Source organism: Canis lupus, chromosome 31 (genome assembly GCF_003254725.2).
Source record: "Canis lupus dingo isolate Sandy chromosome 31, ASM325472v2, whole genome shotgun sequence".
NCBI lineage: Eukaryota > Metazoa > Chordata > Mammalia > Carnivora > Canidae > Canis > Canis lupus.
In genome coordinates, this window is record NC_064273.1 from 23,783,887 (window position 1) to 23,855,975 (window position 72,089).

The window sequence follows — 72,089 nt, forward strand, 5'->3', positions numbered from 1 at the left end:
TATTTTGGAAAACAAATTGTTTATAATCCTGCAATTAATCCTAGTTGGAAGTAAAAAGGAATGAATTACTGAAAAGCAAAAGGATGTAAATAAATCTCAAAAGCATTAAACTGTGCAAAAGGATTCAGATGCAAAAGAGCATACATTATATGATTCCTTGCATGTGACTTCTAAAACAGGCAAACCAATCTATGGTGGAAGAAATTGGATCAGCATTTGACTGGGTTGAAGAATGAAAAAGATTGAAAAAGAGCACAAAGGAATATTCTGAGGAGATATAAATACTCTATTTCTTGCTTGTGATTGTTACATTGATATGTACATTTAGCAGAACTCCCCAAAATATGCTCTTAATATGATGAACTTACTTAAATGTAAATTATACCTCAATGAAGTTGGATTTAAAAACAATAATACTATAAAAAAGATACCACAAACAACAACTAGGATGGCTCATTTTGAGAAAATGGACCATAGGTAAGTAAATCATAAGTCCCTTTTGTTGGAGAGAATGTTAACCAATTGGAAATTCTATATATTTCTGTTGGAAGTGGAAATGGCACATTCACTTTAGATGACATTTTTAATAGAGTTAAAAATACACAGAATGTATGATGCAGTCCCTTTCCAGGACTTTACTTAAATAAAAATGTATCCATCAAAGGACCTGCACAAAAATGTTTATAGCATCTTCATCCTTAATATCCTCAAACTGGGAATTATTCAAATGTCTATCAGGAGCTGAAGAGTTAACAAGTTGTATATATGTCATATACTCATACAATGGAATATTACATAATTATAGAAAAGAACAAACTTTCTTACTGCTACTGGTTCATGTATGAAACTGAGAACAGTATGCTGAAAAAAAAAAAAAAAACCCAGACACAAGATTGCTCAAAATGAATAATTTCATATGATTCCATCTTAATTCTAGAACTGAAAAACTAATATTTAATAATAAAAATCATATCAAATTCACACAAAACTTGCATGCAGATGTTTATAGCCATTTTATTTTTTATTGCTAAAGCTTAGACACAACCCAAATGTCCTTCAGCAGGTGAGTGAATAATTATGGTAAATAAATTACACAGAAAAGAAATGAGCTACCAAGCATGAAAACACATGAAGGAAACTTAAATACATATTACTAAGTGAAAGAAGCCAATCTGAAAAGGCTATGATTCCAAGTATATGACACTTTGGAAAAGGCCAAATTGTGTGTGTCTGTGTGTGTGTGTACATACACACACACGCATATATTATATATTTACATATATAAAAATTTGAGATTAGAAAAGACTTTTTATAAGCCATAAAGTTAAATTTCTAAAGAAATTAATACACTATAATTCAAATCCTTGGTGTATTTTGCTTTAACAGAAGTCAGCATCAGGCTGTCACTGACAGTTCTTAAGTGTAAAATCTTTTCTTGCTGCTGTGAGATCCCATGACTTTTCAGGGGTCATTCATATCTACCATGTCTTTCCCCCCTATTTTCTTTTTTTTTTCTTTTTCATTTTTTTATAAATTTATTTTTTATTGGTGTTCAATTTGCCAACATATAGAATAACACCCAGTGCTCATCCAATCAAGTGCCCCCCTCAGAGCCCGTCACCCAGTCACCCCCACCCCCTCCCCACCTCCCCTTCCACCACCCCTAGTTCGTTTCCTAGAGTTAGGAGTCTTTCATGTTCTGTCTCCCTTTCTGATATTTCCCACTCATTTTCTCTCCTTTCCCCTTTATTCCCTTTCACTATTTTTTATATTCCCCAAATGAATGAGACCATATAATGTTTGTCCTTCTCCGATTGACTTATTTCACTCAGCATAATACCCTCCAGTTCCATCCACTTTGAAGCAAATGGTTCCCCCCCTATTTTCAAAGTAATATGTTATGCTTCTCTCTCCAGCTGTCTGTGTCTGTATCTTTCTCTGTCTCTCTGTTTCTCTGCCCTTGCCTCTCTTTTCTCTTTCTCTCTTTTTCTACCCGCACCCACACATACCACTTGCTCTTCCCTTCCTTCGCCCTCTTTCTCTGTTGGTCAACCTAGAAACTTCAGTATAATTCCTGAAAACTAGAACACCAAGATGTACCTAGTTTCGCAAATCTACATCATATTAAATAAATTATTTTACAAAGAACACCATGAGGTTTTTAGTCAGTTTTAGAAACTATACTAGAATTCTGTATCTTAGCCACCATTTAACCTGAAGAAACAGGGGCTAGGCGATCTTTTGTTGAAAATGTTTTTCATGGTAATAATATTTTCCCTGAAGTTTAAGTTCCTAAAACTTAAGTGATAGATGTTAACTAAATCATTATGGTCATCAGTTTACAATTTATACATATGTCAAAGCATTATGCTGTACACCTAAAATTAATAATAAGTCAATTATATCTCGATTTAATAAAAAAAACATGTTAACTCAAAGGGCATGTGTAAGGGGGAAAATGATGAGTCAATATTCATATTACATTTCCCATGTATTTAGCTAAACTTTATTATCCAGAACTATTAAGAAAATTACTCATATTATTCATGCTTCAAATTAAATTGCTTATCATAAATCCCATTTTAATCTTTCAGAACTAGAAGATAAAAGTTAAAACTATTACTTTCTGATCATAATACTGAATAAAAGCATTATTATTGTTATTAATAATGCATGGAATTACATTATTATTATTATTAATAACAGTGCATAGAATGGTAATTGAGACATTTTGTAATTAATTTTCCATAGCAAACTACACCTTTGATTACTCACATATTTCTTATTACTTCATGACTTAAATATTTGCTATCTTTTGTTAACTTTATGATGTCCATTTTTTAAAATCTCATCACCTCTAGAAATGTTGAAATTTCAATCATCAATCTTAGTACTTGCCTATTAAACTCAAACTTAGATTTCCTACCTGGCCTACTGTCTCTCCAAAAATAGAATATGATGGGAATAGAATATGTTGCTTCTCTTGACTAAAATTTGGAATAATCTATAATAAATTATCCATTACCTACCTATAAAACCAAAGCATAAACAACCACAAGCTATTTGAGAAGGGTGGATTCAAACATTTTATGTTAATAATTACAAAAGTACCTTTCAATCTGTACCTCTATATCCCCTTTGGACCTTACATCCCCTTGATCCAATCAGTAAAATCCTCCCACTACACTTTAAAATAAGAATCAGTGAACTTTTTCAGTAAAGGACCAGATAAATTTTGTGGGGCATGTAATAGTCTCTGTCACATATTCTCCTTTGATATTTTTTTTATTTTTTAAACAAGCCTTTAAAAATGTTAAAACCACTTTAGTTCATCAGGCATTAAAAAATCATAGAATACCATTATAGTTTTAAATTGAATGATAAATTCATTATCAAAAAGTTGCCCTTCTAAGATTGTGATTTTTAAATATTTTAATTTTTAATGTTTTTTTAAAGTATGATCTACAGTCTAGATATCTTCTCAGGGGCCTCTACCTCTGAAGCTATAATGGCTGTGGCTGTGTGGTAGTTCAGCTGCCAAAGAGATAAACCAAAAATTGCAGTGCTTTTATTTAGACAGCAGTTTAAATTTTGCTAGTTTAAGTTTTTGTTAGCAGTTGGGGGTGGAAGTTTGTGTCACAGAATCATTCAGTGCCTTAGGCTGAGGAAATTCTATTATCTTCAACACATAATTTACGAGTCCTAAGAATGCCCTGAGCTTTGACATATGATTAGCAAGCCTGGGTAGAGGGAGAGAAATGAGGGTGGGAAGTAGCTTCTTGCCAACCAAGGATGGAGGTCACATTCTATTTGGATGAACTCAGTCATGAGTTCACTGGGCCTGTTCATGGGAGGCAGGAGAGTGGAGTCATACTGGGTGTCTAAAAGGAAGAAGCAATAAATAGCTATAGCAATAAATAGCTAGTATCTGACTCAGGTACACATAGACAAGACTCTTTTAACAGAAATTTTTTTAAGCCAAATTTTCTATAAATCATTTTCTTAAAACATATCTTTAGATAAATTAATTTAGATGAATTTTCCTGATTTTATAATCTTGGAAAGGAAAGAAGGAAGGAAGGAAGGAAGGAAGGAAGGAAGGAAGGAAGGAAGGAAGGAAGGAAGGAAGGAAGGAAGGAAGGAAGGAAGGAAATAGAGAGAAAGGGAACTTCCCATATTTTAGTCATAGTACCTTCCAGGAAAGTAAACCAGGTATTAATAAACAGCCACATTAATATCTCAGTGAAGAGATAGGAGACTAAACGTTAAGATAATTTTTGTCAGATATTCATGTATAATCCATAATCTTCACATTCACGTGGAATAATGGTTATTAATGTCTGAAGGGTAAGATTTAATTCGTCCAGGGCTGAGCTCTTCCCCTTGGCCTGTCAGAAAAAAAGTTGCTGTCTCACAAAGTTTCATATAAACTAAATTTAACACCATGATTAAGGCAATCAATTCTGGTCATCTAAAATGTATGGGCCCTAATCCTGACCATGCCAGGGAATGGGCTGGTAAACTACAGCTGGAGCAAAGTTTCTATTATATGAAATGGCTGTTGAAGATGTCAGATTTGATCTTGCAGCTTAGAAGCCCGACAGTCATGAGGTCAGGAATCTTCTCCCAGGACAGTCAGCCTGCCCTGCTAGACCTTGTGAGTCTCTGGGGTAAATGAGCACCTCATGAGTTCTCCCCAGTGAATGCTGCAAGGACAGCCAGGAAGGGAGGTGTTGCTTAACCATTGTGGTGATTTGCATTTTATTTTTCATTACATACTTTTAATTTTTCATCTATTTCATTTATTTCACATTTGTTTTCATTTTTCATTTATTTTACATTATTTAACCATCACGCTGATTTGCAACGTTATTTTTCCTTACTTACCTTTAACTTTTCATTTATTTTACAGTGTAAAACATCTTAAGATTAATATTCCTTCCATTCATTTATCTCCATTTTTCCTCTTTATGTTTTTAATCTTGACTTCTATCAAATTGAAGGTTTTTTTTAAAAAGGAGAGTCAAGTATAGATATGAGGAGAAATGAAAAAATAAGCCCGAAATTAAATATACCACAAATTCCTATTAATAAAAAGATATTGCATTAGTTTTGTTTTAGTGTTGTACTGTAGTTGCTTTATTTTTATTTTTTAAGATTTTATTTATTTATTCATGAGAGACACAGAGGGAAAGGCAGAGACATAGGCAGAGGGAGAAGCAGGCTCCCTCCAGGAAGCCCAGTGCAGTACTCAATCCCAGGACCCCAGGATCACAACCTGAGCCAAAGAGAGATGCTCAACCCCTGAGGCACCCAGGTGCCCTGTATTGCAGTTATTTTATTCAGATGTAGCCATATTTATTCAACAGCAACATCTAATAATATCTGAATTTTACCAGCACTACAAAGGTGGAAAGCACAGAGTATAAATATGTCAGGGAGTTATGTTTGAGTCTAGGTTGTTTTATAGGAAATTGCTAGACCATCTGTTTAGAAAAAACACATCTTTATAGATTTTTTTTTTTTTTTTTTACCATGGCTATACTTTCACAATACAGAGCCATTTCCAATTCTTTTACCTTTCCAGGAAAATACAAATGCAGTGATTCTCAAACTAGTTACTGAAGGATTAAAGACTGGTAACTTATTTGAATATCACAAAAAATGTGTAAATACATATTATGCATAAGTTGTTTTTATAATATGCACAGTAATTTTTCAAATGAATCTTAAGACCTTTGATAGAAATGCATTTATATTAGGTATCTTAAATAAATTGTTTCAGGCATGTAAATTATTACATTAAGGGATATGATCATTCAATCTTTATGTCCTTGTCAGATTTTTTTATTGCTCTACCTTTCTTTGGGTGATATATAGAGAGAATTTGTAAGCTTTTTTCCAAGTGCCACATTTAACATCTTGGCCTGCTCTTATGTTAGCACAGGGCTTGTTACATGGTCATGTTGCTCTTGGACCATTTGGCTGCCTTTCAAGTCTTCTGAAACATCAGTTTTCATGACCAACCTATAATTAAAATAATCTCAAGGTTTTAACTATAATATTGGAGAATTAACCTGTAACTTTTAACATAAAAGGATTTATTGTAATATCAGGGATGTGTCATTTGAGGTATCTTTACCTTTTTGAATTGATAGTAGAGACCAAGATTAAAGAATGTAAGAGAAAAGAAACTCTCCCTTTTCATCCTTCATGTCACTATAGAAGACCCAATCAAGGAAGAGATTTAATAGAAAAAATAGCACAGAAGGGCACTAGAGTGTTTTGTTTGGTTTTGTTTTTTATTTACATTTCAGTTAGTTAACATACAGGGTACTATTAGTTTCACGTGTACAATATAGTGATTCAACACTTCCATACAACACCCAGTGCTCATCACAAGTGCCCTCCTTAATCTCCATCATCTATTTCCCCCTCCCCGTAACCATCAATTTGTTATCTATAGTTAAAAGAGTTTGTTTCTTGGTTTGCCTCTCTCTATATTGTCCCCCACCAGACACACTCCTTTTTTTTAGTGTTTTGACCTAGTTGTTTCATAATGAAAAATAAGTTATAATTGTAAGAATGCATATTTCTAGATTCGCACTGAGTATATAACAATTACTTAAATGCAACAATATTATTTGTTGTCTAGCTAGAAATTCATGATTGATCCTAAAAATCCTTTCTGACACTGATTCTTAATGCTGGAAGTCTCAGTTTTATTTAATATTTGAAGGGATATTTTTAGAATTGTTTTTATTCTCAATTGGAAGATTATTGCTTTAAACTTTTATCTCAAAAGAAATATGAATCATGCTAAGCTTTGTTTGAAAAAAGGGAAAGGGACAAGAAAATGAGAATAAATGAAACTCTAGTTTTCTTTTGATTGAGTTATTTTTTACAACTGATCATTTCATAGAGTTCTATTAGTTTAATAGACTCCATGCTTAATAAAGATCATAAAATATTGCATTTAATATAATTTTGTTGGGGCACCTGGGTGGCTCAGTCAGTTAAGTCTCTGCCTTTGGCTCAGCTGGAAGTCTGCTTCTCCCTCTGCTCCTTCCCCCTGCTCATGTTCTCGCTCTCTCTCCCTCACTCACTATCTTTTTCAAAGAAAAAGAAAGAAAGAAAGAAAGAAAGAAAGAAAGAAAGAAAGAAAGAAAGAAAGAAAGAAAAAATCTTTTAAAAAATAAAATAAGTAATTTTGCTGCTAATGTTTCCTGTTTGTCAAGTTTAGCTAGGGCAAGGCTAACATTATACTTCATCATAAAATAGTGATTGATCAGCCACAAATACCACTAATATCCTATATTGAAAATTCCTAAGTGAAAGAAATAGAAGCTTTTAATGATGACTTCATGATTGAAAATGAATTCTAGCTACAAATTATAAGAGGAGAAACATGTTTATTTGAATGAATGGTTAATTGCTATTATGATTAATTCACCTCTAACTCAGAGAGAAGCAATATTTGAATTAATAAGAGAAGAATTTTAGAACTGGTTTAATAAAATAAAATCTAACTATATGCTATACAGTGCATTGATATAATTAAAATCAAGAAGTACCAAGAAACCTTTGCATATCATTGGATTACATTTTGTTTCTAAGTGCTAAAGGTTGTAAGCAAAATTGGTCCTATTCAAATCTTAAATGTCTCCTGTAGTCTTTCTTTCCCTGACAATGTTACATATTCTCAATATACCATATATGTACACTGAAATGCCTTTATAATTCAAAATAGGCAATAGAAACTTCAACCACTGAAGTGTGTCTCATATAGTTCAGACCTTAAGGTCTATTGAAATATATTATTTGTCCTTCCGATAATTATACTATAAATCTATACAGCATTTCTGTTTTTTCTTTTAAATGTGAATTCTTAACAAATATTCCTTAGTCTATCCCTCATATACTGGTCTGTTCTAAAACAAAAACAAAAAACAAAAACTGTGTTGCTTCAATGAAGAGTCTAATTTCATAGACTAAAATGTAGAGACTAAAGGAGCTTCCAATGTTTCTTTATATAAAATAATGAAAGAATCTAGAAACTTGTCACTAGTTCTGTGACCTTAGTAGTCATTTACTCTACCTGGATTTGGTTCCTTGTTTGTAAAATAAGGAAGTATAACCTACAATCTTCTGCAAAGTCCCATCTTAAACATAAATGTTCATAATGTAAACCTTAATCAGAATTAAAACATTTTTGAAATAATGAATGTAGAAGCAAAGTAATAATTTGCATAGTTTGCTAAATAATGTAAGCTAAAAATGAATCTGAAAAAGCATCACATGCCTAAAGTGTCCATCTGACAATAGTCACTGTTACAAGTGATTTTGCTCATTATATCACACTATTCACCTGTGCCAATTCACTTGTGCTGGAACTCTCTTTATACTCCCAAATGTAGCACATCCAATAACAGAAAAATGTTACTCACTTATTGAACTACCCAATCCTTATGCAGATTTTTGCCAAAGTAGCACTTTTAAAAGTAATTGACCTACCTCCACTGATTTTTTTTTTTTTTCAAATAGTCCCTTCCCTTGGATGACAAGCAACAGCCAACCAGTGGAAATTTTTACAAAACTCTTGGCTTTCTGTACTAACCTAATAGCAGATGGATATTTCTCCACTACAGATGAAACAAATTGTTTCTCTTTGGATAGGTTTTCCCATTAAACAAACTTTTGCCATTGAAATCTATGTTTAGATTTGGGCTGCTGGGACATCACCAAGTTAAATAGATGCTTGCTGAAATATCTAGTTTTATTTTGCTGATTCAGAAACATGTTAATTGTTCTGTGAGTTCAGTAATAATATCAATTATTATTTTTAAATAATTACTTTGTCATAAGGTGGTACTTCTAATGTTTGATTTCTTTGGCTCATGAAGTAGACTTCAATCTTATATAAATTACTTAAACTATCTACATTTCTTTTCCCTGAATACAAATGAAGCGTTTCAATTTTTGCGTGTGACAATCACACTTTGCTCAAACTTGTCCACAGAGAAGTTCAAGACTAGCAAACTCCATAACTGTTGCTTAATAGAAAAGAAGGGGAAAAAAGATTTTTTCAGAAGTTTATACCTATATTTATTTTGGGAAACTTGTCCCTTCTTGATCTCAATTTTCTGTGTGTAAAATGATGAGTTTGCATTAGATGATTTTCAAAGTCTTTCCAACCTTGAATTACTAGGACTCTATGACCCCATTTATAAGCCTTCCTAAGCTAATATACCACCATGTGTCCAATATCAATGCCAATAAACATCAGCATTGAGAAACAGCTAATAAGAAGCTAAATGTTTTTGATAGTACAAACATATTAATACAAGTGAAAGCACAACTTATTTCTCATTAGATAAAACTAGATTTCTTTGGGCATTTTTTGTGTTGCCTTTTACATATAAGGTTGGTTTTCTCTCCTAACTTCAGTGTATTATCCCATTTGCTTTTCCATCCTCACTTTATTCTTCATCCTCTATCATAATTCAGAGAGACTGAATTGAGAAGAGCATTAGTTGAAGAGGAATACTAATTTTTCTCCAAGCCTCATCTCATCCCTCTCCTCACCCAAATGTTTAGATGCCCCAGGCATGGCTGTAAGACGTACATTGCTTAGGATTCAATATGGATCCCACCACACATCAACTCAGGTTTAAGACAGGGCGTCAGAACACTTCAGTGGTCATAAAATAGGAAAATTGAATTCCTCATTCAATTTTAATGCCCTGTGGAAAATATAGCTTTTTTGTTTACAACATACCAATTCCCTGCGTCTCTCTTACTAATTAACCTTTTCAGTAGATATTCACAGCCTCAGAAAATTAATCTTAAGTCAATCAGGATAATTCTGATTTTCAGAGAACTATTAAATTTGTCAATTTTCCTTGCCCTGCAACCAATTCTGAACTCTGAACTTAAGAATTAAGGAGGTCTGCTGGAGGAATTTAAATTTCCTGGTCAAGTAAACCATGATTATTGGTACCATCCCCTTCTCCCTTTTTCTTATCTTGATGGCTAGAGTTGGAGTTGCCATCCAGCCCTCATAAAGACCAAGAGAAATAGGTACCACCCCTCAAAAAAAAAAAAAAAAAGACCAAGAGAAGTATGCAGAAGTCCTGACATTAGTAAGTGGCTGAACCAAAACCACAGCAACTATTAATATCTAGCCTTCTTATCATATGAGAGAAAATCAACTTGTTCATTTGTGGTGAACATAGTGATGGGCCGCCTAGATCCCCCCCTTCAGGACTAAAGGATTTATTATCCCAGCCACTAGGAAGATTATGGATTGATCTCTCTCAGCTATCAGCTCTTTTCCAGAATTGTTTCAGCTAAAGAATGCTTCTTCACCCGAGGATATGTATATCTTACAAGGAAACACATATTCAATGACTGGATGATGTGAGGTGTAAAGATTTGGGTGTCTCCCCTCAACACAAGATAACCATCTCTCTGAGCCATCCTACCTTTGGCGCTCACCACAGCATGGCTGAGGTTTTTGTTATAATAAAACCCAATTCTCCGGGATCCCTGGGTGGCTCAGCAGTTTAGCACCTGCCTTGGGCCCAGGGCATGATCCTGGAGTCTGGGAATCAAGTCCCACATCAGGCTCCCAGCATGGAGCTGGCTTCTCCCTCTGCCTGTGTCTCTGACTCTCTCTCTCTCTCTCTCTCTCTCTCTCTCTCTCTCTTTCTCTGTCTCTCTCATGAATAAATAAACTAATTTAAAAAAAAATTCTCCTTCCAGAATCTTGCTTGGTTCACATCTCCTAAGGTGATATTTCTGAACATACTCCCTCTGAAAACTTCTGACACTAGTTTCTTTCTCAAATTTGCTTCTAACAAAACCAAATTACAATATTTGATTAATCCACTGCTAGATTTTCTGTTACTTGTGGCCAAAATTATTCCTCATTTATACATGAATAGATGAAACAACTGGAAGACTGGAAGACTAGAAGTGTTCCTTATTAGAAACCCTGGGTGAAACGGTTTTAGACCTCAATAAAAGAGACTTTGTAGTGTAATAGAAAATTTGTTACTCTTCATGGGGGTAAGGTTCAAATCCAAGCTTAGTTTTTTAACCAACAAGGTAAATTTAAGCAAAATATTTAAGCCTCTTTAAAGCTCATTTTCCTATAGTTTTCAGTGAAATAATATTTATTATTTTGTTTTTAATTTTTTTTGTAAACAATAAAAAGGTAAGAGATGTAAAGCATCCAGCGCATTTGATAATCCTTTGGTCATCTTTGGTGAGGCTTTAACAAAGTAGCACATGAAGAATAGCTAACACATATAGTCCCCCTCTATCTATAAATGTCATTATTACTATTACATTAACTTAATTGTTTTTCTGGAAAGAAGCTAGTTAAAAATTGTAATTCCAGATTTTACCATCCAAACATCTATCTTTCACAAATAATTTTTGTCATTTATTGATTTCCTCTTTTGATTTTATTTAAAAAATATATGGTCCACGATATCCACTGAGATTTATGGAAGTGGCACACGTAGGGAGATTTGGGGATATGGGAATGACAGGTGTACATTTAAACCTGTCTCTGAGCATCCTCAGAGGGAATCCAGTAGAGCAGAGCTGGGATGCATCCACCATAGCCTTGGACCGAAGATGCAAGAATCTTCCAGATGGTGCACACGTGCCACTCCTCCCTAAGATTACGACCTAAAACCTTTACATGAACACCTCTGTGCCAATTTTGACAGTCACTTGTTCCCTTATGCATGACCACTTTGGAGCAGACACGTGTCCTCACATTGGGCATGCTTACTTTTGCATCTGTAATTTGGGACATGTAATAGATACTTAATAGCTATTGATCTTAAAATAGCTTATCCATTTGTGTCTGTTCTCCACTATGTAATGCCTTTAACAGTAAATAATTAATTCTTCCTCTGAGTTCATCAGAAGGACTGTTTAGCGAAAAGATCAACAATTATCTTTCACTCTTTACATTAAAAAAAGTGTCAATATTTCAGGAAAGTCACCTCTTAGAACAAGGAAAGAAATGTTGGAAATGTTACTATAGAAGAATTATTAATAAAGTGGGGCTTATTCATGGTAATTAACATATCTTGACTACTAAACAATTTGCTTATGAACAAAGACTTTCTTAAGAAATTCCTGGTCTGGTTAATGGTTAAATGGTTAATAGTTAATGTCCATGTGGTGAAGAGCCCCTAAGGAAATACACTGGCTTGCCACCATTGGAATCTGGATACAGGTGGACAGGCTGCCAGGAAAGGTATATCAAGGTCCTGTTTCTGTTAAGGGCCACAGGTCCTCGGGGAGCAACAATTACTGGGCAGATCACTATTGTAGTTGGGCTCCAGCTCTACACCTCTAGAAAAGGTTGCAAACTGGCAATTTGCAAGCAGAATCTGACCCACAGATATGTTTTATTTGGCCTTGGTACTGTTTTGTGGTTTTTTTTACCAACATTTAAAACTGGGAAATTTCACATAAAAACCCAGATTTCTGGCTTCTGTTGAAAAAAACTGAAATATCTGGCAATATAGGGCTTACATGTCTGCCTGACAATCGTTGGCTAGATCTATATGATGGTTTTCCAACAAGAAAGGAATGTGGTCTTCTGTTTAGCACAGTCCTCACCACTCCCTAATATCTCCAATTCCAAACTTGAGTGTCAGTCGTCATTTATCATTATACTTGTGGTTTTAAGGAGTAAAGAAATATTTCTTTGTAGAGGTCTACATCTTTATCAAAAACAAGATAAAACCGACTTTTTACATGAGGATATTTATTTTTGGAGGTGAAAAATAACCATATGTATTTAATTCTGTTTAACTTTATAGTATCTACCTGGCCCTAAATTAAGGGAAGATACTTAGTACTCAGGTTTCATAAAGTGCTACATGAGATCATTGAGAGGACTCAACCTTCAGTTGACCACAAACTAGCCCCTGGCAATCAGATCTTCTTCACTCCCTCCCCTGTCCTTGGAATGTATATCCCACTTACCGTCTCTACCCTCAGAGGCTGTCCCAAGGACACATCCTAAGGTGGTGATGAGACCATCAAGACAGCATATGTGACTAAAACCAATTAAGGCCTCTATATAAATATTTAAGATTTTGGCAGGCAAGTATGGAAATATCCTTGTCTTGCAGCCACCAGGACAAGTCTCGTATGTATATTCCAACTTGCTTATTAAGCCTGCCACCTAACAATCTGGAATGGCCTAACTTTTTCTTCTGTCTCTCCCTACCCTCTGGGTAGAGGGGACAGTTTCAGGCTTTACCCAAGAAGTTCTGAAAGAGGTTGAACACCAAAGAAATATTAATTTAGTGAAAAGATAACCCTCACCCTAACCATATAATACTGCTACAGTATAATATAGTATGACATATATTATATATTATACACACACATATATATATAGTCTTATATATTTTATATCATATAACTTGTGTTAGGATTTGGTATAAGATCTCAACCTCTCAGATAAATAAGTTTAAGTAGTAAAAGACTTAAGACCAAGCCATTTCTCATACCACATAAATCATGAAGATCCTGAGGCAAGCTTTCTGTCCTCTAAGGTGTGAAAGAAATGTGTATATTTTAAATCACTGCAGGAATATCAACACCTCTCCACCAACTGAGAACACTTACATAAAACATCATAATCTGTATTTCCAAAATGCATCCATCAGAATTTTTCATAATATCATCCAATAAAGATTGTAAAGGACATGTCCCCAGACTTTACACTTGACCTTATTCTGTTCAGTTTTTTTTTAAATCAATAGTTAATAAAGACAGTGATGAATTGCTTAATATACTTACAGACAACAGCATTTGAAGGATAGAATGTCTCCAAACTAGTTTTCAGGTTCAGTATTCACACCCAGAGTGCCACCCACACTGAAGATCTATTTACCCCCCTCACCTCTTGATGGGTTTGGCCAATCAGATGTCCCTGCCTAGAACTTTGACTCTGGAATGGGGAACACAGAGACCATAAGCAGTGAGGGAATTATTCATAATGGCAGTGCTGCCAGGTTGAAAATCTTGTGGAAGAGGTTTTTGTGCAAGAATAGAAAAGAAGTGTCCTACCTAGATTCCCTTGATTATTGGCCATTTTATGAATCTGTTTCTCCACTCTCATACAAATTCTGTGTACTTCTTCATGTGACTCTAAGAAATAACATTGCTTCAGAGGTTAACCAGAGATAATTTCTGTTGCTGGCAAGCAATGAGTTGACTCAGGGAAAAAAATTAGAGACTATTTTATAGAGGTCAATGCAAAAGTATTAGTTTATAAGAAATAAAATTTCAAAGGGTTGGCTTTGGTGCCTTATGCCCACTCTCTTATGAAAATAAAACAAAATAAAAGTCCCTATTGTAATCTGTATTCCAATCAGAAGATCTGAGGAATGTAGAACCCATGAGAGGGTTTAGTGACTCATATGGTTACAATTAATCACAGGATCAAACAAAAAGACCCTAATATATATTTATTCTCATTAGCAGGACTCTTCTGTTGTGGAGGCAAAAGAAAATGAAATCTGAAATTTGGAGTTTTTCTAAACCTCTTTAAGTATTCAAATGGGCACTATAAATTATTTCTTCTCTGATTTCTAGTTTTCAGTATTCCATGATATGCATTCTGATTGGTATGTTGTAATGTCAAACTTTTCCCTTTGCTATTCTCAAATAGTAATGAAACCTACGAACCAAGATTCCTTATTCACCCATTTAATTATCTATTTTCTATAGTTTATTTTTCAATACTATAACTTCTTTCTAAGTTTTGGGACTATCTTTATTACCCATTAGGCACAATCTATGATTACTTTTGTGGTTTTATAACAACTTCAAAAAGCATTCATCTAAGGCATTATAATAATAAATCATCAAAGTGTATTGGATGTTTAGAAAAATAAAATTAGCGCTCTTTCACTGCATTGACTTAACTGTTCATGATGTGACCTCCTTTCCCAGGAGAATAATTGCTTTCTTTGGCAAATACAATATTACCATAATTTCACTGATTATACCAAAAATGAGGTCTCTAAAATTAATTGTTCCATCTTGCACCATCCCCAATTCTCAAGAAACCTAATGTAATGATACAAATGGTATATATATCAGATACCAATTTATTCTAAAATCTACATGAAAGGAGAACATACGGCATAGTGGAAAAAGTACAGGTTTTAGAACTGTATTTCTTGTATTTATGTTTCTGCTTTGCTACTAATATTTTTCTTGCCCATGTGCAAGTCACCAAACACAACTGAATTTACATGACTCCATTTTTCTCTTTTGTGTAAGAGTATTTGTGTGTATGTGTAAAGATCAAACAAGATGATATATGTTAAAAGTATTTATAAGCTAAAATATTTTAAAAATAAGAGCTACACTTATACATTAGAAAGTAATGACAAGTTATTACATAAAATATGCATAAGTATCTTGATTTTAGTGAAGTATTTTGACTTTCTAAAAATTTTGCTTCATAAAGGCAACTTCCTTCCTTTAACTATTTTGTTATCTGTCAGGTTTTGCAATATCATTCACAAAGAGAATTTAAATGGCTACCATATAAAAATACTGTAATAAATGCTAAGAATGCCCAAAGTTCCTATCCTTGGATATCTAACTGTATCAAGGTAACTTGATATGTATGATAAATAATGACACACTAAAACACAGGGTAAGTAGCGCTTAATAGTGTAGTCTGTGAGCAAAACATGATTTCTAAGAAGAAAAAAATCACGTTGATTCTGTCCCTTAGAAGAGATGGCCATTAGCTGAAACTTAAGAAATCAAGAGAGCCTCCATTCTATTTAGAAAGCATTGTTAGAAAAAAGAATGTTGATAGCTATAAAATAAGGCTTTTGTGTTTTTAAGACCACTAGCTATGTGTGAATTTGTTATGGCAACAATAGATAATTAAAACAGATTTGAGTACCTGAAGGTGAGATACTGATGTAACAAATGCCTAAAAAAAGATGTCAAATGGCTTTGGAATTGGTTAGTGAGTCCATTTTGAGAAGCATTATCCAAAAAAGCTTAGATTTCCTTGACCACGTTGTTAGTAGAAATGTGAATGCTAGTGACTCTGCCAGTGAAGATTGAAAAGAAAGTGAAGAGCATGGTATAGAGAACATAGGTTGCCATAGAGAATACCTAACTTATCACACCCAGACTATTAGTAGCAATACGGACATAGCAGGTGCTGTTGGTAAGAGTTCAGTAGGAAATAAGCAACACATTATTGAAAATCATAAGAAAAAAAAGAAAATTATAAGAAAGGTCTGTGTTATTATATAGTGGCAGAAATCTTAGCATAAATGTCTCCTGCAATTATGTGGAAGATTTAACTGAGGAAAATTTTAAGCAAAGAGGTGAAGAAGCAGCCTGGTTCCTTTTTTTCTGCTCATAGTAAAAGGCAAGGAGAAGGAGAGAAGTTGAGAGAAGAATGAAAAAAACAGAAGGAACCAAGAAGTGATGATTTGGGAAATTCTCTGCTTACCCAGATTGCAAAAGATTCTAAAATTAAGAGATTTACAATCAGGAATATAGAATCTAAAGAAAAAGTTGAAGATGTGGCTGTGACAATATTTTCCTAATCCTTGAAAAGATCAAAAAGTTAGACTACTTGGTCACAGGAGAGGCTCTTTGAAGAGATTAACCATGTAACTTGAAGTTTTCCCCCAAGCAAACCAGAGAAGCTCTAGGAAATTAAAGAGAGTTGCTTTCTGGAAGATGTCAGAAGTCAAAAATAGAGAACTAATTATCGAAGAAATATCTGTGGGGAAGTCTATTGTCTAATGGAGTGAATTTCTATGATATACACAGGAGGTTCACGAAATTCTTACTAATAGTGGCCACTTTAAACTGAAAGACATTGGGATGCCTGGGTGGCTCAGTGGTTGAGCATTTGGCTCAGGTGGTGATCCTGGTCCCACATCGGGCTCCCCGCAGGGAGCCTGCGTCTCCCACTGCTTGTGTCTCTGCCTCTCTTTATGTGTCTCTCATGAATAAATAAATGTTTTTAAAAATTAAAAAATAAACTAAAAGAGATTAAGAAATAAAAAAAAAATACTATGGAACTTCTAAAATTCCTCTGGCAGGACACAAAGCTGCTGAAACTCCTCAGTTGCAAAGACTCTCCATATTTCATGAAAAGGGAAGGATGATTCAGAGAAGGAAGCCACGAGCCTGAAAGAAGGGCTAAAAACTACAGAGAATCACTCCCAGGTCTCAAAAGCAAATGGAGTTTGTCCAACTGGATTTAGAAATTTGAGGGATTGATACCTCCCTTCTCCCTTTAATTTTATCCTGATTTAATTTTTGTTTTCCTTTCTCTGTTATCCTATGCCTGTCCTACCACTTTTTTTCAGGAGCAGATAGTGCATTTCTTTACTTCCATAGATCCACATATGAAAAGGAATTGTACACCAGGATAGATTAAACTCAGAGTCTCACCTGTTCCTAAATTAGAACATCTGGTTGATGGCATTTGGGACTTTTGAACTGAGAGGTTTAAATAAGATTTGGGATACTTAGTTGACATTTACTGAATCAGACTTTCGAGGAACTTGCGTTCCATGAATGAATTTTTCGTGGGGGACAGATGTAAATTTTAGGGGAACACAAAGTCGACTGTACTAGATAAAACAATGGGTCCCCAATGATGTCCATATGCTAGTTCTAGGAAACAGTAAGTAAATTATTTCCCATGGCAAAAGGGATGCTACAGATGTGATTAAGGTAAAAAAAAAAAAAAAAAAAAACTTGAGAAAGGCATGTGGGTGGCTTAGTAGGTTGAGTGCCAAACTCTTGGTTTGGGCTCAGGTCATTCCATGTCAGAGTCATGAAATCAAGCTATGCAATGGGCTTTACACACAGCAGGGACTCTGCTTGAGATTCTTTCCTTCTCCCTCTCCCACTCCCCCCCACACCCTGTTCTCTCTCACACTCTCTTTCTCTCACAAATAATAAATTAATCTTAAAAAAAACTTGAGATAAGCAGATTATTATCCATGTAGGCCCAATGGAATCATGAGTCTTTATAAGCAGTCTCCCAGTCTTTCCGTTGTTACAGAACCAGAGAGATATATGATAGTGTGAAAAGAACCTGATCCATTGATAGCTTCAAGGATGGAAACAGGTGCCATAGGCCAAGGAATGTGAGTGGTCTCTAGAAATTAGAAAAGGCCAAGAAAGAGATTCTTCTCATAGAGCTTCCAAAAAGAAATGCAGTCCTATCACACTTAGTGACTGTGTTAAATATTAGCCCAGTGAGACCTGGGTTGGATTTCTGACCTATAGAACCATAAGGATCATGCAAAACAAGAACCGTCTGTCTCTAAATTTAGTTGGCTATATGTATAGAAGTCCCAGGTTACAAAGCGAAGTGCAATTCTCAATTTTTAAAAGTTTGAAAAATGCTGGTAAACATGGCATTTTAAATAAATAAATAACGTCATTATCTAGCCTACATTTCCAATTACACATCCCAAATGCATCTTATATTCTAATCACTAAAAACAAGTTGTACATTCCCTGAACATACCCTAAGTTCTATAACATTGTTTAAGTTGCTCTTTCCTCCTAGACTTCATGACCCTTGCTTATCTGGTGAGCTCTTGCACTTCCTTCAACATGCCTTTCAAGAATCAGTTCCCAGTCTTCCTGGGGTCCCTCTTCCCACCTTTATTATCTACATAAAATGCTATCAATTTCCTTTATCTATGTATCTGCTCTGGTGTGAACACCTGTGTGCCCCCAGAATTCATGTGCTGGAATCTTAATGCCTATGGTGATGGTGGTAAGAGATGATGACTTTCAGAGGTGATTAGGTCATGTGGGGGAGTCTTCATGAATGAGATTAGCACATTTTATTCTTTTTTTTTTTTCTTATTCTTTTCTTTAGAAAGAGAGAGGGAGAGTTGGGGAGAGGGAGAGAGAGAGAGAGAATCTTAAGTAGACTCCACATCCAGCACAGAGCCCCCACACTGGGCTCCATTTCACTACCCTGACATCATGACCCTGAGATCATGAACTGAGCCAAAATCAAGAGCAGGACACCTAACCAACTGAGTCACCCAGGTGCCCCATGGGATTAGCAATTTTACAAAGGGTTCCCACAGAGCTCCCTGGCCTTCATCTACTACCCTGCTCTCAGACGTCCAGCCTCCAGAACTAAATTTCTGCCATTTGTAAGTCCCCCAGTCTGTTCTAATGTGTTATAGTACACTAAGGGGAAGAAAAGAGAATCTTATCTTTCTTTCTTTTTTTAATCAGTAGAAACTACTGTGTGATAGCTCTTGAGCTCCTACCAAGAAACCCCATTGAAACTCTAGTTAAAAATTGAAAAAAGTACTTAAGCAAATATAAATTACTGCCAGACAGTCATGGAAAACTTAGGCTAGTCTGTCTTTATACTTTTTTAACTGGGCAAAAAAGTGTGAACAAAGAAGTATCTGTGTGTGTGTGTGTGTGTGTGTGCATGTGTGTGTCAGGTATGCATACACAATGATTTTACAGAAAAATCACAAGATCATGAAAAATATTTTGACATGATTAGGGAACTGGCTTAAGAAACAGTAAACAAAAGAGAGAATTTATCTTTGGATGAAAAAATATAAACAAGATTCTCCAGGGATAGGTGCTATGGCCAATTTTGTTTCCCATAGTAATTATGTGTCTTTTAGTGTGATTCAAAACCAAAACACTTGGTTATATAATATATAATTTGGACCAATATGGCAAATTACCATGAAATCTTCATAGGGGTTGAGCTGTAGAAAGCAACTCATAGAAATTATTCATCAGTTCTTGAACTAAAACCAGAGGGACTAAGATATTTAGTGGAAAATCTATTATTGAAAGTATATCTATATGTAGAAATTTTTTTTAATAATTTAATGATACTGTTTTTCTATTTTGTAAATTAATGTAGTAAATTATAGTAGCTGATATAATCTCAGTCCCCTGATACTTTTTAAATCATTCTTCTTTATGCACCAATCATAGCACTTATGTTTCAAAGATATTACTTAAAGCTGAAAGAATATCACATTTTTTTGATATCACATTTTTTAATAACCTTGAGTACCTCCATCTTTACAAGCTCAAAAATTAAATTGATCTTTATTCTTTAGAAGTGTTTGTCAGCTTTCAGGATCTCTCCCACTTTTAGAATAAGAGATTGACAAAAATCTCAACTATGTTAAGTAGAAGTTATTTGTCTGTAAATTATTTCAAAATAACTGTTTTTTCTTTCACACAAGTTCAGATTGTTAAGTACTTAAAAATTATTTATTTGTATAAGAACAATGTAGTTAATATAATTATATACCTAGCAATGTAGCCTCATACGTGTTCAATAGAGTAATAATATGAACTGCCATCCAGTATTCCATATTTCAGAAAATATTAAAACATTTCCTTAACATGTTAAGTTTTTTCTTCAAATTTTCCACAATTTGTTCAGATTTGTGAAAATATATAGATACATTTCATATTTTTGCAACAAACATTTTCAGATACTAGATCCAAAGACCAAAAGCATATATAGAAAATGTATCAAGTCATTTACATAGCCTATGTCAGTTCTTCTATGATAAATTTGGAATGTCATTGACTTTCAGATCAAGGCCATATATTTCATCAGTAATTAATGCAAATATAATCATAGTGACACTATATTTTATGATAATAGTAAATGTATTTCTTTCAAATTCAACTTCTTTCAATATGCGTTGTAATTAATTGAGGGTCTTAACTATTTCTTCCACATTATATCTATTACTCACTCTTCCATAATATTTATGGGTTGCACAACACTTTTTGGTTGTGGTTAAAAATCAAAACATCATTCAAAGAATGACAGAGTTAAAAGGACTCTTTGCAAGCACCTCAAATGAGGCAGTTTTTTACTTATTAGATAATTTTTCTTTTAAGATTCTTTTTTTCTGTTAATGCAAATGAGAGGAGCTAAATGAGCATTTAGGAACCTGTTATAAGCAAGATATCTTTCTGCCATGATATATAACTTTTCTGCATCACACTGTGACTAGTTATTGTAATTCCCATTATATAGACTGGAGATCTGGCCTATAAAATGTGAGTTGTCTCACCCCAGAGTAAGATACCCTAGAAGAAAGCATGGCTAGAATCTGGTGCTCAGATCTCTGTGAAGTCTAAGTTCAGATGTTTTTAATATATTATCTTCAGTGAACTGATGAAATGTTTTACAGACAGATTTAATCTCCTACCTTTGTGTCCTCCCCAAAGAGGTGGCCGATGTTTTTTTTTTAACATTTCATACAATATAAGATGCTCCCATATTAAAATGATAAAACTGGCTCCAGAAAATGATGTCTAGCTACATTTAAATAGCTAAATAATAACATCAGACATCTTGAAACTAACAAAAACTAATCCCAGATGTGACAATGATGCTAATTGTGGGATGACAACACTGTTGACTTTGTGTAGTATAGTCTTTAACTGTGAAGTGAAAACAAGCAGGATTATAGAATCTTGGAGTAGGAAGGGAATTTGAGGCATCTGTTTCAATCCATGTAAATCTATTAATAGAAAGTACAAGAGCCTGGATATTTGCCTTTCAAGTTTCTGACATGGTTCTTTTCTAAAGGCTGTTTTGTGTAAGGAGGGATGATGTGAATATTTGGAAGTAAGAGGAACATCACAGCATGATGTGGGGCATATCTTTTGGCATCAAATAATTTATATCAGCTTCAGAAGGAACTTTGTTCTGAAGAGTATTATTTGGAAAGATATTTTCCAATGACAAATTTTAAAAAATTGTGGACATAAAACTATCAAATTAAAAAAAAAAAACACTCCATATTATATTTAAATTACATCATGTATTTATTCTAAAGTGGCTAAATTTAAAGCCAACCATGTTGTTGGAGTTCCTTACTCATAAATACCCACAAAAACAAATAAATAAAGTGATATGTTAACTAACTAGGTAGTGGAATCCTTTCGCAATATATTTGTATATAAAATTATCATGATGTGCACTTTAAATATTTTGCCATTTTGTCAATTATGCTTCAATAGTGCCATAAAAAATAGAACACAAGAATAAACCATGAATTGCTTTAATGTAAAATAAGTTCTAAATTCATGCATTTCTGTGTATGTGTTTCTGCATTATCTTTTAATTGACTTCTATCTTTTTATTTTAGGTAAAATAAAGATAAGGTTACTGTTTTGTTTTATTTGATGGGTGACTTGTCATTTCCTTCATTCATTCTATTTATAGTAAAGCAAAATTCAGTGTGTTATGACTGATAAAGATCTGGACCTTACAGTTAAGGAGGTAGTAAGAAAGAATAAGACATAACAATTTATGCAATAGATTATTCAATTTGTGTGGTAAGATTTTTGTGAAATAAATCTCTGATTTTATTGAAGTAATTGTATATTTCAATTGAGGTTATTGAGTCCCATCTAATTTAGAAACTCTTAAATAAATGTTTACTTGGATATAGGAAAGAAATGCATATCGCTATTTTATTCATAAATGTTTTGATTAAAATGGATTTTGTCAGATTATTTTATAAAATAAATAATTATAATGAACTGTTCCTTTTAGATATATTTCTTCTTCTAAAAGACTGAAAGAGAGCATTTAACATAAAATGAAACAAAATTTTAAGCAGATCCATACACAAAACATCACCAAACAGGGTTTCTTAGGACTAGAATGATACAGATATACAAAAATATAAGAAGTTCAGATATATATTTTATCAATTCAGATATAAGGAAAATCCCAGTTTGTCTATACATTTAAGGAGAGAGAATGAGTGATGCCTGGGTGGCTCAGTGGTTGAGCATCTGCCTTGGACTCAGGGTGTGATCCCAAAGTCGCAAGATCGGGTCCCACAACAGGCTTCCTGCATGGAGCCTGCTTCTCCCTCTGCCTATGTCTCTGCCTCTTTCTCTGTGTGTGTATTTTCCATGAATAAATAAATAAAATCTTTAAAAAAAAAAAGGAGAAAGAAAAATAAAGAAGAATGATGGCAATCTCTTTCACTGCTTTTATTGGCATAGTTCCCATATAGTGTATGTGTGTATAGTGGTGTATGGTAGTTGAAATTTGTCTCCTCAGTATTAATTCTGACCCTCTCCCAACTTAAGGAATAGTGTGTTATGGGATTAACAGACTCCCCAACCCCTAGTACCATAGAATGTGGCCTTATTTAGCGATAGGGTCTTGACAGAGATAAAAGCTAAAATGAGTTTCCTAGAGTAGGCTCTATTCCAATATGACTCGTGTCCTTATAAAAAAGGGAAATTTGAACATCGAGATGGACAAACCTAGAAGACGGACAATGCAAAGAGACAGGGAGAAACCGGCCATCCCATAAGCCAAGGAAAGACTCCTAGAACAAACCCTTTCATTGGGGCCTCAGAAAGAACCTACCCTGCTGACTTGATTTCAAACTTCCAGACTCCAGAATCACAAGGCAATACATTTCTGTTTTTTTTTTTAAGCCCCTCAGCTTGTAGCTCTCTCTCATGGCAGCCCTTGCAAATGCATACAAAGTGCCTCTACTTTCCTTAGCCAACTCCTCCTCTGCTGCCCATAGCTTAGAGTTTCTCCCACACTCATAGGTATATTCCATTGCCCAGTCAGAGAAACCAGACCTACAGTTCCCTCCTAGGACTTCTTATCAGAGCCACCTCTTGCTTTGGGGTTTTGGTGCTGTAAGAGATTCAGATGGAGAAGATAAGGAGAACAACTCAGTAAAGAGAGATAGACAAGAAAGGATGAGTGATAGGGAGAGCAAAACTGTCCAAATTATACCGGTTCAGCTGCTGCCTCTGGCCAGGTGTGAAGAGCTACACCTGCACAACTCAACAATATTTTTTTTTTCTGTTAGAGTGAGCTAGTTTGAGCTGGAATTCTAATCCTTTGATTAAAAAGGACCTGAAGATTCTGGCTAACACTGTGCATAGTTGACTCAGTGTCTTTCATTTCTCTATTTCAGGAATACATGTATTTATGTATATGCACATGGAGACCAAACATGCCAGTTAAGGAAGAGACACTGAATGAATTTCAGCTTGGTTTGAATTTGTATACCTAGTCTGTATGAGCACATTTCAGAGGATATTATTAGAACTGAATTTGGTGTCATTGTATTGTTGGATTTGTTTCATCCACTTTTTCTTATCTACTTGTCCACATAAGTAGGAACTCGCTCTAAAGCTAATTAATACTACTGCTATATTTACTGTACCTTTCCATAAGGAAGGTGCTGATTATATGAAGTGCTACTCCCAACCAAGGTGTGTGCCCTAGAGGGGGTGCACTGATGTGATTGATGTAGGGCTCAGTCTAAATCCTGACCAGAGTGGGACTTCAGGATATTTGGTCACCAAAATTAAACACACACACACACACACACACACACACACACACACACACACACCATGATGCTAAAATACTTGAGTGGAATACCCAGGCAATATTACATTCTAAAAGACTTTGCTAAACTCTATGCAGAATTTATAAATCTGTTGTCCAAACCCTGATTACAATTTTTCCCCTTGCTTCTGTTTGAGAGAGCTGCATTTTGAGAGAACTTTTCTTAGAAAGTTCTGCCTACCATGAGAAAGATGGGGCAACCATTTTTCACCTCAAGACAGGTGAAAAGCAAATGATATATTTTTAAATATGATTATTTAGAGAGAAAAAGGGAAGGAGTGGGTATACCCTCTCTTATCTCAAACCTAAAGAAAGTATTTCAATAGGACAATTCAGGCAGCTTGAGAAGTGTTTCCTATAATTAGTAAGAAAAAGTCAACTGATGTTAGGCTTTGCCTAAGCAATCTAAAGGGTGAGAGATGGGCGGGATAGCTGCCGATGGATGAACCAAAGCAGTAGTAGCTGATTAGGGAAGTCTACCCCAATTTGCCAATGCCAAAGGGCTGTGTGTGTGTGTGTTTTCAAGAAGTTTGCCCAAAGGGGCAAATGGGCTTATGTAAAGAAAATCTAGAAATACTGCCAGATGCTCAGAGGCAGAGAAAGAAGCAAATGTGGACCCAGAGAAGGGAACATCACACAACGGTGAGGAATTAAGACAAGGGAGGGTTCACAGAAGAAAAGGCATCAGCCTCAAACTATTTTTTAGGCTGAAGGGAGGGTAACAGTAGCCCTTTCTCTCACTCTCTGTATGCCTATCTCTATGGAGACAGAAACCTCTGTTGCCAAGAATGGAGGAAACAAGTAGAATTCTAAGGCAGAGAAAGAGGAAAAAAAATCAGCCACTTGACTCTTTACCTTGACTGTTGGCTTCCCTGTCTGTAGCAGGTCTGAACATGGAGAGTAAAATAAGCCCTACCTTTAAAGCAGTTAAATTTTTACTATTACCATGAAACAAAGTATTTTAATAACTTACAAGAGAACTTTTTATTACTTGAGTTATATCAGGAAAGAAATACTACATAAATATAAAGGAATAGCGGGAGACAAAAAAGGAAAAAAAATGAATATATTCATTCCATCTACTTACAAGGAACTATCTCTCTGTCTAAAATAATACACAGTGGCTTCATATACAGGCTTTATCCAAAAATTGGCAAGAAAGGAAGTGTCCAATAAATGTCTGTTGAATAACTGTGGGTTCTTAAACAAATGATGTTATTCCAACACTTAGCTTAATAAACAACTTATGTATACATTTTGAAAATATTTAATATTTGTTTTATTCCCCATTTTCCTCAACTTTAGGAAGTTATTCTTCTTAATGCAATTTTGGTATATTTTATGCCCCTTGGTTGCTTAACATACAATTACAAAGATTGTTGTAAACAACAGCAATTTCATTTCATAGACTCAAGCATCTTTTTTTAAGAATTTATTTGAGAGAGAATACACGTGCGAGTGGGGAGAGGGGCCAAGTGAGAGAGGGAGAGTCTAGAGCAGACTCCCCCTGAGCATGGAGCCCAAACGGGGTATGATCCCAGGACCTTAAGATCATGACCTAAGCCGATATCAAGATCATTAACTGAGCCACCCAGGTGCCCCTCAATCATCCTTTTTAATAAATATTCAAAATACTTTAGAAAACAAAGCATAGAAAAGAAAATGGTGGGATTTTATTTGGTTGCATGACCTTCAGCCATTACTTAACCATTTTGTGCTCAGAGTCTTCATGGTAAAATGTGGATAATAATTAACTACTTCATTAGTTTGCCACAAGGATTAAATGTGTTCAGGCATTTAAAACCTTAGCATAATGACTGTAACACGGCAGTCTTTGGAGAAATATTTGTGAGTAGTATTGTCATTCTTTACCTCATAATGCATCTGTGTGTTATACTAATGAGGAACTAGTGCTTCAGTATTGACATATTTCTACATGCAAGACTTCCATGAAATGGAGGTGGACATGATTATCAGTGACTCACAAATATTATTATATATTATGTCTTATAGGCACAGTAATATTTCCTGTTATTCATAAAACACAATAGGAATTACAAAAATACTGCTTCGCGCTATGAGGCAATACAAACGAAAACATTAACGTGTAGATTAAGGACCACTAATAAAGACGTTGTCTACCTGTTTTGTTAAAATGGAATGTAATCTAAGCACAAGGAATATATTATAATATTATGCAAATAGAATTCTTATAAAATCTGACCAAAATATCCAAAAACATAGCTAATATATACCCAGGTTTTTCTATACTTAAAAAAAAGCTCAAAGATTTACTTATTTATTTTAAAGAAAGAGATAGAAAGAGAGAATAGGGAAAGAGACAGAGGGAGAGAATCCCAAGCAGACTGCCTGCTGAGCACAGAGCCTGAGATCATGACCTGAGCTAAAACCCAGAGTCAGTCAGTGGCCAACTGAGCCACACAGGTGCCCTGAAAAGCTCTTTACTCTTAAAGGTTTTCTTCTCTTCCTTTCCTTCTCTATTTTTTTTTTCTTCCTTTGTTTCTTTATTTCTTTAATACCATATTGTTTCTTTTTTTTTTTTTCTATGTACAGGATTTAGATCATTTGTTTTCAAATGATGCCAAGATAAGCCCTTAACCTGGTTATAATAGCAATGATTCTGATGCTTGTCTGGTTATTAGAGATTTGAATTGTGCTTCAGCTTTTCATCATCACTGTCCTGCAGCCTCATTTCTGAATTGCATGCAGATACTCAAGACCTAAAAAGCACTAACGCTCCATGATTAGGTATCTCCCTGCTGCAAGTGGAGAAAGAATTTAGGAATATCTGTTCTATTAGTAACACTCATGAAACAAAGTGACAGAAACCAAGATTCATTACCTTTCTGGCATATTCTAGGTCTTTCCATGAAGATCTTTTCTTTTTGAAACCACATAGAGGGTAACTTCTATGACCAGTGTCTGTTATCAAAGGAGATACAAAAATGACAAGCACAATCTCAGAATCCTCAACCAGCCCTGTTGTGATTATGGAGTGGTAGAGATGATAAACACAGAGGATAGACTTTATCACTAACCAGGACTGTGTCCAAAACCCTATGCAGTCAGTTTTTTATCTCTTTGAATAGCATGAGATTCTATAACCCACTTCACATATTTTAGAGGTTGACCAGATTATTTCTGAAGCTCCTTTCTCCTGTGCCTGCCCCCAGCTGGCTGACCAAGGCTCTTAAATCTTACCATTCTGCTGACGAAAGTAGTTCAGAAAAGAAATCCAGGGAGCGGTTTCTTTTCAAGTCTAAGCAGAACTGGCCTGTCACCTTATTCGTATCTTCCTTGAGACCTCTGCCCTGTGCCCCAGGCCCAGGCCTTCTAAGGCATGAGGTAAACTATGTGAGGCAACCACCCAGGGTCAAGCTTCCCACCCCCAGCCTCATTAATAGATTGATGACGAAGGAAGAGGGTAGAGAATCATAAAGCAATCTGAAAGAAAGACAAAAAGAGTCTAAGAAAGAGTTCCAAGAGGGAAAAGTTCACTTTCCCTAGCCCTGTTCAATTAAAACACACTAGAATGTTTTAAAGGAAAATGCAATTAACCAAATGAGGTACATTAAAAATTGTTCATTTTGTCATATTTTAGAAAAAACAACTAATATAGTACACTGCATCAGAATAGTGAATAATACTAGTGATTTTAAGAAATTGTAGATAGTATTGGAAGAAAATCAAGCGTTCTTCCCTGTGAATTTGAGGTTCTTTCTCATTCAATATTCCTTCTCATTTCTTTTTGGAACTATCTGCCCTACTTATTGAGAAACCAATGCCTTTGCCCTCAGTCTGTTTTGCATGACACTGTTTTGAATGTTTTGAAAGACACTGATCCTGCTTCTTTCTCCCTAGGTCATCATGATTTCAGGCATAACTGAAGCATGGAAATAGATGAACACATCACACAGCATCATTGCATTACTTTAGATTCTTTGCCTGAACTGTCCAAAAGGAGGTATTTGTTTTCCCCTAATGTTATTATGTTGGGGACCCAGAAGCTAGGAGCTTTTCAGAGTCATGTTGTGAATAATGCTTGAGTAAAAGGCCAAAATACAGAGGGAAAATGAGAATCAGGAAGTAGGTCCCCTGGACCATGCCATGACAAAAATCAGCCCAAGTTCTGGACTTCTCAACTGTATGATCCAATGTGTTCCTTTTCTGTTAAAGAATAATAGTAATAATGATTTCATTTAATTAGTTTAATTGATTAATTAATTAATTAATTAATTAAAAATTTTCGACTACTCTTTAGAGTTTCTACTACTAAACCAAAAAATTCAGACTAGTAAGATCACCTTGTATCTTGACCACTATTTCTAATCAAATTCCAATTGAATCTTGTTTAATTTTATAAGAGGTAAGATCAAATTGGCTAATTACTATTTGAAACCAATAATATGCAGTACATTTTATTCTCATATTAAATGCAATTAATGCTATTGGTATTATTAAATGTATTTTTAAGTTATTGGCAGATTCTGCCCTTTTAATACTTTAGAATAAGCAGCATAGTTTCATGTCTTGGGTCCTTGATATTTTCCTGAGTTTTCCAACAGCTTCTGGTCTGCAGAACATGATGTTCTTTCCTTTCAGGTAATTACATTTGAAATAATCCATGATGCTATCAAAATTACAACTGCATTTGCTTATTTTTGTAGAAGTCACTTTACAGGGTTTTTTTTTCCTTCCTTTTGACTTTGTAATAATGAATATCCTATGACTTTTTATATTTGAAATAACGTTCAAATTATTTTCAAATATTTTGAAATTGGCAAAATAAAAAAAGACTTCTGCCAAACAAATTTTGCTTGAATTTATAAGTGTGTGTGTTTTTGATGGAAACTTAATCCATATGTTTCTCATTCATTTACAATTAGCTGACAAAAATGTTGTTTTGCAAGAGTTTGATATCTACTATTTTCAAAATCATGCTTCAATAATTTCCTCTCGTCTACAGAATGTTAAAAGGAAATCTATCTCAATCAGCATAATTTGATGTCTTGATTTTTTTATTCTATTTGTGGATCCAGGTGGCATATTGCCAATGGATTGATCGAAGTTTACTTTAATAAATATTTATATGCTAAACAGTTGAAGTGATAGAAAAGGAACACAAATATATCAGAGGGAAAAATAATGGGAAAAATGGATAATAAAAAGATAATAGCAAAATGGCTCAGCCCCAAGGCAATTTCCTAAAGAACTACATGCTGTAAAACTTTGGGTTTGAATCATTTTTATATTTTAAGTTATGGAACAATAAGTCTTCCTAATTTTACAATAGAGAGCAAGTGCTAGAGTTCCAAGCAGATTCTCAATTAAGAGAGTATGTGCCTGATGTGTGTGTGACTTTGCTCCTCTACTTCCCTTCACTCTATCCTGTAATATACCTGAATCCTGCAACTGGACCCAAGGGAGTTGGAGCCCCCAGATAGTACTACAGTGAGACAAAATCTCATTTTGTGTTCAAAACTACTGAATTGGGAAAGACAATTGTCAACTGACACATTTCATGAGGGCTCAGATATTAGGAGCAATTGAGCCTCATATCCCTTTTGATGAGCAGATATTTGCATCATTTGCATAGCATATTCTTCATAATTTGTCTCCATTCTGAAAATAAAGTGGCATTACCACTAATACTTAACAATTATCAATCACTCCCATATGTCAGGCTTTCTGCTGAGTGTTTGCTTGCATCAATACTAGCCCTCCAAATAACAGGAAAATTACATCTTGTTATGTGTGTTTACGGGGGAATAATTTAATAGGATCACCTATTCTACAAGTTCCCACTGTTAGTATTTTAGGACTATTGGGTTGGTTTTTTAAAAAGATTTTATTTATTTATTCATGAGAGACACACAGAGAGAGGCAGAGACACAGGCAGAGGGAGAAGCAGGCTCCACACAGGGAGCCTGATATAGGACTCGATCCATGGACTCCAGGATCATGCCCTCAGCCAAAGGCAGGCACTAAACTGCTGAGCCACCCGGGCATCCCTAGGACTATTCAAGAATATTTTATATTCTCCCAACATTTCTGAATTACTTCCTATAAGAAATACATCTTAATACAGAATTAATAGGGATGTGTATATATTAACAAAGGGATGTGCATATATTAACAACAAAGTTTTTAATGTTATAACACATTAACAAATGTGTATATATTAACATATTTATATTATTTATATAAACGATACACATATATCTGTATATATGTGTATATATATATATATATAGAGAGAGAGAGAGAGAGAAAGATGCACACACACACACACACACACATCTATCCATCTCTGCATAACAAAGACTAAATATGCACAACAGCTACCAATGTTCCAATAATCTTGCCACCTAGAAGTCACCTATGGGACTTCAGGGTCACATAAAATGTTTTTAAGTCTGGACCAGGAATTAGCCTACAGTGTGTTGACCATAACAATGAACAGTTGGAGATGCAATGTTAGGTTTTCACCACATTCTATATCTAACTCTGGTCAATAGTGTGTGGATGAGCCGTTCTTCATTCCATTGGTCAGAAATTGGGTATAGGATGTGGACAAGATGCTTTCGATACACATGCTCAATCAGAGAGGAGAAAAGAAGACATCCAGTAGTCGCTGGTTGAGAGAAACACTGAACTCTAACTGGATAGCTATTATGAAAGTACTTTACTTAGGGATTGAGGGAGATTACTCCTTTCTCTAAGGGCACAAATCTCTTAGACATGCCTTCCTAGACTTTGCATTCTGAGAAGTTACTGATCAATGAGTCTACTTGTCTAGGTCTTAAATGAGAATTCCTTAGGAGATACCTTCTTCTCAATAATGGAACCCCAAGCCTCATTTTAGATGTTAAACAGTCAGGTTTCCTTGTCAATATATTGTGTCAAAACTGAGTAGACTTTCGCTCAGTTCCGCATACCAGAAATCATACCCATAGTTCTTTCTTTAATTTAAATCTCAAGAATAATTATTTTCCTTATTCATATCATCATTCTTCCTTCTCAGCTGAATGGCATTTATTTAAGACTACGTGGTACAATATGTAGGAAGGCAACACCCTTAAATTCTCCTTTCCTCAGTTTCTTTTTTCAGCTAAGAGTTATATTAAAAGTTACTACCACTATTAAGTCTCTTCACTTGAATTCATCCAACTGATGGCCAAAATATGACATTGTCACTCAAAGTCTTTGTAATCCCAGCCATTACTGCCTAAAATCTAAGGCTGCAAGGGGTAAAATCTCTGTGTTGTCCCTATTTTCTTACCTCTATGCCAATTCTGAACTTATATTTTCTCTGCAATAATTTATCAAGTGCAGTCAATAATAACCACGCACACTCATGCTTTCATTTTACCCATCCATGTTTCCTGCCTTCCCCCAAAGCAACTGCATATCTTAGGATTACTCAATGTTGTCTTACTGTATATTAGTGATCACCAGCTTTCTAGCCCATAGCACCCAAGTCCTCATCACCTGCACTTAGTTTTTCACTATAGCCACATATTTTAGCTTTTGTTTAAAATTTTCTGTATTAAAATAAAATAAAATAAAATAAAACAAAATAAAATTTTCTGTATTAGTCAGGATAGGATAGATTATATTGCAATATTCCAAATTAGTCAAGATAGAATAGAGAGATACATTTCAACATCTCACTGGCTACCTGTAATAAAAGTTTATTTTTGTTCATGTATGAGTCCAGTACAGTGTGTGGATCTCCAAACTTTGCTAAGAACTTCTCCTTTTCAAGCAGTGACTCACAGACCAGGCTGCTTCCATTTTTTAACTATGCCATTTGGTATAAGTGGCCTCTCAAGCTACTCTATGATAGGAAAAAAGAAATAGAACATCATATGAGTTATTTTTGTTAGGGATATGCCTGAAAACATCTTCAACATCATCCACACAACATTGACCAAAATTTGGTCCCATGACACCCACATTTACTCAAGGGACCCTGAGGATTGTAGTCTTTCTGTGCCCCACAACAGGAAGTAGAATGATGAACACATAGCACTCTTTGCCATATCACTGAAAATGCTGAATTACAAACTCTCTTTCTTCATTTATTTTTATTTGCCATTTGAAGGGTAAAATAAGAAGTTATGCTTCATATAAACTTACCCCATACTATCTACTGGTCTATTGCATTAATTTATTTCCATTTTTAAGCAACTATTACCAAAAAGTTCTAATAAAGAATGTCTTTTTCCTTGAAACCATTATAAAAAAAAACTCTCTTCCCTCTGAGAAATGCAGAATTGGAGAAAAATACATTGGCAGAACCACATACAGTCTATAAGCTGTGTCTCCTCCCCCTCTCATTCCATCTCTTAAGGACTAAAAACACAGTTTCTGGCTTCAGGAATCCGCATATGGGAAATGTTTAGTGCTATATAAAAAGGTTTTAACATTTAGTGATATATTTAATCATATTATACTACGTACTGTCCAGGTCATATCAAATTTATTTTTTAAAACACGCTTTGACATGTGTCCTTGAGTGGGTATGCCTATTGACCATTCAGACACCAATACTAAAGAGTAGAGAACAGCAAGGATGATTCCAAGATTTCTGCCTAAGATAACGACTTGATTAAAACAAAGACAAAATTAAACATTATTCCTAGAAAAATCTCTGAATGTTCACCAATTAAAAATTAGTGAGCTCACCAGCCTGAATAATATAATAGATGTATGTGATAGTATATATCTACCTGAGTGTGCTTTATAAAATGTGGCTGTTGGTACTTGGAAAACAAAATGTTGTTTTTTGTTTATTCATTCATAATGCTATATCCTTAATCTAAAGACTGATAAAATCTTCCTCTCTTTTGATTATAATCTTTTTTTTAAATTTTTATTTATTTTATGATAGTCACAGAGAGAGAGAGAGAGAGAGGCAGAGACACAGGCAGAGGGAGAAGCAGGCTCCATGCACCGGGAGCCCCACATGGGATTTGATCCCGGGCTCCAGGATCACACCCTGGGCCAAAGGCAGGCACTAAACCACTGCACCCGCCACCCAGGGATCCCTCTTTTGATTATAATCTTAAAGCTGAAAGTGACACTTATTCCACTAAACAAAAATAAGTTCTTAAATAATTTGTACTAGAAATTACATTAACTTCAATTCAGTTGAATGCAAAGCAGTAGATTAATAAGAAGGATTTTAAGATACAAATAATTAAATAAAAACAATAACTCAATACATATTGCTGCATTTCAGACATAGGTAGAGTAGGGCTTAACTTCGAGAATAAGAATTTATATTAAAATAAAGTTATGATATAGTCAAAAGAACAAAAGTACAGTACTGTGTGGAGGATTGCCATTAGACACTACTTTTGAAATTATTTTCGCTTAACGTTTAAGAAAATAAAAAAAGATTTTTTTCTTTTGAATTCATTTGTTTTAGCTTCTTTTCAAAAGATTTTATTTGTTTATTTATTTCCTGCACAAGCAGGAAAGGAGGGGAAGGGCAGAAAAAGTGGGACCGGAGAACAGAGGAAGGGAGGGCAGGGACCCTGATGGGCTCAGTCCCAGGACTCTGAGATCAGGACCTGAGCCAAAGGCAGATGCTTAGTCCACTGAGCCACTCAGGTGACCCTTGTTTTACCTTTCTTTCTCCATCTTCCATTGTGGGCTTCTTAGTAGAGATCTATTTCTATGGTTTTAAACACACTTTTTTTATGCGACTTGTGATGGATTTGCCTCATAATGAACTCAACCCTCAGAAATTAACTTTCTCCATAAATATTATAATTATTCAATAAAAATTCATATTAAAAACTAGTCTTTTAGTTGTCCTGAGACGTGTTTGATTTCAGGGGCTATTTAAAACATTCATAGAGACCATATACTATACATGCAATATCTTACTTTTCATTTGTGTGTGTGTGTGTTTTATGTGTGTGTGCATTCTTACATATTTTAGGAGAGAAACTGCATAATAAACATTTTGTTCCCCATCCTGAGGCTGGACCCTGACCCTACTAGGCCACTGAAAGAATCACTAGTGTGTAGACTTAAGCAGAAAGGAGATTAAGCTAAGAAAGATGTAGACTAGAAGAATTAATTGGTGAAGAAAGAGATCAATGGAGTCTGTTGATGGATCTAGACAATAATAATAATAATAATATGAATAAGTAAGGTGAATCTAAACAAAAATAAAATGGGGTGCCTAGTGTCTTAGCTGGTTAGGCAGCTGACTCTTGATTTCAGCTCAGGTCATGACCTCAGGGTCCTGGGATCTAGCCCAGCAATGAGCTCCACACCAAGTAGGGAGTCAGCTTGAGGATTCTTTCTCTCTCTTTCTCTCCCTCTGCCCCTCCCCCTGCTCATGCTCTCTCTCTCTCTCTCTCTCTCTCTCAAATAAATCTGTTTTAAAAAATTTGAAAAAATTAAACATATGCTTGTTTTAATTGTCATATTATGCAAGAGTAAAATAGAAGATAAGTTAAAAAGCCCAAAAAGAGTAGAAAAGAGATTTTTTTATCATAGAGTTTAATAATGATCATATTTTTAACATAAGCTCTGGAAAAAATGGATATAGATGAAGTAACTTGCAAATCAGTGAGGAAAAGATGCATACAAGAATAAAGCTCAGTCAGATTAGTAGATCACCAAAAAGACGGTGATGCAGTATTTGTGAAAATGACAGGAAATCAAGGTAAGTAAATACACACACGCAAATTAAAGGATGGCAAAAAGATTAAAATATATACATAAGCATAATAAAAGTAAATGAATTAAACACACTAGCATGTGAAAAAGAAGAGTTGTAGAATTCGTTGCATAATATGATATCCTTCATATAAAACTTTTCAATGCAATAAAAATACTATGTTTTTGTTGGATACATATGTTTGCTATAATACGCTTACAGAAACAAAAATGGAAAAGGCATACACCCAATTCAAAACAACAAGTACTTCAAAGAAAGATAAATTATTTGGGGTTTTATTTTATTTAATAGTAAGTTAAATTTTGCTAATTCTGGGGAGTACACACATGGCTGTCTCTGTGGTTTTGTGTTTGAGTTGTTTCACAATTAAAAAAGATTAACTGTGTAAGTGAGGATATAAGCTAACCTTGTCTAGATCTGACAGACATCCCTCTGTGTCCCTATATCATCCAAAGATCATTGTTTCTTCATTTTGTTTGTCATATCACCCCCTTAGTGTGTCATATTCGCCTACTTCTTCAAGGATGGCCTACCGCTAGCAAGAAAAGGGAAAGAAAAAAACAGAGTAAGAAGCTTTTAAAGACATGACACTCCAGTTTCACATATTTATTAAGCCATCAGCCAGAATTTAGTCATATGATCACACTAGTATGCAAAAAAGGCTGGTAAATACAGTCTTAAGTTGGGTGAACATATGTCCGGGTTAATACTTTGAGGTTCTGCCATTAAGAGGAAACAGAACTAAGCATGAAGATGGTCACACTCTTCTGTAGAATCATTAATAGTACAGAGTTTCTAAAAGTGTGGGCTATAGACTACTGATTGTTCAGAATCTTTTTTCTTGAGAGGAGTATAATTTTATGCTGCTAGGGTATTATATTTTAGCAAAAAGCAGTTTCATGGGAGAACTTTTGGCTTATGTAAAGTTTACCCCCTACAATACACACACACACACACACACACACACAATTTTCGGCTTGATGAGGAAATAAATGAACTGTTCTTGTAGTGCTTGAGGGACATGCATAATTACTTTTATCGAGATATTTCATGAATTTAAAAAAAAAAGATATTTCATGAATTGAAACCAAAGAATCATATTTTTCCTGAGCACTAAACTGTATGAGGAAGAGTGGGATTAAGGCAAGTGGTTTAAATTCTTCTCCTAAGAAAATCTCTTTTGTTTAAATTAAAGCAGTACTCCTTAACATATATAGGCAACTGGGAAGAATTGCAGAAGAGAAATAATACTAAAATGGTCAAGATTCGATTATTTCACATTGTTAAACTGGTAAACCACCCTCCAAAAGTATCTCAGCCAGACAGGGTGTGTTATAGCTTGTTACATGCTGCCATTAACTTAAAACCTGTCTCTTGATCGTATGTGTGAGATAGTGATAGCAGTTACTCTGATTTCAAGCATCTAAATACAGGGAAAAATCTCTTATTTTGCTCCTCTAATATCTATTTATTTATGAGGAATAAGGTACAATTTTAAATTCTTCTGCAGCCCTTGTATCCATAACTTGGTGGTAGGATACGACTATCCTCTGAAATGTATGAGTACTATGCTAAAAATTTGTTAATCTATTTTTCAAATTTAATTATTTGTACTCATGTTATGCATTCAAAAAAAATGTCAAAAGCAGAAAATACACAAAAGACACTATAGAGCACTGAAGTCCTTCAAAGCAGCCAAGTTCTGCAATTTCTTGTTAAAGTTTTGTGAGGTGAAGTTGGCCTAACACAGATATTTTCCAGAGATGTGGAGTTGGCAGATATGATGCACATTGGCATTTACTAACGAAAAAATAAACTAGTTCAAATGATTGGAAAATATGCAGAGTGTTTGTATCTTATTATCTGTTAATGATGCGAGCAGTATAATTGGAAGCTACAAATGACTTTCACAACTTAGGTAAATGATTTTCTTCAATTGCATGTATTACATTGTAGTAGCTGCTAAGTATAGAGAGGTTTTTCCGACTTTAAAATATGAGCAAAGAACACAGAATGGAGAATAAAGTGGAAAATTCTAGGGATATTAAAGACTTTAAGCATTAAAATTTATACAATTATAAGGCAACATTTCTGTCCAACTATTCTGTGAAAGGAAATGAAAAGACAAAATTATTTTTTATTGTTTTTATTCTGTGTGTTATTTTAGGTACAAGTTAACGCTTCAAGGCAGTTAGTAAACAATGTAGAGTCCTTTACCATAATGTGAATACAATTATACAAAATTGTTATGATAGCTTTGGAAGCTATATATGTGAGAATACAGAAAAAAAATAAATATTTTGAAAGAAAAACACATTATATGTTGGAAAATTGATGACAATTTGAGACACATTTCAAAATGTCCTGAAAATAAATACTAAGCCATGTTTCTATTTGCTGACAATAGCAGAATGCATATAACAAATTTTCTTTTATTTTAGACAATTTTAATGTCATATATATATATATATATATATATATATGAAAAAATACAGTTGACACTTTGGTTCCCATTCATTTTCAGAATTAGCTATGCCCAAATACATAAACATTATTTTGGTTTTGGAACGTATCAATAACAAGGTCCTCCCTGTTTTCCAGTGGATTGATATGGCTCTGTGAAGCATGACAATTATCCTTAAATAACATGCCTGTAGTTTAAATAATTTACAGGACATTGAGGCTTAGTTCATTATGATTTTCCTTTTTAGAAAACATAAATCTTCATGGAGGGTAAATAGCTTAGCATTACACTACAAACATCTCCTAGCTTTAGGAGAAAAAAAGGTAAGTACACATTTATTAAGTGTTTCCCAGGCTTTCAGATGAGGAAGAAAACATGATGATGGACTTAACTGGCCAACGCTACAAATCCACAAGTTTTAAAATGTACATACCCAAGAAAGTTAGAAAATTAGGATTCCTAAGAAATCCAGTAGGTTGGATGACTTTTCGAATATTTACAGAGAAGTTATCACCTACATTCATTATACTGATACATAAAATAGAAGGAAAAGGTTGGTCCTTCCTTCTGGAGGCCATTCAAAAGTATAGAGGAGAGAATCCTAGAAGTTACAACAGTTGGAAAGTTTCAAACTTGTCTCAAAGTTAAGCAGCACTAGGAAGATTAACTGAATTTGTTTCCATTTCAGAATTAATATTCTTAGAATGCAAGTGATCTAGATATATTGATTCTTTCTGCTTAGAAGAAATGCACTGGATGGGAAGTAATCAGAGAGGGAGAAAAACCATGGGAGACTCTTAAGTATAGGAAACTAACTGAAAGTTGCTGGAGGGAAGGTGGATGAGGGGATGGAGTAATTGAGTGATGGGCATTAAGGAGGGCATGTGATGTGATGAACACTGGGTATTACTTGCAACTGATGAATTATTGACCTCTACACTTGAAACTAATGATGTATTATATGTGGGCTAAATGAATTTAAATTTTTTAAAAAGAAATGTAGAAAAAGACAAAATGCATGAAATAGTTACAAACTATAGCTGTAGGGGAAAAAAGAGAAAAGAGGGCTTATTTTAAGAAGTAAATTGTTGAAAATTAAGCCTTTAAGAGAGTAAAAAGTTTCCTACTGTGATAAGAATGTTCCAAAATAATTTTTATTAATTTACCATATTACTGTTGTTTACTTCTACTTAGCACTTACTTTGTAAGTTTATGTGAAAAGGAAAAAGGAAAATAAAAAAGAGAAAAGAAAAGAAAGAAAAGAAAAGGAAAGGAAAGGAAAGGAAAGGAAAGAAAAAAGAAACATGGACCTGCCATAGCTTACCCTGGCAGTTAGTATTTCCATGAGTTGTGATTTCCCAAATATGTAAATTCAAACCTAGTTTTCAAACTAATTTAACAGTGATGGCCTAGTTAGTTTCTGTAGCTGTTTGGTAAAGATATTGTGTTTCTTCTATTTAAGCCTCATTTAAAATGAAACCCAAACTCTAAATCTTTGACCTTATTTTTAGTAATAAGCACACACAAAAAACATTGTGAGGCCAAAAATAATTTGGCAGTTTTATTTCAAAGAAGCTATAGAAATATTACTTTCATACCAGGATTTAAGCTTTAATTGACTAAGCAGTTTTAGTGTTCATACCAAGATAGGTGACTTCCAAAATTTGCATTTAAGATTGTAAGATTAACTTTTTTTCCCTTAAAATGAAGGGCTATGACTGCTCCTGCAATATTAATGTCTTCAGAAAGGGGAGTGAATATAGCAACAATCAAACCAGCTCAATTTGGATTGCGAAAATGCTTTTTACCTCTGGCTTGTTTTATCATGATAAACATTTTATCCAAGAATGAATTTTCAAAGTTCTAGTTGGTTAAGTAAGCGAGGCAATTGATTCTCATTGAATTCATAGAGGATGTAAATATAAAACATATAAAAAGATACCACTAGATTCAGATGATTCATATTCCACTAATTTATTAATATTATTAAATTCATAAGCAAATGTTTGTATAAGCTCTTATGAAAGTTAAAAGGTTTTGTACAATAATATTTTATTCTTTTAAAATATATCTCAGGGTAAAACATAATAATAGAAAATTCTCTATGTATTTATGTGTATTTTTTAATTTTTTAAATATTTTATTTATTTATTCATGAGAGGCACAGAGAAAGAGAGAAACAAACTATTCACACTGAAAAATCCACTATCCCAGAGAATATTTGATGGGAATATGAAATGGCAAACTTGATAAATATAATCATAACAACAATTGTGAGAGATGAAGTAGTGGTGTTTAGCCAGGGAATATAATTCACTACAGGTGAGTGGTAACTTGATGTGACCATCATGTTCCAGGATGTAACACTCAGCTTCAACCTCGTGAATGATCCTTTTTTTTGAGGGGATGCTACAAGACCATAGCATCTCATTTTATCCTCTCTCGGATTTCTCGTTCTTTATCTTCTTCATCGATAATTCTTCTTCCAAGTAACATTTGGAAGTTGGACCTTTTTACTCCTTTCCTGAACCAATTTCACATTTCATGTCTCGTACCTGGTAGACATACCCTATTAATAAGTTCCCTCATAGAGAGAAGACTCAAATTAATAAAATCATGAATGAGAAAGGAGAGATCACTACCAACACCAAGGAAATACAAACGATTTTAAAAACATATTATGAACAGCTATACGCCAATAAATTAGGCAATCTAGAAGAAATGGACGCATTCCTGGAAAGCCACAAACTACCAAAACTGGAACAGGAAGAAATAGAAAACCTGAACAGGCCAATAACCAGGGAGGAAATTGAAGCAGTCATCAAAAACCTCCCAAGACACAAGAGTCCAGGGCCAGATGGCTTCCCAGGAGAATTTTATCAAACGTTTAAAGAAGAAATCATACCTATTCTCCTAAAGCTGTTTGGAAAGATAGAAAGAGATGGAGTACTTCCAAATTCGTTCTATGAAGCCAGCATCACCTTAATTCCAAAGCCAGACAAAGACCCCGCCAAAAAGGAGAATTACAGACCAATATCCCTGATGAACATGGATGCAAAAATTCTCAACAAGATACTGGCCAATAGGATCCAACAGTACATTAAGAAAATTATTCACCATGACCAAGTAGGATTTATCCCTGGGACACAAGGCTGGTTCAACACCCGTAAAACAATCAATGTGATTCATCATATCAGCAAGAGAAAAACCAAGAACCATATGATCCTCTCATTGGATGCAGAGAAAGCATTTGACAAAATACAGCATCCATTTCTGATTAAAACTCTTCAGAGTGTAGGGATAGAGGGAACATTCCTCGACATCTTAAAAGCCATCTATGAAAAGCCCACAGCAAATATCATTCTCAATGGGGAAGCACTGGGAGCCTTTCCCCTAAGATCAGGAACAAGACAGGGATGTCCACTCTCACCACTGCTATTCAACATAGTACTGGAAGTCCTAGCCTCAGCAATCAGACAACAAAAAGACATTAAAGGCATTCAAATTGGCAAAGAAGAAGTCAAACTCTCTCTCTTCGCCGATGACATGATACTCTACATAGAAAACCCAAAAGTCTCCACCCCAAGATTGCTAGAACTCATACAGCAATTCGGTAGCGTGGCAGGATACAAAATCAATGCCCAGAAGTCAGTGGCATTTCTATACACTAACAATGAGACTGAAGAAAGAGAAATTAAGGAGTCAATCCCATTTACAATTGCACCCAAAAGCATAAGATACCTAGGAATAAACCTCACCAAAGATGTAAAGGATCTATACCCTCAAAACTATAGAACACTTCTGAAAGAAATTGAGGAAGACACAAAGAGATGGAAAAATATTCCATGCTCATGGATTGGCAGAATTAATATTGTGAAAATGTCAATGTTACCCAGGGCAATATACACGTTTAATGCAATCCCTATCAAAATACCATGGACTTTCTTCAGAGAGTTAGAACAAATTATTTTAAGATTTGTGTGGAATCAGAAAAGACCCCGAATAGCCAGGGGAATTTTAAAAAAGAAAACCATATCTGGGGGCATCACAATGCCAGATTTCAGGTTGTACTACAAAGCTGTGGTCATCAAGACAGTGTGGTACTGGCACAAAAACAGACACATAGATCAGTGGAACAGAATAGAGAATCCAGAAGCGGACCCTGAACTTTATGGGCAACTAATATTCGATAAAGGAGGAAAGACTATCCATTGGAAGAAAGACAGTCTCTTCAATAAATGGTGCTGGGAAAATTGGACATCCACATGCAGAAGAATGAAACTAGACCACTCTCTTTCACCATACACAAAGATAAACTCAAAATGGATGAAAGATCTAAATGTGAGACAAGATTCCATCAAAATCCTAGAGAAGAACACAGGCAACACCCTTTTTGAACTCGGCCATAGTAACTTCTTGCAAGATACATCCACAAAGGCAAAAGAAACAAAAGCAAAAATGAACTATTGGGACTTCATCAAGATAAGAAGCTTTTGCACAGCAAAGGATACAGTCAACAAAACTCAAAGACAACCTACAGAATGGGAGAAGATATTTGCAAATGACATATCAGATAAAGGGCTAGTTTCCAAGATCTATAAAGAACTTATTAAACTCAACACCAAAGAAACAAACAATCCAATCATGAAATGGGCAAAAGACATGAACAGAAATCTCACAGAGGAAGACATAGACATGGCCAACATGCATATGAGAAAATGCTCTGCATCACTTGCCATCAGGGAAATACAAATCAAAACTACAATGAGATACCACCTCACACCAGTGAGAATGGGGCAAATTAACAAGGCAGGAAACAACAAATGTTGGAGAGGATGCGGAGAAAAGGGAACCCTCTTACACTGTTGGTGGGAATGTGAACTGGTGCAGCCACTCTGGAAAACTGTGTGGAGGTTCCTCAAACAGTTAAAAATATACCTGCCCTACGACCCAGCAATTGCACTGTTGGGGATTTACCCCAAAGATACAAATGCAATGAAACGCCGGGACACCTGCACCCCGATGTTTCTAGCAGCAATGGCCACTATAGCCAAACTGTGGAAGGAGCCTCGGTGTCCAACGAAAGATGAATGGATAAAGAAGATGTGGTTTATGTATACAATGGAATATTACTCAGCTATTAGAAATGACAAATACCCACCATTTGCTTCAACGTGGATGGAACTGGAGGGTATTATGCTGAGTGAAGTAAGTCAGTCGGAGAAGGACAAACATTATATGTTCTCATTCATTTGGGGAATATAAATAATAGTGAAAGGGAAAATAAGGGAAGGGAGAAGAAATGTGTGGGAAATATCAGAAAGGGAGACAGAACGTAAAGACTGCTAACTCTGGGAAACGAACTAGGGGTGGTAGAAGGGGAGGAGGGCGGGGGGTGGGAGTGAATGGGTGACGGGCACTGGGTATTATTCTGTATGTTAGTAAATTGAACACCAATAAAAATAATAATAATAATAATAAAAAAAAAAAAGAAACATTGGACAGAGACAGAACATCGTCACAATAGTCTTATCAGGTTCATTACCCAGTGGTTTGTTGTCCTGTGGTATTGCATGAGTGCCATTTGTATTTACTTTTAAATGTTAGTTTTCTCATTTGCTTGTAGCCAGGGGATGTACTCAGGGTGGTTCTATATAATCAGAATATTATTAGCTCTCTCTGCCAGCAATAAAATTTCAAAGTAGAGAAATTTTGTTTTCCAGCCAAAAAAAAAAAAAAAAAATAAGTTCCCTCATAAACAACTTCATTTTCTGAAAGCAAATAAACACATAACTCAAAGTTATGAAAATGAACAGATTATAGAGAAACAGAATGATGATGGGAGGAGGTGGAACTTAACATAGACTGATAAAAGAATGCCTCTTTCAGAGGGACCGTTAGATCTTAGGTCAAAGCTCAGAAATTACTCCTATGGCTCATGCCTATAGGAGAATTAGAAACAGAGAAAGGAGCATGAGCACAATCCCTATGTTAAAAGGTTACATGGTGCACTTGAGCTCAGTGAACAGGGCAGTATGAGAAGTTTAAAAGCTAGACAGTAGCCAAGATCATGAAAGACTTGATGGAACATGAAAGTCATTTGGTTATTATTCTATCACTAGAAAGGAATAGAATAAAGTGTGATATGCTGCATTCATTTATTCAAAAGAAATTTGCTACATGCCTAATATGTGCCTAGTCCTGTATCAGGCACCAGGAATATGATGTTAAAAAGACAAAGATACCAGTTTTGCTCTCATAAAAACTTACAGTTTAATAAAGATTTGAATATTAATTACATATGAGTATATAAACCCAAACTAATATGTGCTCTGAAGGTAAGAAATGTGATCCCAGAATAATTTACATCTCTGGCATAGCATGGCTTGAGGAGTCGGAGAATGCTCCCTGGAGGAAGAAATCATTAAACTGAGATTTGATGAATGGGATAGGAGCATCTAACTAGGTCAAGCGTTAAGGAGAGATGCAATTATCGCTACTATGGTGTTAACCAAAGTGTTGAAGAGCACTGTGGTTTGACTGCCAAAGTTAAATGGCCTTGTAATGTGAGATGATGCTACAAAAGTACACAGAACTAGAGCCATAATATATCATGTAAGTCCTGTAAGAATTTGGCTAATAGCTTAAGAGCAATGGAGACCACTGAAAAGTTTAAATGTGTCCGAGAAATGATCAGATGTGGAAATGTTAGTCTGGTTGCAAGATGCAGAAGAGATTGGAAGACAATCGGATTGGATGAAGAGAGTGTTTGACAGAGATATACTCCCATACTCAGGCAGGAAAGATGGTACAAGTGGACAGATTTCACCTATATTTAGGACAATATTTCTCAACTTCATTTTTAATCACCCAGTTTTTTTTTATTATTATTATTTTTTTTATTTATGATAGTCACACAGAGAGAGAAAGAGAGAGAGGCAGAGACATAGGCAGAGGGAGAAGCAGGCTCCATGCACCGAGAGCCCGATGTGGGATTCGATCCCAAGTCTCCAGGATCGTGCCCTGGGCCAAAGGCAGGCACTAAACCACTGCGCCACCCAGGGATCCCATCACCCAGTTTTTCTAAACATTTTAAGAACCCCTCCTCTATGAAATTTTAATACTATTTTAAATTGATATCTGATTTTATACTGTAGATATATATATATATTCTTTATAGATAAAAAATAAAAATGTTTGTCCTCCTACCAATTAATTAATTTTCAGTCCCCTCATGACAATCTGCAACTCATGAAGGATGCATGCCTTAGAAATATAATTCAACAGATCATAGAAGTGATTTGAACATAGGATAGAAAGAGGAAAGAGATCAAAGTTTCTAGGTTATGTAATTTGATGGTGTCCTTTTTGAGAAAGGGAACACTGGAAATGGACCAGATTTGAGTGAAGTCAGGAAAGATCATGGGTATTCATTTAGCATATCAAGTCTGAAATATCTTTCTTAGAAATCCAAATGGAAGATTTCATCCAAGTGGCCATAAGAGTGAAGTTGTTTCTGTCATTCATTGCTTTTCTGAAGGTAACTAATATCTTCTTGCTTATAAAATCTGGTACAGAAGGCCCTACTGCATCTTGTCAATGATGTTGGACTTCAGTGGGTGGGGGTGGAAAAAGGATGAAGGAGAATGTCCTGGGTGAAATGGTTGAGTCTGAGAGAGAGAGAAACCCCACACACATCCAGGGAGACTTGGGTGCAGGGTCGTTTTTTGAACTTTCTTAATCAAATCCTGCTGCCAATTGGAAAAATGAATGAAGTAAAATCTTTCTAAATGTCTTGTTCTGGGAGTAGAGAAGTAAAAATCTTGTAAAGACTTCATATCCATGATGGGGGAAGAAAATTAAATAAGTGCATCTTGGGAGGAGTTCTATTATTTTTATCTAAGAGAACTAGTTTAATTTGATTTTTTAGAAATAAGAAGAGTTGTCATTCAAACATTCAAAAGCATAGCTAATTTTTTAAAAACAGTAAATTTGATTAATCAAAATTAATCAAGTAAGCTACGATTATGTGCAATAAAAAGAGAAATTGACAACATAAGTCCCCTACGACCTAATGTATACCCATGTTCCATGTTTGATTTCTGTCCATTAAGCCACTCTACAATTATCGTCCAATTGCAATTCAACTAAATATATTCAAGGGGACACTTAATTGATTTATAAATAATAGAAACAATAATGAAAGCTTGTCCTTCTTTTGGGTACTTTCCAGCTACTGGTTATTTCAAATAATATCCTAGAAGAAAGAATATATAACACACGTTGTGAATTTTCTGCAACTATTGCTACATGTAACAACAATGGTGAATCTACATTCTACCATAGTAAGTAAATCAAGTCAGAAACAAAGGAGTATATACTGTAATGAATATATATATATACATATATATACACATACACACAAATATATGTATTCAAAAATAGACAAAAGTAATCAATCTATGGTATAGAAGCCAAGGAATACCTTAGAGTTTAATGTAGAGTAATGTAGAGTAATGTAGAGTTTAATGACTGGTGGGGGTGGGGGGGAAACACCAGGAAGACTTGATTGTTTATTTCAAAGGGATTCTACTCCTACATATACAACAGCATATAGAACATTCCTAATTGTAGGTTATTACAAATAATTCTGCTATGAGATTATTGTACATACCTTTGGTGCACATATATATGCAATTCTGATGATACTGTTAAAACACAATATTATAAAGTCAAAAACATCACTGTCATGCAAATGTAATATAAGCTCACGTCAATGATTTCATAACTAATTAATAATTACTAATGCATTAATGAAAGAACCAGTAATATGGTGATGCTGTTTCAAAGAGCATTTGAGAAACAGGAACTTAAACAGTTTATTAGAAAAAGTACACAGCAATAGTTTATTTAGCTATTTATTTTTATATGAGATATTTGTTTAATGTTCTGCAGGGCAATAAACTTTAGGGTTAGGAATGTTCATATTTTTGAACTCAGAGTATGGAAAATAGATAGAGTTAATATTTTCTATCTGCATCCCTATTGTTTCAGAATATGAAATAAACATGTATTAACTTTGCCATAAAATTATTTTATACTAATTATAAATATTTCAAATACTTTGCAAAACAGAACAGGCACTTACTAGATAAGTAAAGTAATTGTTTTCTTTGTATTGTGCCTAGGAAATACCAAGATTTTAAAAGGAAGCCTAAGAAACCAAGAAGGATCACCAGAGGAACTAAAGAATATAAATATGGAAGCAATAATTTGTCTATCATGAGTGAATAAGGGAATTACTGAAATGAAAAGTTGGGGCAGAATTTTAAAGGCTACTCTTTTTCCTATGGGTTCCTGATTCTGCAGAGGAAAGGAAGAACATACTGCATCAATGTGAATGTTCTGGAATGTGCTCAAGCTCCACAACTAATATTTCATGTTGATTGTACTTGGCAATAGCAAAATACAGGGGAAAATAAAGCAATGAAGGGATCAGAATGGATGCATTGCTAACCATTTTTATTATGGGTACAAAGTTTGTACTTCTTAGTGTATGGCCCTGAAATTCATATAGAATCTTCCAGAAACCAAGCCCTCTTTAAATCCAAGTCAGTTGGTGGCCAAGTCAGATTGGTCATTAGATACCTCAATAAAAACCCTGCTTCACGTCATCCTATAAGAATCCACAGTTGACCCAACATTTTATAGAAAACTATTTAAGGAAAACAGACCATTCTTCAACAGCAGTTTGATGTGATAATTTATGGTCACTCTAAATATTCCATTATTATGGAATTTCCCTGTCCCTACAAAAACCAGATCCTACAAATTTCATACAAATCATCCAATGTGGGCCGACATATAAAATTCCTACTCACTATATGGAGGGAAGAAGGACCTTAATTTTCTATGGGTTACTTTTCAGGTACATGGAAGAGAACAAAACCACTAAGAATAAATTCTCTTAAGAAACTTGCTTTTCTTTTGGGTATGGAATGGGGTTAACCATTATTTTTTTCAGTTTTACAAATGTTAGCCATATTGAATCCATTTGGTGGTCCAACTATATACTCTACAAAAAACAAATAAACAGAAAAAAAAATAATCAAAACCAAAAGTGCTATTGGAGGAGTCAGTATAGCTGAAGAGGTATTATTTTATTTGTTCTAAACAGAGTTGTATTCATTGTAATACTTATAAACAGGAAAGATTTTGATTTGGCTCTACTTCAGGAAAACACATATCTAAAAGATAGCCAAGTTTCTGGAGATTTGGACAAAATAGATACCATGAGAACACACTTTTATTGTTGAATATGGATGACTGCCATCCTTTTCTAATAAAGAATTAAAATCTAGGAACTTTTTCTGCCATCTACCCCACTCAGTAGCCATCACAGCAGTTTGCGTGTGCACAGTGGTAAAGCGTGTTGTACTCCTGGCATTATTCTGACTTAGATGTTACTCTCTGTTGACTGCCACATTCCATAAAAGGATTAGCTTGCACAGGCAATATACAGTACAATGTTTGAGTCTGAGCTGATTGAAAAAGCACTAATATACTTCCACTATTTAAGAAAACTTCAAGTTCTTTATGACACATATAAGAAAAGATGAAAGTTCCCTTTCCTGGAAAATAAACACCCCCTATATAAATAAACAAAGACCTCTATAGCGGTATAAATTGTTTGTGAAAATGGCTCTACTTGGGAAGAAACAAAGAAAGAAGTAACTTATTGCCAGATTAAACAGTTGCTACCGTACCGATCTTTTTTCTTTTAATCTATACCAAGAAATTCAGGCTCAAATATTTGGCAATTTAAGTATTATATAATATTTAGAAGTTTTGCTTTGTTGTCAAATCCTCTAAACATTTCTTCAAGAGAACATAAAAAGCAAAACCATAAAAGGAGACCACAATTTAAAAAAGATAAATTAGAATTAATCAAAACTGAAGACCTCTGCCCTAAGATGCTGTTACCAAATGAAAAGACAAGTCATAGATGGTGATATTTTCAGTATTTGTGAAATATATTTGGCAAATCGCTTGTATCTGTAATATATAAAAAGTCCTTAAAATTCAGTGATGTAGTGAGAAGGAAACAGACCCAGTTTTTAAACAATGTATAAAAAATTTTTTTAAAGATAATTCAGGAAAGATAATTTACAAGTGGTAAATAAAGGCATGAAAAGATGTTCAACATTATTATTCATCTGAGAAATGCAAATCAAAATGTAAATAATATAACCATTAAAATCCATTAAAATTGCTAAGATTTTAAAAATTGACAGCAGCATGTACAAGAATGTGGAACAATTGGATTTCTCATACATTGCTGATGAGAATACAAAATAGTATAAACAGGAAAAATAATTCGGTATCTTTTTATAATGTTAAATATATAGGTATGCAAACATCTAACTCAGTCTGAACTAACTTGAAACTCTGGGTTTTACATAAAAATTGGTTGTAAGGAGCTCAACTGAAATATGACTTTGTCTCATAATAAGCTAATAACAATGAAATCAGAATGGGATAAATCAAGAATGTTGTTTGATAGTAAATATGTATACAATGGAATATTCCTAAGCTATTAGAAACGACAAATACCCACCATTTGCTTCCACGTGGATGGAACTGGAGGGTATTATGCTGAGTGAAGTAAGTCAATCGGAGAAGGACAAACATTATATGGTCTCATTCATTTGGGGAATATAAATAATAGTGAAAGAGAATAGAGGGGAAGGGAGAAGAAATGGGTGGGAAATATCAGAAAGGGAGACAGAACATGAAGACTCCTAACCTTGGGAAACGAACTAGGGGTGGTGGAAGGGGAGGTGGGCAGGGGGGTGGGAGTGACTGGGTGACGGGCACTGAGGGGGGCATTTGACGGGATGAGCACTGGGTGTTATGCTATATGTTGGCAAATTGAAGTCCAATAAAAAAAAATTTAAAAAAAAAACTATCATTCATTTAGAAAATGACTTCATGGGGACGCCTGGGTGGCTCAGCGGTTTGGCGCCTGCCTTTGGCCTTTGGCGTGATCCTGGAGTCCTGGGATCGAGTCCCACATCGGGCTCCCTGCGAGGATCCACTTCTCCCTCTAAGTCTTTGCCTCACTCTGTGTGTCTTTCATGAATAAATAAATAAAATAAAATAAATAATAAACAAATAAATAAAATCTAAAAAAAGAAAGAAAATGACCTTATGTATTTTTACATAGTTCTCTAGGTATACTTTTGCCAAAGACTAATGGGATTGATTTTATTTATCAGAAAAAACGAAAGTAGCCCTAATCCCAAAACTGTAACTAACTTGTTTATAATCTTTGCCAGGTTGCTTAATTCTCTGGCCATGAGTAAAGCAAAAATGTTAACTTCTTTCTTATCTTTCTTGTGGAGTAGTTGTAAAGATAAAATGACATAATGCATATGTAAGATTTTGGAAATTGTGAAACACTGATTGAATGTAATCTATTATACTCAAACAGCTATTAATTTTATCAATTTATTTATATCATTATTATGTATAGTAAAAGGTCAAAAATAATTGAACCTGGCTTTCTCTCACCAATCATTAGGTAATAAACATCATAATGACTAAATAGTTCAATCTGTAGAAATAAAAGAGGAATGGATATTACATATATGATTATAAAAATGTTTGCTTTGACTTTATTTCAGTCGTCCTGTAAAATAATTCTGTGTAGGGTAAAGTTGCAAAGATTATTGAAATTTGTTTTATTTAAGTGCTTCAGGACTTTTTTCTTTAAAATTTGACATTCTTATAATATAAATACTCCCCTTGGTTGCAAGAGGTAATGGTCATTATAACACTGCTTTCAAGTTCTATAATATATACCATATGAAAAAACAGGATGTTTCAAAAACAAAATTCTTCCCAAGAGGTGATTGTTAGATGACTCTTTGTGAAATTGTGCTTCAATATTTACCCATATGCTTCAGAGAAAAATTTGGCACATTAATTAAAATCAGTGGGTTAGGGTCACCTAATTTTAGATATGCTGAACTAGACTTTGTAGTTTGCCAATTGCATTAAATCATAATTAGTAAAAATAACAGGAGACCTGCTTTAATGCTTTAAGAAATCCAATGACCCACAAATGTTGAAATAACAAAACTGGAGATTGAACATGAAAATGGTTCTCAAATTATAACAATGAATTATAAGTTAAGTGTTCAGTTTTTACTCAAATTGAAACTCTTCAGCTGCTATTAGAGACTAATTTTTGTACAGTATCCAATTGGAGTTTTGAAAACCCCAAGACACATTATATCTTTCTATAAATTCAATACTAACACATGACTTTTTGAGATAATGAATAGAAGCAGCATAAAAATCTTCTCTTGTTGGACACCTGAAACTAATGCAACAGTGTGTGTCAACTCAAACACCAAACACATATGGTATCCTTCCAACTGTATCTCTTCAAATTGCCACTTTTTTACAGAGCTATGCACTCCAAAGATAGGAATAGCATCCCACTTAAATTTCTATCACTATCCCAAGAAAAAAATTCAACAACTGTCATATTCCCAAGTACATTGAGTCAACAGCCATTCTGAGCCTGAAGGTTCATCTCTAAATGTCTGACATACATTATCTAATTTTATCCTCATATAAACACTACAAAATATTTATGAGTTCTGCTAGTTCACATATGACATCATTAAATGACTGTTAATATTTACTCCAAACTCAACTTTAATAATAAATTTCACACCTATATTTCTTTAAATCAGTACAACTGACACTGCAGAAAATATTTTTAAATAATTCTGAGAATAAATTTGAGAAATTATTTCAGAAGGCAGAAAAAAAGCATGTCAAAGGTCAAATGATAAAAGATTATACAAACTGAGGGAACAAAGATGGGTTTTAAGAAATGTCTGTGATCCTGATTTAGAAACAGAAGCAGGAAAAAAGAAACAATAATCTGAAATAACTGAAGAAAATATTTTCCAGATTAAAAATTACAAAGTAATATAAATATGTGTATCATATCAATAGCAACAGAACTCAATTTAAAGCATTTATTGTGTTCTGTGCAAATATCTATGAAGTATACTCTTTCTAAAATAATTTGATAAAAATGAAATATGAGGAAAATATAAAAAGCATCCTACAAAAATCTAGAGAGGAAACAATAAATTTTGTCCAAAGGAACAATATTCTTATTGGTTTTAGCTACCTCCCTCCCAACATTAAACTTAAGAAGATATATAGCAATCGTTAAAGGATTTTGCGAAGAAAGGGTTTTACACATGACTGCTAATAAAATTCTATGTATTCACTAAATTGGTCCCTCTTTCTGTGCACCAGCTATGTTTCCAGACTCTCTTACAGATAGATTGGGGCCATAGAATTGAATTCCAGTCAGTAGAAAATGGAAGAAATTTATATAAAGTAATTCTGGAATCAGTCATCTCCTGCCTTCTGCAGCAAACTGGAAATCTGTTCATATGACTGAACTACTGATTTGAAAAGCCTCAGAATCCCTGCAAAGGGAAAAATAGAGCTGCAATTGTATTGTGAGGTTAATAAGAATAAACTTGCTGTATTAGTTTCTTACCGCTGCTATAACAAATTGCCGTAAATCTCCTGGCTTAAAAAATAAAATTATCTAACAGCCCCAGAGGTCAGACATCTAAATGGTTCTCACGGAACTAAAATCAAGATGTTGGTCCATATGCATTCTCTCTGAAGACTTGAGGGGACAATCCATGCCTTGCTTTTTCCAGCTTCCAGAGGTTACTCAACATTTCTTAGCTCATGGACAGATGCATCACCCCAGCTTCTGCTTCTGTCATCACATCTCTTTCTTGACTCTTACCCTCCTGCCTCTCTCTTATAAGGACTCTCATGATTATATTGGGCCTGCTCAGATAGTCCTGGATAATCTTTCCATATCAAGGGTCTTAACTTAATCAGATATGAAAAAATTCCCTTTTGCCATGTTAACATATTCAACCGGTTTTGGGAATTCAAATATGGACATCTTGGGGGACCACTGTTCTGCCTACCAAACTAAGCTTTATACAATCACTAAGATTTGAGAGTATATTTGCTACTCTAGATTTGGGTCATGTTTGCATAGTCTCACTTATTAGGACTAATGAACAAAACAAGTTTATCTCTAGCAAAATGTTACCATGGAAACAGAAAAGTAACGCCTCAAATATGTCATGCATATTCCCCTATCTTTAAAACTACTGAAAATATACTCTTTTATTTGGGAAATAAAACAAACTTTTCAATTCAAGACCATGGCCGTGATTGAAATTGGCTTTATCAGGCACCAACCTCAAATTAACAATTTGTATGCTGAGTTTCAGTCAATTGTTACTTTTCTACTTTTGTTTTGTTCCCCAAACCAGAAATGTGCTTGCTGGGGTACATCCTTCTACTCATAGTTTACTCTAAGTTTTTTGTTTTGACATCTATTAAAGAACTTTCCTATACCCATAATTGCTAAATATGATTCAGGCTTTCACATGATTAGGACATTCTTATTGAAGAATTTCTAAATTAAAAAAAAATTTTTTTCCTCTCCAAGTTCAATGAGGCAACATAATAATAACCTTCTTTGTCAAAGAAACTGAGTAATAATATTCTACATGTTTAAATTCTATGGTAAATCTCTTGCTTCCTATGGTAAATGATTGTTTCATTCTAACTTCCTGGCAGATACCCTGTGTCCTTTGTTAATTCTCTTTCCATATATTTTCTTCTGTTACCATATTAGTCAGAGCACTTTGACTGCTTTAACAAATAATTCCAATTTTTACTGGCTTAAAACAATATAACTTTATGTCTGTTCATGTCATGTTCCAAAGCAGGTTGGCACCATGGGAGGCTGTATTAGTCAACTCAGGTTGCCATAGTAAGTACCTTAGATTGGGTGGCTTAAGCAATAGAAGTTTATTTTCTCAAAGTTCTGGAGCTTTTAAGTTTGAGATCGAAGTTCTGGCTGTCTCTGGGTCTGGTAAGTGATCTCCTCTCTGCTTACAGAAGGCTGCCTTCTCACTGGGTCCTCTGGCAGAAAAAAACTCTTTTCTTCTTCGTATAAAATCAACAGTATTAGGCTAGGGCTCCATCCTTATGTCCACATTTTTCCTTAATTATCTTTTGAGAGCCCAATCTCCAAATATAGTCACATTGGAAATTAAGGTTTTAACATATGAATTTGGAGAAAAAAAATCTGACATAGCATTTTATTTCTGTCTCCCAGAATTCATGTCTTTCTCACATGGAAAATATATTCATTTTACCCTAACGATTCCCAACAGCTTAACTGATTCTAGTATCAGTTATGAAATCTACAGTCCAAATCATTATCTAAATATCACCTAAATCAGGTATGGATGAGACTCAAGGTAAGATTCATCCTGAGGCAAAATTTGTCTCCAGTTCTGAAACCAGACAAGTTATGTGCCTCCAAAATATAGTGATGGGACAGGCCCAGGATAGACATTCCCATTTCAAAAGGGAGAAATTATAAAGAAAAAAAGAGAGGATGAGTCCCAAGTAAGTCCAAAACCTTACAAGGTAAATTCTACTGGATTCTAAGGCTTAAGAACAAACTTTTTTGACATAATACCCTGCTCTCCCAAACCCCTGAGGCAATGGTGTCATCTTCAGAAACCATGGGGCAGGGGTTCAATACTGGGGTCTCTACCCTGTGGGGGCCATGCCCTCAAAGCTCTGTGGCAGACCCATCTGCAAGGATTTGCAGGGTGGTCCCACCGTGAAGACTGCAATTAAAGGCCATGTGGCCCATTAATACTGAAGCAATGGTATCACCCTTTGAAACCTAGAGGGCAAACTTAATGATCTCCAAATTTCCTTTAGGGTCATTCTTCCCTTTTTTGAAGAATAGTGCACCTCTGCAAATAACTCTCTGGTCCAATCCTGTAGGACCTAAAAAAGTCCAAAGGCTTCCCTCATTTTGTTTCATATTTTCTGTCCGCTTTAACCCCAACTGGCAGTGACTGCACCAGTATAATCCCATCTCTATTCCTGGCTTCTTGCAGAGACGACTGAGTAAGTCTATGAGTCACACACATAATCTCTTTATCAAATGGTTGTTCGGCCACACCCTTAGCATTCTCAGAACAAGACTTCTCTCTCTCTCTCTTTTTAAAATATTTATTGAGTTAGAGTGTTCCAAATTTCTAAGTTCTGAGACCTTTTTGCCTAATAATTTTTTCCACAAATCATCTCTCTTTTTGCATTTTGCTATAAGTGATAAGACCGATCCAAGCTGCACCTTCAATACTTGCTTAGAAATCTCCTCTACCAACCATCCAATTTTATGGCTAACAAGTTCTACTTTCTGCAAAACACTTGATCACAATTCAACCAAGCTCCTTGCCAATTTAGAATAAGGATCACTTTTCCTGAAATCTCTAAGAACTTATTCCTCATTTTTTCCTGAGGCTTCCCAAGAATGGCATTTAACATCCATATTTCTACCAACATTCTGCTCACAATAATCCAGGCTTTTTCTAGCATGTTCTTCAAAACTCCTCCAGCATCTACCAATTACCCAGTTCCAAAGACACTTAAAACATTTTTAGGTATTTGTTATAGCAACATTCCACTTTCGTTACCAAAATCAGTATTAGTCACATCAGGCTGCCATAACAAGTGCCACAGACTGTGCAATAGACTGAAGTTGTGTCAACTCAAAGTGATGTGTGTTGAAATTCTATAACCTCTAAGATGTTGGTATAAGAGATAGGACCTTTGGGCAGTGATTAGTTCATGAGCGTGGAACAACCTTCATGAATGGGTTTAATGCCCTTATAAAAGGGACTCCAAAGGGCTCTCTCATACTCTTTCTACCATGTGAAGATTCAAGAGGTCTATTACCTGAAGAGGGCTGTCTTCAGAGCCTACCCAGGCTAGCATCCTGTTCTCAGATTTCCAGTAAAAAATAAATTCCTAAATAAATTTCTCTGATACCATGGTATCCTTGCATTTCTATTTTCTTTTTACTTTGCTGTTTTGTTTTGTTTTGTTTTTTTTGCTTACCTGGCTTGCCCCATCTCTGTGACTTCTCTCCCCAACCACACTCTTCTTGCCAATACATTTCTGGTGAAAAGGTATCACTTTAGCTTATACTAGAGTGAGCGGCAAAATTGTCAATTCAGCTCTTTCATAAGAGTGAGGGTTTGGTGCTAGATCAGGCATTATGAAGGTACTGTGAGCTGTTTCTTTCTTTAAAAGTGTTACTCAGGGATCCCTGGGTGGCGCAGCGGTTTGGCGCCTGCCTTTGGCCCAGGGCGCGATCCTGGAGACCCGGGATCGAATCCCACATCGGGCTCCCGGTGCATGGAGCCTGCTTCTCGCTCTGCCTCTCTCTCTCTCTCTCTCTCTCTGTGACTATCATGAATAAATAAATAAAATCTTTAAAAAAATAAAAAATAAAAATAAATAAAAGTGTTACTCTATGTTCAAATGTATTTAACTCTGCTTAAAAGAAAAAAAGTTATTTTATGATATTTGATTTTAAGTACAAATAGTATTTATAATTCATTGTGGATAAAGTTTGTTATTATAAGATATTTTTGTGATTCTATATAAAAATGTATTTCAAGCACTCGTTAAATACTAAAGTGACATTATCAACCTAAGGAAAACAACTTTTTATGCATTTTTGAGTTTTCTCTACATAGTGCCAGTACAAATTATCCAGAAAGTGTTTCTACAGTATTAATATGTTCTCAAAGATGGTTTAACTTAATCAAGTTGGGATATCAAAATTTACATGTCATTTAAAAAAAAAACACAATTTCTCCTCCAAAATATTAATATTAAATTAGTATATTATATCAAATAGAACCCTCATATCATGTTATGTCTCAAAGTAAAAATACATATATACATATAGTTTTATATATTTTTTACCTTATCTTTTGTTATACAAAAATATATAAAAGTGTATATATACTTTTATATATTGTAAAAGAGAAAGTGAGGCACATTCAATTGTTTGAAAGTTTATTTGAGCATACATTAATTCCATTAAGGCATTACCAAACCAAAGGGAGCTAGGAGCATTCCACTGATGGGAGCCAAAGACAAGGTTTTTACACAGAAGTTGAAGCAAAGCAAGGAAATTATTTGATTGGCTATAGCTTAAGCCTTTGTCTCATTTGGGAAAATCTGCTTAACTGCTTTTGACTGGTTTTTCTAACTTTCATTGTCTCAGAATCCCGTGCATTGACTGTAGCATAGGTTTTGGTTTGTAACTTATATGAGCTACTAAGGCTTGAGAACCACTTCAGTCTGCTTCCTTATTTAATGACTTTTACATATATAGATGTATAATTATGTACAAAACCTTAATGTGTATAAAATCTTAAATTCCAACAATAACCAGAGATAATTATATCTTTCCCACAATTGGTATAAAGTTATCAATAAATCCAACAATAACCAGAGATAATTATATCTTTCCCACAATTGGTATCAAGTTATCAATAAAAGCTTACCCCAATCACTTGACTTGGAAAGGCACCTTGGGATGTGTATATATATATGTGTGTGTGTCTGTGTGTATATGTGTATATATAAAGTGCATTGGAAATTATTGCTACAGCTAATTTATCAATAGAGCAAGAATGTTTTTGTTTGTTGCATACAAACATAGTAAAAGTTTGTATTTTTTATTTATTTCAGTCCTTACATAGATGAAGAATTCAAACTCACCATCTCATTTACTTCGTTCAATCATCCTGTGAGGCAGAAATAGCGAGTAATTTTTTTCCTACATAAGGAAACAGCTTGATAGTAATTCAATGATTTATCCAAAACCATCCTGTTACACTTTCATGGGTTGAGAAGGAGGGAGGTAGCTGGACTGTCTTCTAGGAGATCTATTTCCTTCCTTCTGTTTTGCTGCATTTTACAGGAAATCCCATTTTGGGGTAGGGAAACCCTTGCCCTCTGGCTTCCAAGTGGGGGCTTCAGTGGGAGACTGGAACCAAGGTTGGGAATGGTAGAGGAAGGGCTCCCCCTTCTTTGTGCTCCTGTGGTGTCTCTGATTATAGGTGGTTCCTCCGGGGTTCCAAGTCCTAACCACAGCCCATCCATCACCAACGCGGCAGCTGTGAGGCAGCCATGATTTCTGGACTCTGGAAACGCCACCTGTTCTTATTGCACTTCCAGTTTGAGGGTGACAACAGCTTCCTGCTGTCGTTAATTCTGGGTGGCCTCAATTGCAGCTTTAACCATTTTCCTGTATCAGTTAACCTAATGTAGCTTGATTTTTCTGCCTAGATCCTAATGGCCATCTGAGAAATACCAACCATGATTCCATTTGTAAAAGTATTAATCTCAATACAATTTTTCTGTTTCATGAAATAATAATATCCTTTGTTTAATATGAGGAATAGCTATATTTACTGTTCATTTATGTATTATCGATATAAACAGTAGTGGACTTATGCTCCTGTGTTTGTGTTCCTAAAGTGTTTTCTGTTGCATCCCTTTGATTAAGATAAGGCAGTTCATGTAAAAACAAACTAAACAACAAAAAAAAGCTGTGTGATGATTAAGGTTAGAGTTAATGTAATCCTTGCTCTGCATTTCAGAAGCTGTATGACCTTGAATTACTTTGTCCCCAAGTCTGGGTTTAATAGGGATAATTCACAGGACTTAAGATCTTTTTAAGAAGAATGAATGAGTTAGTATGTAGAAAGGACACGGTGTATTGCCTGATTCATAAGCACTCATAAAAAGTAAGAATTTTTAAGGTTTAATTTGAGAATTCAGAGTAAAGCAAAATTATTGTGATTGACATAAATATAGACTTAAAGCTATTTTGGATTGTAAGAATTTCCAAACCATTTATATACCTGTGTGTATGAATACAGTGTGAATATATACTTGTATATAGTGTGTGTATGTGTGTATATATATATATCGTTGCATAATGCAATTGAAATACTTTTCTAAGATTTTTAGATTTTAAACTTCAGAAACTTAAGAAAAAATATCAGACTATACTTTTAATGTTTTAAAAATATACATTTTTGTTATAACAAATTAATTTCAAAGTATTTGCAAAGATGCATTTTGCAAGTAAAAAAATGTATGCCTAAATAATATATTTTTTTAAAAATCCAGTAAAAGATCTAATCACCCTGGATCTACATGCTAAAGTCTTTAGATAATGTAGAAAACTATTTGGGAAGTGTAAGATAAATTAGATAATTTTTTAATGTAACTAGTTTTAGAGATGGACTAAATTATGGCATAATAGTCCTGATTTGGTTACTTTTAAGATCCTAATTTATTTATCAGTCCCAATTGTATCCTTAAGGATTCTTTTACAATCACTTTGTAGAAGTTCCTTTAAAAAAAAATGCTGATGATGTACCTGAGGAAGGACAATTTCTATCTAAGATTTGAAAGAAAGAAATGTCCCAAAGCAAAAAGCAAAAAGCAGAGTAAAACAGAGGCTTGGGGGAGGAATCTACAGATAGGATTAAAGAGAAACAAATCCTATTTTTCCTGTGTCTAACACAAAAGAAAATAAAAATGATGAAGACAAGGATCTCCATAACTATGAAAATTCATAGTAATTACAGGAACTATTACAAAAAACAAATTTCAAATTCTGAATGACAAAAAATTAGTGGTCAGTTGGGACCTTAAATTAGTGAAAGATCATTTATTCCAGCTACAGCTGACTTCCATATTGTAGAAACATATTCTGACTCATTCCAAGTATACATTATTCTAAAATCAGATTTCAAAATTTAGCCAAAATGGAGCTCGAAAGAACATTATGTAAAATCACTTCTTGTTTCAATTCCCTCAAAAATCCCTAAGCTCTGTATCAGTAAAGGCTACATATGTGGGATAAGGTTTTGAATGTATATAAAACACAAATGTTCACTGTAACAATAGAAATCCTTGATTTTCCCTTTTATTATGTACCCACTACATTTATGAAGATCTATAACTGAGCTCTGTAAATCATCCAACAAACTCCAAGGGTAGGAGTCTTTGTGGAATTCAAGATGTTAATATTTCCTTTCTAACCAAATTAACTCCACATGTTTTCTGCTGCAACTAATCTTTTTCCTGTGGAATTAGGCATGGTCTGACTCATTCTTTATTTTTTTGAACATGACAATTTACTCCAGAGTAGCCCTCATTTCACATAGCCTCAGGCTGTCAGCCATTGCTATGTGTCCAGCATCCTTGCTGATCTTTGTAGCAAAGGTGTGGAATTATGGGAAAAATTCTAACACCACTAGTGTACAAATCATTCTCATAAATGGCATGTTTTAGTTAGTATGTGTTTGGGAGAAATAATTTCTTAAGTGTCTACAGAGCTTTTAGATGCATGAAGTACCCTCAAAAATATCTGAAAATAATGAGAATAAGACTTATATTAATTATGTCTTAAATGTCAGACCTTTATTTCTACTCACAATATTGATAACCCTAACAAGTTCAGGTGGATAATATAACCTCTTTTCAAACATGAGAAGACACAGCCCTTCACCTAGTAGGTAAGTGAGCAGAGATTCAAACCAACTCTCCTGGCTTGATAGCCAATGGTTTCAAAATGGTTTTGATATCCGTCATTTGTTTCTCAAAATGGCTTATGCGGAGGCAGAATAGAGACCATTAGGACTATTTAGATTTATGAACCAACACTCAAAAAGGTGAAGTGACTATTAGGGCCTCAAAGCCTAGAGGAAGAGTCTGAACTATGATACCCTGTCCCGTGTTTGTTTTCCTCCATCATTTAATTCTTTTAGAGAATTTAGCTGAAGGCCCCTCTGATAGAGCTTCCTGAGGTAGAAAGGAAGGACACGTGATAAAGGGAGAGAAAGGAGACAGACAGGAACTGAAGCATGAATACTTGATAAGTAGAATCCACAGGCTATCTGTCTTTGTACCCATAACACCTAGCATGATACCTTGAACATAGTAATAGTAGGTATTTAATAACAATAAATAAATAAATAAATAAATAAATAAATAAATAAATAAACACATAAAGTGAATAAAAATAAATAAGAACTTATTGGTGGATGGGGGAGGGTTGGCTTGCATGCTAAAGGTCTTGCTATATTATTATAAGGATTATCAACTGGGTATCTGGACAGTTCGGTTGAGTCCGATTTTGCCTTTCATTACAGCTGTTATTCTAGGAAATTGTCTTTATCTCTTTGGGCTTTATTTCTACCATGTATATGATAAAGGGGTTACATTAAGTTTTAAAATGTTTTCAAACTGGAGTGAACCATCCATGGATAATACACAGATGGGGTATTAACTGTTTCTCAAGGGCCTTTCCAGTGAAGGACAAGATCTGGTAAAAGAATTTCTGGCCATCTGAGGATAGCCATTATATTATATTTATGCTCTCAAAGGTTTTCAGTAGCGTAGTGAAAGACAGCAATAAAACATCTTACAACATTGATGTTTGCAGAGCACCTATTTGTTTTGTCACTAGTTCTTTCTTTCAGAAAGCAACTATTAAAGGGCCTCTATATGAAAGTGCTGTATTCACAAGCAGTTCAAAATAATAACCAGTCTTCTTTTAAGATTACGTATTAGGTATGAAAGAGAGAAAAGGGAGTGTTTAATGGTATTTCTTAGTGAATTGGGAAAGTTAACATTTGAACTTAGAGGGAGAGTAGGAGTTCACAGAACAGCAAGGATAAAGAGCTACCCAGCCAAGAAAGCAGCATGACATGATGTATTTGGGGCACTGTCAATATGGAGATGACCAAGAGAGTGGAGACAGATGAAATTGAGCCCCAAAAGGGCCCTGTATGCAAATATAAGTTGTCCTATTATTTTGTGGGTTATAAGCTATAGCTTAAAAACTTTCTCAAGGAGAGTGACGTATTTACATTTGAAAAATCAATATGGCAGCCAGTGGAGGGGAAGCGAGGAAACATGGATGAAAGAGCCCTGTGACTACAAACAAAAAGGCAAAAGAGATTGAAGACCTAAACCAAGGCTGTAGCTTTAGGGATGAGGTGCTACATGTGACTGTGCCACACTCAACACAATTCAAGTTTCTTGTCATTTCCATCCAAAGGATAACTTGATATGTTTTATACTGAAAGAAATTTTCTCAAAAAAAAAAAATAAAAAACAAAAACAAAAAACAAAAAACAAAAACAAAAACAAAAACTGAATGCAAGAAAAGCCAAAATGAAAAAAAAAAAAAAAAAAAAAGAAAAGCCAAAATGTGACTACATAATAACTAATACAATTACACCAATGTTTTGAGACAGTATTGCTATGCTATCTTTTTGATGACATGGTTGCAGATGTCCTAAACTAGAGTGAGATGTAATAGAACCCTATACTGGCAAGGCACAAACTCAGCAGTTATATACTACTCTAAAAATAGACTTTTGTGTCATTCTTTATTTGTTGGTCCCTTCATGTCCTATTTGATTTGCTTGACTTGGAAGAAAATAGATATTCAGCATATAATTATAGATTTTTTAATGCAAATGTTTCAGTTCAACTGACTAAATTAGATTTTGCTCAAAAATTATCTGAACTTACTTTTACTTTAAATTTAATTTTTTTTTTAAATTTCCTAATTCATGCTTGCACTGACTCTTTCCCTCTTTCTCCTTCCTGTGGAATGACAGAAAGCAGCATGTCACCCTTACCTCTCTCTCTTCCTCTCTCTCTTCCCACCACCCCCTGCTCCATCAAGACCAAGGTTTACTTCTCACTGCCTTTCTACCCATGGAACAGAATCTCCAAAACATGTGCATAAATCATAAATCTAGAGCCTGCTTTAATTTCTTATTTTTTCCACCTCCACTAATATCCTCAAGGGTTATTACAGAGGATGCCATTGGCACTCCCCAAAAATCCATTGTAACTTCCCTTATATAAGATCATAATGATAATGATCAGAACAACCATGCATGATGAACAATCCAGTAATTAAAATGTAAAATGTAACATCATCAGGAACACAAGAAAAGAATAATTAAAAGTGAGAGAAAAGGCAGGGGAGTAAGATACAAGAAGTGATTGCAACTATCATGAAGTAGTTGTTTGTGTCAGAAAAAGAAAATACAACATGGCAGGTCGCTCTTGCCCACAATGTGATCAATTCTGTGAATACGTATTTTGACATATTTAGTTCAACTACATATAATGGATTAGGGGAAAAAGGACTAGATTTCTAAGTAAAGTGGTAGCCATAATTTCCCTAAATAGAGAGTAAATTGGGAAAAAGAAAAGTTCTAATAATAAAAAGTGTGGTGATCTATAATAAATATTTTTTATGAAATTTATCTTATTCTAAGTTATTTCCAGTTTTAATAAGTTTATATGGGACATGATTTACAATATGTATATCTTTAAAAGATATTTTATCTTTTATTTTTTAATATTTTATCTTTTAAATAAATAGTTTTAATTTTTAATAAATACTTCTGATCTAGTTAATTTTTCCCCACTTTCTTCACAACCAAACTTTTAACTAATTTTACTCATTTCTCTCTTTAGGGTTCATATTTTAGATGCCTTTAATCCACTATTTCCCCAAAATATTCATAGTTATAATACGTAAGTTCTTCAAACCCTATACCAGCTTTTAAAATCTTCCATAAATGCCCTTCAGGCTATTTTCATCCCTCCACTAATGAGATTCACAGATTTTGAAGACAGTCCGGTTGGTATTAAAACAAACCTAAATAAAGAGATATCCCTTCCAGTATTTCATCATATGATGACTCTGAAATTATATATTTCTTTCTTTCTTTCTTTCTTTCTTTCTTTCCTTTTTTTTTTTTTTTACTAACTCTCATTTTACTTGGCAATGCCCAGATGATTTGATTTTTATTTCCTGTCACAGGTAGACCTCTGATGATATAACCATATTTTAGGTTTGTCTCTCATTTGAAGTTGATTATTTTCATCAGGTAGTATAAATTCAATAACTCTGAAGTCAAGGTAATGGATGAGTTTACTGAAAACACAACTGTGTCTCTCATTCTGCTAGCCAAAATATACTTGATGATCATAAACATGAAACTCCAGACCTTAAGCTGCTTCTGGGAAGGCAAGATGAATGTGCCCTTGGGAGTAGGACACTCAGAGATATGGTAAATCACCTTGTCCAAGCACTGGCCAAGTGGTACTGTGGAAAAGCTTCAGGAGCACTTGAGGTACATGAACTAATTTGTTTCCCATGGGCTTGTCTCTTGATGACTTGGCTGTGGGCCTGCTTAAAGGAAAAAGAAATTGTGTTTCTTAGCTTCTCTCAAAATTGCACACATTTCCACTTTTGAAATCTTGTTTTATTCCCCTTCAGTGGTTATCAAAGTTAACAAAGCCAGATGACTATATTACTTATTGTGGAAAAACAGTTTAATTTACATTTATCATGCATATACAATGTCATAATTTTCTGTATTATATAAGTAGCCTATAAAAGATTAGGTCTTTGGATGAAATGTGTGGGGATAGGGTGTGTGTGTGTGTGTGTGTGTGTGTGTGTGTGTGTGTACTCTCAGTAATCAGCCTTGTTCCATACAGGATAGATTCTTCATATGATACAGCTTAATATTAAAGGAGAAAGAGGGATGCCTGGCAGTTTAGCAGTTGAGCACCTGCCTTCGGCCCAGAGAGTGTACTGGAGTCCCAGGATCGAGTCCCGCATCAGGGTCCCTGCATGGAGTCTGCTTCTCTCTCTGCTTATGTCTCTGCCTCTTTCTCTGTGTCTCTCATGAATAAATAAATAAAATCTTTAAAAAAAAAAAAAAACGGAGAAAAGATAATTATGGAGCCCTATCTTTATTTTGAATATACAAATCAGGATCTACAATGTGTAACTCATTCTACTTAAATATTCCTGATCAGAGATCTAAAATGAGTCATTTTTAAACTAAGATTAATACAACATAACACATTATTTTAAGAGTTTTTTTTATTATATTTTGAGATAGTATTTATATAATATATATTTTTAGAAAAGTGACTTTTTGACTTAAGGCCAATAATATACTTAACATATATAACATAAGATCATACACTGTAATTTGTTTCTTTAATTGACTTCTACCTCTAGTTAAAAGTAAAAAAATAATAAATTTTCTCTAATAAGGACATCTAAAAATGCGTAGAGATGGTCCAAAATTCTCAAATGTGTTTATAAGTTAGGTCTTAACAAGAGATATGAAGTAATCACAACAGTTTTCACCATTCCTACATCTGACATTGAATCACATACTAATCAGACCCCTGGCTAAGGTTTCCTGTAATTAAGGGTTCAACTATTATGCAATAAGCTGGAGTCTAAATCTTTTTCCAATTTCTTCTCAACCAAAATATATTTAATATGTCATTTGTCTCTCATTATACCCAAGTTATTTTCTGAGCAAATGCTCTGGTGGAACAGAATATTTTCACACTAAGGTGTTAACGATTTGAAGACCAATGAAATATCAATTAATTGAAAATAATTGAACTCTCAGCTACTGAGGAGACAAAATACTTTAGAATTAGCAGGATTTTGGGAGAGTGCTTCCCAATGCCCTGGAATTCCTATAATCTAATTGCCCACCTTTAAGAAAGATACCTTTCTCTGGTATGTGACAAAAAAAAAATTGAGTTTTGTTTTTAAGACTTATTTCCCTGTCTTCTTCCTTCTCCACAGGAAAATGTTGTATATTTTAGGCCTAAATTGCTTCTTTTTGCTATGTTTTCTAGCTTTAAAGAGATTTCAAAGTCTCTTTCAAAGAGATTTTGAAGTCCTCCCTCAAAGGAACAAAAAATACTCTTAATTCACAAAGTCATACATTTGAGGATGGCAATCAATAGTCAGAACTTCATCACGTTGTAACTGCAGCAGGATGAGGCATGTTGTAGCTCATAATAATCTAGAATTCCAGGAGAAAAGGAACAATATGAAAACAAAGATCAACCTTAATTCCCTGATCTCTGGATAAAAGGTTTCTGTCAACATGATCCCAAATGGGACATGATGGCCATGACCTATTTGCATTTGTGTTCCCTACTACCCAGAGGTGTGAACATTTGGTTCACGGAAGTCTCCATAGAAAAGGGAAAAAACCCTGGGGAACACATGAGCACAACTGGCTGCAGATTGTACATCAGAAGCATTCTTTGAGAAATCTCCAAGAACATGCACAAACAATAATGCTTAGATAGGGTTGTCATACTAACAACAACTAAATGAATGCTTTCCTGGACCATATAAAATTCAAAACTAATTTATTTTCTCTTTTCTTCTTGGACTGCCAGAAAGCTTAAAAAGCTAAACCTGTAGACCTAATTTCAGTAACTATCTAAGAAATTAGATCATGTTTATCCTCCACAAACTTTTCCTGATTATGATCTTTGTATTTTCTAACTTTATTTTCTATGGTCCTAAATTATTATTTTTTTCCTACTTTGTTTTATTATTTTATATCTATTGAATTGCTCCAATCTCTTTGAAGGATTGAAAGAAGATATTCAAACATATCTTGATCTTTAACAAAGTAAATGCATAATAACAAAATTCTGCTACTCTCTTGCTCTACTGCTTCTTTAGAATGACTCAGATTAAACTAAGAAGACTTAATCAAATCAGTAATATTTTTGCAACAGTAAAAACAAATTCTTTGTATCCCATTGGTTGATCTTAACTATAGAGGGGAATATTCTAAAGCTGCTAAGCCCAGTTGTGATTAAGACTCCATATAATGGAAAGTACAGGACATATTGGTTTTTATTCTCTTCTTTGACTATTCCAGTCAGTATTTCAGTATTTATATTCCAGTAATTATTTCTTAATTTCTCCCAGAGAGACTTGGTTTTTGACCCCTTCCATGCAGAAATGACCAGACTGAGGATACAGAGATTTATTTTTTATTATATATTATAATTCAATATCATATTATATATGATCATATTTACATTACACATACTTAATATATTTAATATAATACATTTAGTATAATATAGTTAATATTAACATTGTTAGTATAATTTACTCAATATATATAAGATATATCTTAAAATATATTAATAGAAAGATGGAATTCAGTTTCTTCCTTAAAATGTCTCTACCTTGCATCTTTTAGATTTCTTGATTTCCTGCCCCTCTTTCCTTTCTCATTTTAACTCAAACCTTTTGTAAATAAACAGCATAATGAGGGACATACTTATTATTCATGAGCATATTTTTTTAGTTGAGTATCCCTTCAGGACAGTCACCAGACCAAAATACCTCATCATCAAGAATAGCCAAGTTGTTGCCCAGAGCCAGGAAAATTGATACTGATTCACATGAGATAATGTTGCCTAAGCAAGGACGAGAACTAGAAATCCATTTTTGTGCTTGAGCTAGCTTAGAGGTAGTAGTGCTATGCCAAGAGCTGGCTCTGGAGTTGCACATACCCCCATGTGAACCTCAACTCTACTACTTCCAAGGCATAGAAAGTTGGACAAGCCCCTTATAAGGCCTCAATTTCCTTATCTCAAAATGAGTATAATGCCTTTTAGGGCATATAGTATATGCTTAATTAAATGCTACCTTCAAAAATGCTCTAAATATCTGAACAATATGTTTTCAACATGACATACTTAAAATTATGTCATCACTCACTGAATAAATAGTATGCATGCAAGCACAATGCCAGCTGCCTGAAATATACAAATGGAATCCTTATTCCCAAGTAGCAAAAGCCAATAGAGACAAAGACCTATAAATAACTGTTTATCATAGTTCTTATTAAATGGTCTAAACTATTTTAGAGGTCAGGGAGAAAATTAGATGGTATTGCAATTGTTTTGCAGTCAGGAGATATTATGGCTATTTTATGTATCAACTCAACTGGTCACAGGGTACCCAGATTAAACATTATCTTTGTATGCATTTGTGTTTCCAGAAAAGATTAAGATTTTTGTAAAACTTTGTAGAAAAGATATATTTGATTTATTTGAGAGAGAGTAAGTGAAAGTGAGCATGAGTGGAGGAGAGTAGGGAAGAGGGAGAGGCAGAAACGGACTCCCCACTAAGAAGGGAGCCCAGGCCATGGAGGGAGTGGCCTGGATCCTGGGAGCCTAAGATCATGACTTGATGCCCCACCAGGTGTCCCAAGAGATGAACATTTGAATCAATAAACTCAGAAAGTAGATTGCCCTCGCCAGTGTGGATGGGCATGAATAGAACAAAAGGCAGGGGAAGGAGGAATTCATTCCCATTTTTTGTTTGTGTCTCAGTGATTGAGCTGAAGTGTTTCCTTTCATCTCCTGCCCTCAGACAAGGATGTATACAAGTTAGCTTCCCCAGTTCTCAAGACTATGCCTCAGAATGCATTACATCACCAGCTTTCCTGGGTCTCTAACTTGCAGATGTAAAATCATGGGACTTCTCAGCCTCCATAACTACTTTAGGATCCCTGGGTGGCGCAGCGGTTTAGCGCCTGCCTTTGGCCCAGGGCGCGATCCTGGAGACCTGGGATCGAATCCCACATCGGGCTCCTGGTGCATGGAGCCTGCTTCTCCCTCTGCCTATGTCTCTGCCTCTCTCTCTCTCTCTCCGTGTGTGTGACTATCATAAGTAAAAATAAAAAAAATTAAAAAAAAAACTACTTTAGCCAATTCCTCATAATACTCTTTCTCTGGAGAACCTGACCAATACAGGAGGCCAAGAAAACTTAAATCCTGTATAACTCCCAACAATCTCTCCCACATGATTGAGTGGGATCCCCAAGGATCATAACAGAACAGGCACAAGACTATCATGTTTGGGTTGCTGGATTCTCTAATATCCCTGGTTAAAAGATAAATGGAAACTCCTGGGGTGGCTCAGTTGGTTAAGTGTCCGGCTCTTGATTTGGTTCAGATCATAATGTCAAGGTCATGGGATTGAGCCCACATTGGTTTCTGTGTTCAACATGGAGTCTGCTTGCTCCTCTCCCTATGTGATCTCCCATTGCACACGCTCTCTCTCTCAAATAAGTAAAATCTTAAAAAAAAAAAAAAAAAAAAAGTAATGGAAGCTCCTGGCTTTAAGTCTAAAAGGAACTTCCTAAGCACCTGTTACCCTAAGACCACCACATTAGAAATATTGAGATCATCAGCTTCCAGAGTACGTGCATGAGAGAGAAAGATATGGCTAGAGTCTATTTACCCATGCATACACAACATGAGAGTCAAAGAATGACCACCAAAATTTAAGAGGAATCCTTGACTTAGCTCAACAATTCTGCAACATGGTATAAAAAGGAAAAGGACAATGAGAAATCCTAGAGCATGAACTCCTTGCTTTGCTGTGAGCCTAGGTAGACAATGCATGAGGCAAAGTGGCTAAAAGTCTTTCCTCCAATAAGATACAAGGCTGGCATACCTAGTTATCTTCCTGGATTATTGTCTGGGAATTTTATAATTTTACCAGGAAGATATCTATAGAACGTGAAACCTTTTGAGTTTCATTATGTGACAAAATTTGGTTCTTAAAATGAATAACTCTGAAAGCTAGACAAAACATGAATTATAGTTCAGTGCAGACTTTCATCTAGGCAAAGCTCTAGATGGGATCAGGAGTGGTGGGGAATTGATGGAATTAATCTTTGCTCTCAGAAAGATTGAAGTCATTCCAATATGACTGGAAAATATATCCACAAGGAATTATAAAACACACTAAGTTTTAATGTTGAAGATTGGGGGGTTGGAGGGAGATACCAGAAGAGACCTCATCAGATGTTTCACAGAAATGAAGAAGCAACACGTCTGTGGCATTAAACTCCGAAAAGAGGTGGGACATCTGGGTGGCTCAGTGGTTGAGATCTGCCTTTGGCTCAGAGCATGATCTTGGTCGGGGGATTGAGTCCCATATCGAGATCCCTGCGAGGAGCCTGCTTCTCCCTTTGCCTATGTCTCTGACTCTCTCTGTCTCTCATAAATAAATAAATAAAATTAAAAAAAAAAAACCTCCCAAAGGAGGAAATGATATCAGTTCCATAGATTTTGGGGGCCAAGATGGTTATATGGGGCAGATTCCAACTGCAGAGGAATAGCAAGAAACTAAATAACTAAGATTTGAGGAGTGGCATAGAGATGAGAGTGGTAGAATAGGAACCTGAAAAGAAACCAGAAAAACATGAATACATTGTGAACAGACTCAATCCTTCTGAGGCTGGCCCAACTTTCCTAGCCAGCAGACCTCCACCTGCTCCAGAGTAACTCTGCAAGTTGCCCTCTACTGGATCCAGGTGACATGCTTTCCTTCTGCCACCAGGTCCTCTTGGCCCTGCTGAGCTCAAATTCATCTGTGGCCTGTTCTGTTTCCTAGCTGCTCCGAACCCAGAAGTGATGAGTGCTTGTCATAATGATGTCGTTCACCTTCCATCTTTATCAGTTTATCTACTAACACTGTCAGCAGTCCCGTTCTCCTAAGAATGAATGAAGGCTGCCTTTATTTTATTTATTTTTAGAAGATTTTAGCTAACTGGCTAACAGTTGTGTAGTCTAACATTAATATTGCTTTACTTCCTGATTATTGAAATATCCATAATTATAATGCATCTAATAATTTTGTTGAGTTCCATCCCTCTAATGGTCATAGTCTTCACTACACTTCTGTTGTCTATTCTCACCAACAATCCTATACTTTGTTATTCCAGAATCTTCCATGAAACTCTTTTAAGGAAAAGAAAAGAATATGCATAATGTGAATAGATGGGGGCTATCGCTTTAGTAATACATTTTAATTTTGAGCAGATCTATTTTCTCCCTGAGGGAAGTGTAACTGTTAATATCATGTCCACCTCCTTTCCATCTGCTCTCATTTGTGTTGGTTGTGTTAGTATAGACACTATCATACCAACATTTTAGTTGTGCTGAGGGATATTCTGTAACCATAATTTATCTTTTCACTGGCTGAACTTCACCACCTGCCAGGTTTCTTAGTGTATTTGTTGACTTTTTCAGAAGACATGTTTGGCTCATTATTCTGTAAGCGATTTCAGATTCTCAGCAGGGGAGTGTGGTGGAAAGCAGGCAGTTTCTTTAGCCAAACTACCTGGGTTCAAATCCAAACTCTATTGTTAATTAGATGTGAAAACTTGGCCCAATTAAATAAATAACTTGCCTTGATTTTCTCAACTGTAAAATGGAGATATATTGCACCCCCTTTCAAGAGATTATTGTAAAATCTGATACAGTATTACCCATAAAGCACACAACAAAGGGCTTAGCCTAGTGCAGGTACTCAGGGAGTGCTAGCTGCTATTCTTAGCATGCCTGAGAATGATTGCTTGTTGGCTTCTTTCTTTTTTTTCTTTTTTAAGACTTTATTTATTTATTCATGAGAGACACACAGAGAGAGAGAGAGAGAGAGAGAGAGAATGAGAGACAGAGAGAGAGAGAGAGAATGAGAGAGAGAGAGAGAGAGAGAGAGAGAGAGAGGTAGAGACACAGGCAGAGGAAGAAACAGGCTCCATGCAGGAAGCCCTATGTGGGACTTGATCCCGGGACTCCAGGATCATGCTCTGGGCAAAAGGCTGGCACTAAACCAGTGAGCCACCCAGGGATCCCTGGCTTCTTTCTTTTTTTTTTTTTTTTGTTTTTTTTTTTTTTGTTTTTTTTTTTTTTGTTTTTTCCTGGCTTCTTTCTTAAATGGTAACTTGGCTCCTGTGACATTTTTAGTTTGTTCTTATTTCATTTGCTCCATAGCATTTCAGACAATGGCTCATTTTCTTTTAGTTATCAATATAGAGAAATTTTTCTTCCTTGAAGATGTCTTATACTTTTGCCTGGATATCTGAAGACTTTTTTCTTTTTTACCTTGGGTTTTTCATAACTAGGCAGTCTATGTTCAGTATCAATCAAATTTTATTCATACTTTCTGAATCATTTGGTGCCTTTTGACCTGGAAAATCAATTCTCCTTAAATGTAAGAGAACGTTTTCTTCTATCATATTTTTTAGCATTTTTCCCTTGGGTTTAAATGTACTTTGTTTTTCATTTGTCAGAAATGAATAATTATAAGCATCATAAACACACTATTGAGATTAACAAGTAAATATCATCATGCATTAACACTGTCTCATCTATGGAAAACTTCTCTTGTTTTTATAAAGACTAAAAAGGGATACATATTTCACTAATCAGAATTCAAATAAGATTCCAGAACCTGATAATTGTTATCTTGATGAGAATCTAGTTAGTTGTCTGGTGCCAACACTGATACTGTCCTGCCTGATATCTAGTCTTCGTTTCTTGTTTTTTTTTTTTTATTCCACTTTTCTGTGAGATGACAACATGGGTGATTTAAAAAACGTAGTTTATAGGTGAGTGCCACTAAAGGAGCCACGTGTCATGCTTCTGGCCAATGAGACTTAAGGGGAAATCTTTGGAGT

General features: G+C 34.8%; 1 long non-coding RNA gene across 1 annotated transcript; it reads left to right on the forward strand.

The window, feature by feature from the left end:
• The first annotated feature begins 25,308 nt into the window (after positions 1 to 25,308).
• Positions 25,309 to 47,146, forward strand: LOC112661913 (uncharacterized). The gene is made up of 5 exons (XR_003138083.3): positions 25,309 to 25,372; positions 28,370 to 28,472; positions 45,144 to 45,217; positions 45,911 to 46,022; positions 46,866 to 47,146. It is a non-coding gene; the product is annotated as an uncharacterized LOC112661913 (long non-coding RNA).
• The last annotated feature ends 24,943 nt before the right edge of the window (positions 47,147 to 72,089 follow it).